The sequence below is a fragment of the Bolinopsis microptera genome, chromosome 7 (assembly GCF_026151205.1).
Source record: "Bolinopsis microptera isolate Bmic1 chromosome 7, MBARI_Bmic_1.0, whole genome shotgun sequence".
In the NCBI taxonomy this organism is placed as follows: domain Eukaryota; kingdom Metazoa; phylum Ctenophora; class Tentaculata; order Lobata; family Bolinopsidae; genus Bolinopsis; species Bolinopsis microptera.
This window is the reverse complement of record NC_087078.1, coordinates 5156957-5208507: the sequence shown is the minus strand read 5'-3', so window position 1 is coordinate 5208507 and position 51551 is coordinate 5156957. Positions and strand designations below refer to the sequence as shown.

Here is a 51551-nt window from a genome sequence, read left to right as displayed (position 1 = left end):
AGTAAGTTTGATAGCTTTATCAACGTTGTCCTGGCAACAAAACATGGGGTGGTAATTTGTTTAGGATTCAAGCGGTAACCAGTATTGTGAGTGGATTTAATTCCTGGACCATGATTGGTGGAGTGATTTACGATGATGAATTCGTTCCTGGCAATTTCACTGAAAAGTGTTGTAACCTAGATACGACGGTAGAATTCGTGTCACATTTCATAATGTCCGGTTAAATTTACTCTTCTCATTTCTTACTGTTGTGATAAGATGGACAGACAGGAAATACCTATATTTGAGTGGAGAAAAGACGTTATTGGTTCGTTTCTTGGTGTCATGATCATGGACTGATTAATATGTGGATAGGCCTAGTATATATAATCTAATATTTCTTTTATACTATTCATCGACTTGTATTTGAATTAAAATGTCGTTGAACTGTGATAAGTGATGTCTTGTAGCCACGTGTTAATTTACTCTATAATTAGGTGTCCACTACAGTTTTCATGAGATCAAACTTACTACTTGGGTTACTTGGGGTTGCTTCATAGATCCTCTATCGGGTCATCAGAACGGCTGACCACCCGTGCAGCGAAGTTGCTGTCTTTTCTGCGCTCCAGTTCAATAACGAATTCCCGTTCTGGCAACAATATCCAGTAACAGGAGGTTCGTCCGGAATAGATGTAACAAACTCCGTCAACAATGACTTGAAACGTAGGGGGTCCTCGATAAGGTGCAGGTTTGCGGGAATGGTGTTCCACAATCGAGGCCCCATCACTACAAATGAGCTGTCAAAGATCGATTGATTCCTTTGGCTACTGGACGTTGACAAGCTAGGGACTACTGCTTTCTGGCCATAACGGAGTGTATCTGTAAACTGAACGTTGACATCATTAGGACACTTCTTGTGTAGGATCTTCCACATATGAATGATAGTGTAACGTTCTCTCCTCCGTTGAAGTGACATCAATTTTAAGGCCTTCAGTCTCTGCCAATAGTTCAGATGTTGCACACCATGTATTTTGGACGTAAATGTACGTTGTACTCCCTCTAGCTCAGCGATATCAGCTTGCTTAGTTGAATTCCAGAGGGGACAACAGTACTCGAGATGGCTTCTGACTAATGACTTGTAGAGGGTCAGCATAGTGATCTTGTTTCTCGATCTAAAAGCGCTCAGAACCCAAGAGGCAACTTTACGGGCACGATCTGCTATCATAGTAACATGGGAGCTCCAAGACAAGTCCGCCGAGATCAAAACCCCCAGGTCTTTGACTGCATCCGTAGGGTACATTATGTTACCATGCGAAACTTGATAAGTTTGCGTCAGGATGGCAAACGGGAGGTCTTGCTAACAAGCATAACATGTTCATATCAGATGCAGCTTTTTCACCGCAGCATCTTGTCCTACTATACATGCAACAGCATTTCTGCTGAAAATAAATTTATTTCCATCTATTTCTTGAAAGACTTGTGTTGAATAATAAATTCCCAGACAATTTCCAAAAGGAATGCCTCATGTCCTTCGCCAAAAATCCTTATGAGTGCAGAGATTCAGTTACAAGTATCCATTAGCTGATTTTGAATTGTTGGACTGAGGAACTTTACGTAAGGCGCATTTCCAAACAAATGGTTTGTTTTCAAAGTGGATTGTAAGCGCTGTGTGTGTTATTAATTCCAAACACGCGCAGTACAGATACGCGCGCATCACCGAATTAACACGTTCAACGTTGATTTGTTTCCATTCTGGATTAATGAACTTACTTTCCGAGTTATTCCTAGTTTAAATAGTATCGTTATCTTTATTTCTCAATCTAAGCGCAATACTAATATTACCTTATTATAATTATGACGGTTGTGTTGAATCGCAATGACATGAATTGGGAATAAATACGACTTATACGCCGCGCAGCATTTGAAATGAGAACGAGGATTCTTTAAACACTCTGAAATTGAGCGCTGCGTTACAAAAATAATTTCAGCTGGAACTCAGAATAAAACAAATATTCAGAATAAAACAATATTATATTCAAATCTCTTTATTCAACAATATTAAATCATTATAGGGACCTAATTTGTGGCTTGATCGTTATGTTAGGGCTATTCTGTTAGCTGATGTTGACAGGCACCGCATGAGGCAGAGACTTAGGACCATTACGCTGGAGGCTTACAATGACCCTTTTTGAACCCCATGGCAGTGATAGTTTTATTATGGTACAAATCGCAAATTGAAGTTATGCAAACGATCAGGTCACGGAACTGAGTAGCGTCCGATTTTATTCTATTGAAGAAAACAACAACATTTTATTTTTATCAATTATAGCATTACAGTATTCAGATGCTGTTGGATACATAAGGAAGCGCCTACGTTTCGAAATCCTAAGAACAACAGTTATTTCTCTACGGGGGGACAGAGGTGCGAGAAAGAACTTTGTTGATATAAATAGTTTAGATTTGAATTTCGAGCCACAAGTCAAAGTTAATATTCAAATGTTTCTCCCAATATTTGAGATAGGGAATACATTGATTTTTTGATGGGTTGTTTTTATATAGGGTCATTGTGACAATTATGTGTATATTGTTTGAATAATTTTACTTGTTCCTTATTATAGCATTATAAGCAACAATTTCGTTTATTAGTATGATTGTACAAAAGGTATTATAAATTATACTTTTGGGTAGTTACTAGTTAAGTGGATTAAAAATGATGGACATGTTCTGGCATTGTATCTATAGAAATTAAAAATTAAGCTACTATGAGTAAGCATGCAAATCTTGGATAGAAGTATGCATACCGCAAGGATTGTGTACCCACCTAACCAGGGCTACCTACTTACCTCAATTTTTCTTCTAGTATAGGTTGAACAGCTTTTCACAATCCTTGTGTTGTTCTATATTTTTTACTCTGACCATATATTTTCAAATTTATGATTATTTCCTGAAGGAGCGCTCAGTTCCTAGAAGTTATTGACAAAAACGTGCTTAAACCGGCATTATTGGTGGGGGGCGCCATCTTAGGGGGGCGCCAAATTGTCGTTTGAATGTGGGATAATTTGGTAAAACTACGGTACTAGCAAAATTGCGCGTTTTGCTCTAGAAACACACTTTTTTAGACATTTTACTGGCGTATCGTCTATAATCATCTAATTTGTTCAATTTTAGTGAGGGCCGCCAAAAGGGCTTTTTCAGCGAGGGGGGCGCCAACAGGCAACGTTACGCAACTGATAACAAGTTACAAGGAATTGGTATAAATCGTTTTTTTGGGCCAAAGCATTCTCAAGAACACCTTTGAGACATATTTGGATGGTACTAACATATCCAATGTAGCCTGCCCCTCTATTCTGGCCCACTGTGTAACTGAGCCTAAAGTTGATAAAAATGACAAATTTTTGGAACTTACTCTGAAGCTTACTTTCTTGCTTTTAAATGAGTTTATGTTATGATTGCTTTGATCAGTGGGTACATTGTGCAGCTTTCCATTTCTTTATTTTTTGAGTTATGAAAAGATCTTACAATTATTCTAATCTTTACGCTCAGGGCTCAGAGGAACTTATGTCTGATGATTGTGAATACGAGCTGAATGCGCTTTGTCAGAAACTGACGAAAGTTCTTACAGATCATGAGTGTTTAACAAAGACACGGTCTGTTTACAAGGTATTTAATATATATATTTTCATTGAGTTCTGTAAAATATCCAAGATTTGTCTCCATACTGTTTCTATTTCAAGAAAACGTGGGCATATGTATGGATTGTTGTTTAAAAGTAGTCTGACATACTTTTATTCTAATCCTTCAGGCATTTGGTCACATAATAAAGAAAGTGAAGAATCTTGGATATGTTGCCTTTGACAGTTTTTTGACAGATGTTAAGATTGTATTCTCAAACCTAAAGAGGCTGGACAACAGACCTGCTGGTGTGGAAGATGTTGAACAGGTACAGAATATTATTATTAAAACACTTATTTTCCATTTGATACAGTTTAAAAGTATCCAAGTGACTTCCAGGCTTACCCAGGCTTAAGTAAAAGGGCAATGTAATGTTATATGATTAGGTTGGCATTCGTTAGTAGGTTTGCCATCTTTATATTAAGTGTTAACAATTCATTCTGATACTACATTTATTTAAAACCTCTCAGAAATTTGCTGAGGAGCTCAACTCTTTGATCAGTATGGACTACTACAACTCGGGCAATGAATCAGATACATCAGCTTCTGACTCTGCTCACTTCAAAAAGAAGAAGAAAGTCATCAAGGTTTGTGTGGTCAACATAATGATTGTTGCTAGATCAGTTTTAACAGTTCTTTAGTTTTGTAAATATGCTCCGATATTTTATTTATTAATTAATTTTCTTGACTACATTAACGGTAATTAACCACTGACTTCCCAGCAGGAGAAATCGCATCGTTCTCCCAAGAAAAAGAAATTGTCCAAAACTCCGGTAAAATCCGTTGAGAAGACACCGGCTAAAGCTGAAAAGATAAAAATAAAGTTGAAGCTAACTCCAAACAAAATGGAAGCTATGAGTATGACCAACTTTGACTTCGATGCTAATTGCAGCAGGTAATAATCTAGCTAGATTCTAGTTCCATTCTTGAAACAATTTTTAGTCTGATGCCTTTTTGCTGATGTAATGATTAGTTATAATGGCCAATTAGGGTAGCTGAATCAGGGTGGATTTGGTTTTCCCTTTCGGCTTGCTTTGCTTTTGTTTTTAGGAAATTTCTGAGTCTACTGACCAGTTGGAAAAATTTAAAAATTTAATTGCATTTAGATACAGTGAGTAGAGTGTATTTATCTACAAATCTAATGTTGGTTTTTCTAATTTCAGAGTGCAGAGCTTGTGTACAGCACTCTTAAAAGCTGCTAATGTAAGAGCCGGAGTTCAGAAGGCATTCACACATCTACCTGACAGAAACATCCTTCCTGATTACTACGATGTTAGTGAACTTATGCTAATTAGATTATCATTACTTCTCACTCGAAATATGTTATTTGTTTTAAAATGTTTATTGTGATCGGTCACCCCATATATCCACAACAATTTTACAATTTCATTAATAATAATTGTCGATTTAACGTCACCTACGCGTATAATTTGCACTCTCACCTTACATCGTTTCTTCAGATAATACAGCTCCCAATAAGTCTATCAATGATAAAGGAATCCATCACAAAAGGACTCTACACGTCCCTTTACCACTGCTACACAGACCTCCTCATTATGTGTGTAAACGCCAAAACCTACAACGAACCCCACACCGAGTTTCACGACATGAGCCTGGAGATCGTGACCTCCATCAAGAAGCACATGACGTCCACCAAGATGGCGGATAAGAGTTTGAGAACAGCCATTAACCCCCAGTATGAGTTTATTGATTACAGGCCAGATGGAAAGAAGACTAAGTTTAATAAGGATATGTTTGTGGACTTTTGGAACATGTTTTGTCAGGTGAGTAAGTGTACTTGGAGGTTATTACGTAAAAGTGTGTAACTTAATAATCTTTACCTACATAGTAACGTAGTCACGTGTCGAACACTTTTAATTTAAACCGTTATTTTTAATTGTTTTAATTTTTGATTATTTACGCTAAAATGGAAACATCTGTTCAGGCAGTGTCGAGATGTAACAAGAGTGGACGACCCATCACCTCAGCATTCCTCAGACTAATTGACGAGGATGTCCTGCCTTTGTACTACGAAGAAATCAAGAATCCAGTCTCGCTGGCTGGCATCAGAAGCAAAATAATCGCTTGTAAATACGAAAATATCATGAATCTGACAGAGGACATCACAACCATGTGTGATAACGCAATTCATTTCAACACTAAATCAAGTGTTATCAGTAAAGATGCGGTCAATCTGAAAGATTTTGTTAACTCTTTGGCACAAGCATATATCAAGGAAGAAAGCGAGACAATTCCAGAAAACAAACCAACAACTTCCACTTCGAAGGTGGGAGAAAAGAGGAAAGCGGGGGTTATATCCAGAAAGAAAGTCCCCTCCAAAGACGCTGAGACTTCTTCTCCGGCTGTCAAGAAAGAGAAATCAGATAAAGTTGTTCAGAAGTCACCGTTAAAATGGGCCTCAGTTCTAAGTTCTGTGGTCACCCATGCCGAAGAGAGTAGTAGTATCGAGTATCTCGTTTTCACGTGTTTCAATGATCTTAAAGACAAAGGCAGTGAGATTCAACACGAAATGGTCCGCATTTACTCCTCTTTCCACAACAGAATTGACAGCATCGTTGACTTCGAAGACGTCCTCGAAACCACTGAAGATTGCCGAAATGTTTTGTTAAAAGTTGTTTGTGGCATGTTGTCAAGAATTGATCAGCTGTGCCCGGAATACTCAACAATCGAGGATGTTTTGCTTAGACTAGTTAAAGCAGACGCTGATAGCAAGAAGTTATTTAAATGCATGCCGACTTATTTCTACGAAGGAAAGAAATACTTCATACAAGAAGAACTGATGACACTGTTTCGCCACACTCCCTACAGTTCTATTCTGACGCACAACACCAATGTCACGAGAATTACCAAACAGAAGAAAGAACTAAGACTAAATGTGCCTTGTCTGGACGTGTTGTCCGAGGATATCGTGCTGGTTGATTATAACGACGTCTGGAGAACCCTTCAGACCCCGCTTTTAGATCGACTTAAGAAACCGAACACCATTATCCAAGAGCCGGTGACACCGAAAGCAGGAACTGCAGCTGTCACTGCAGCAGAATTAATGATTAAGATGGAAACTGAACAAATGAAAACGCCTAAGGCAGCGTCTCAACGGACACCAAAGTCAAAGACTCCAAAAGGGACGCCTCAAATGTCCAAGACACCGAAATCAGGACACAAGAAATTAGCTGAGATCAAAGCAGAAGTCATAGAAGGGACCGTCGAGATGAAACCAACGCCTAAAAAGGTAATCGTGGGTAAAGCCAAAGCCAAAAAAATATTGAATATATTAAAAAATCACAAGGACTCGTCAGGGATTATAGCGTTTGATGATTTCTTCTCCATACCGTCGAGTAAGTCATACCACTCTGTTATCAAGTACCCAATGAGTCTGGATGTGATTGAGCAGGGTTTGGAGGCTGATTCTATCAACAGCGTGGAGTCTCTGGTCAGTTCATGTCTTCTCATCGTGCAAAATGCAAGGTAAGGTGTCATCCATTTTCTTTAATGTCAAAATATGTTGATATAAATATTCATTTTATATCTTAGTATTTTGAAACTGATAGTCTAGGGAAATTGGTGATATTTGTGTTTTTAATTTAAAGTATTACTAATTAACAAATAGTACTAATTAATAAATAGTATAATTAATAAATAGTACTAATTAATATATATAGTCTCTCTGTCACACAGATATTACAACGAAGAGAAATCGGAGCTCCACGAGCGAGCACTGAAGCTACAGAAACTGCTGCTATCCCAGCTGACCACTGAGGACACTTCCGAGACTATAGTTCTGGTTAACCGGGTCATGTTGCAGATTGTGGATAATTTGGGTAAAAACACTGACATTGAGGAGTTGACAAGGTCGGATGGAAACTCAAAGTTCGTCAATATGTCCTTTAGGTAGGTCTTATCTAAAAGTTTGTTTAAAACATGAGAAGGTTATCTTATTTGTGAAGGTCATTTATTTGAATTACACAAATAGAAATTTTAAAATAATTTGCGTTTGAATAACTTTCAGAAATCGTACACAAATTGTATCTCCACCTTCTAATTAACTGATTACATATAATCAAACAATTAACTAATTAACTCATTAACTGATTAACTATATCAGTCAGTTGCGTGAGAATGTTCTTTGTGGATACTACACGCGGTTTGACAGATTCCAGGACGAGCTGCTTCACATCATTGTGTCTCACATGAACTGTAACCAGGTAATCAATTAATTAATTAATCATCGTAACTCTATTATATACTATATCGGGATACATTTTAGTGGTATTTTAGTACTGTTCTAGTTGTGTGCCTGAGCTGTGCTGACCCAAAAGAAACAATATTCCACGGGTGCGAGTTTGTTTAAATAGCTACCTTTAATATTGGCTAACAATGTAAATATTAAGTCGTGGTGTAGTTATCTAATTCTAAGAGGGTAAAATTAAATACTAATTTCATTCTAGAAACAACGTCTATTTTCACAGAGTTCAGTTTCGTATAAAAAAAGTCGAACGCTTTTAACTTATTTAATCCTCTTTGTGATAAAACTGCAGATGTTTGATAAGTCTCTATGTAATTGTCGCTCCGATAAAGTCATCTGAAACGTAAGCTAAGTTTAAAATTTGCTTCTACGTATAGTGCACCGGCCAGGGCCAGGAATAGCATTCTGAATTGTAAAACAATGTTAAATATACTAAATTGTGGTGACCATCGCCATCTGCCACTTTTCGATTACTGCCATGGAACAATGAATAGTGAACATATCCAGGAATTGTTTGTTTGAAATTCTCGAAAATTGCTGTAATTGATTGAAGTGAATGATAAACTTACCCAAGATGCCCCATCTTCTCGAATCATCGACACATAACGTTTCTCGATCTCTTTTTACGAAGAAAGTCACTCCATTTCAGATACCTTGTTCGTATCGGCCATATTCCTATTCAACTTTGGAGCAAATTCCTCCATCGTTCATTTCCTTTATTTGCGTCAGTTCTTTACTTTAACTAGTTCACCGCCGAATGCAGTGAGATCAGCATCAGCGATGTCTCTTCCAAGAGTATCAAATTCGTTTCCAAGAACCATGGAGCCACCAATTGGTAGTATTTTATGATATTATGAAGTTTTCGTAGTGTCCATCAATTCACCCTAGAAGTAGAACATGGCTGCCCTAGAGGACAGGGACAAAAAGGCACAGAAATATTTCCATTCTCCTTTCAGAGGTACGTAATACGTTTATTGTACTCCTCGTATCAAATCTTGCGTTGAAGATATGGGTGTATCCTGTTTCATCTATCTTTATCTCATCATGAGGATATGACTGGCTGTCGGTTGAGCCATAATATGCAACCCACCATTTGCTTTCTTGTATAGGATGAAGTGGACGAAGGACGCAACTTCTTAACCCATCCACAGATGGTGAACTTGCCCTGTAGGGGCTCAGGGTTCAAAGAGCACATAATCCTTAGCTGTTTCACCGAACTTTAAACCAGTGGTAAAACTGTTGGAGCATGTTGCTAGGCTTGGTGGAATAAGTCCTACTAGGAGGAGTGGTAAGACTACTGAACAAATCATTTGAAAGCTAAGATTGTACGAGGCTAAAACCAGTTATCAGTAATTTTGATCGTTTCAATTTATATAGTTCAACTGAAAAACAAAAGAACAGATCAAATCTTGTAACATCATTCTGTGCATCTGTTTTTTTTATTGTTTGATACAGGTGTTTATCGAAAAAGTCAGCTATTTCATCCTTTTTAAAAATGAAGAAATTTTACCAAAAAGTGTCATTTTGACGACTAGCTAAAGATTTAAGCGTAGGATTCAGCCATTTTCATTCTATTTTGTGTTTTGTTAAGAAATTTGATAAAAGCAAATCATCAAATTAACATCACTTTGTGTATTTTATCTCTGTGTTTCTGTTGTTTGATACAGGCGTGACTGGTTAGCGAAGAATAGAACCATTATCATCATCTTTTTAAATTGAGAAATTTTACCGAAAGATGTTATTTTGACGACCAGCTGGAGATGTTAGCGTAGTTCTGACCATATTCACTTATATCACCTTACCTAGTACTACATATTAAAGTCAATAACTTCAGTTCAAAGAGGCAGGAACAAAACTACTGAACATCCTACACCGCTACTTGCAGATAAGGGACAAGGTCGTCTCGATCAAGTCAGCATGTTTTGATCTTACCATGGAGAAATTTCTGGAACATTTCCAAGACAGGTACGTAACTTTATGATTTAATATCTCTTCAGCTTACCAGTGACCATAGTGCCCTGAAGGGTAGTGCAGCCCATTTAATTAATTAATTAATTGCTCATAATCATTCCGTTATCTGAGTAGTCCAAAGCTTTACAATCCTCTTTTAAACTCCTTCAACTTAAACCCACCTTCCAGACACACTCCAATTTAACCTCATTCTTCCCCATCAAACTAATACTTGACCACGTGACCCAGGCTAGCCGTACAGATCCCTCATGCCCCGATCACCTGTCTTACATTCCAAAACACGAGCTACATGGTGGGGGATAAGGTCAGAGTTTCCTACTCGGACCTGGACAAAATGATCCTCCACATTAACTCTGTTAACAGTCCTTGCTGGCTCGCTGGTACTGTTTACTTTGAAGAAGGTAAGTTGAAGTTGCTCACTTTTTAAGAGGGTCAGGGGTTTTGTTCGCATATCGACGAACCTCATACCTATTACCAGTTTATAAACCCATTACAGAGATCAGCTATATATCCACTTATTGTTGTTTTTTTCTGCGTTCAGGAGACACACTCTTTAAGACAGACCTGAAGGACATTGTACACGTGAAGTACGTGACTAACAAAGTTTCCAAACGGTTCCGGTACCTCAGCTACAACTACAGGTTCATAGACCAGGACATTCTACTTACATTTTGATATTTGTTAACATGATTTCTTTTCAAAACTTCGAACTAAAAAAGTTAGAGTTCGAAAAACCACATTGTTATTTTTATCGTGTATTCAAGATGTTTTATCAACTTCATCTCGAAAATGTAACTACAAACTTCAAATATCAGCATTATGGGTTTTCCCCTGGTTAATGTTAACATTTGGTCATTTTTACAGGACAAAAATGACCTCTGACATCAGTACAAACAAGTCAACCTATTGCAAACATTCCTTCACCTCCATATTTGCTCATCTTGCTTCATCGAGGTAAATATTACTTACTTACTTTGTTACTTTGTAGGGTTTCATAGAATCCTCTATCGGGCCATCGAAAATGTCGACCCCCCGGACAGTGTAGAAACTGTTTTATCACCACTCCAATCAAGCAAGGAGTTTCCATTCCGACGGCTGTATCCTGGAGCTGGAGGCTCGTCTGGAAATGACTTCACAAAGTTCGTTAAAGCCGCTTTGAATTGCATAGGATCCTCGATGGTGTGCATATGTGTTGGGATTACATTCCATAATCGAGGTCCAGTGACTGCAAATGAGTTGTCATGTAGTGCTTGATTACGTTGACTGCTGGACTTAGCTATACTGGGCACAACTGCTTTATGACCATGTCTGAGAGTCACCGAGAACTGGATACCAATATCATTAGGGCACTTGCAATGCAGAACTTTCCACATGTTGATGATTAAATACCGTTCTCTTCTTCTTTGCAATGACATCAGATCTAGGGCCTTTAATCTCTGCCAGTAGTTGAGGTGCTGGGTGCCATCTATTTTCAATGTAAACGTACGCTGAATCCCTTCCAGCTGTTGGATGTCCTTGTTCTTAGAGCAATTCCACAGAGGACAGCAATACTCCAGATGGCTTCTAACGAGAGACTTGTACAGAGTCATCATGGTGGCTTTGTCTCTCGTTTTGAACGCACTTAGCACCCAAGAAGCAACTTTTCCTGCGCGTTCAGCTATTCTGTTGACGTGTGGGGTCCAGGACAAATCAGCGGAAACTGTCACTCCTAGATCTTTCACCGTTTGAGTGGGGTACAGCATGTTTCCGTTAGACACTTCATATGTTTGAGCTTGGATGGCGAATGGATGATCAAACAAGGAATTCTTTGGACAATGCTTGTGAACAAGAAGCTCGAACTTATCCTCATGAAGGGCCATGTTGTTGCACTTAGCCCAATTAACAACAGAGTTGAGATCATCCTGCAGGACATCTTTGTCGGCCAAACTGTAGATATGCTTAAGAATCCTAGTGTCATCAGCAAAGAATCTGATGACAGACCCTTTAACACATAGCTTCATATCATTTATGAACAGAATGAATAACAGTGGCCCAAGAACGGTGCCTTGTGGAACTCCACTGAGGATTGCGGCAGCAAACGATGATACACCATTTAACACAACACATTGCTTCCTTTCAGTCAGGAAGGATCGGATCCAGTTTACCACCTTCTCATGAAACCCCAATCTCTTCATTTTCAGAAGCAGTAACCGATGATCGACCTTATCAAAGGCTTTGGCAAAATCCAGATATATAGCGTCAGTGTCTGCATTTCTAGTAAGACCTTGAACTATATCGTCTACGTGACTTAACAGCTGGGTAAGGCAGCTTCTTCCTGAGCGGAACCCGTGCTGGTTGTTACAGAGAAGCTGATTTTTCTCAATAAAGTCAACCATAACACCACGGAGGATACGTTCATACACTTTGATGATGTGCGAAGTGAGAGCAACTGGTCTGTAGTTGACTGCCCTGGCCCTGTCACCCTTTTTAAATAGTGGTGTAATGTAGGTGTCTTTGTAGAACGATGGCACTGTACCGTTTTCAAATGATTCCTCCCAAATAATACGTATAGGAGAACACAACTCCTTAGCACAGTTTTTCAAGAGAGTTGTAGGTATTCCGTCCGGTCCACAAGCAGAATCTGTAGAGATACTTTTTATAGCTGAAATGATATCTTCGTCACTAATTCTAAAGTCCTCTAGTTCTTGTGGGTGCTGGATAGAGGGAGGGGAGAAAACCGGATCCTTAACATCAGGAGAGGTCGGATCGCTAAACACAGAGCTGAACTGTTCCTGCAGCAGATCGGCCATTTTCTTGGGGTCTGTGGTTATCTCCTGGTTGCTATCAAAGAGCATGTTAATACTGGATTTGATCTTCGACAGAGACTTAGCATAACTGAAAAAGAACTTGGGATTTGTTTTGATCTTTTCTACTGCCCTGGATTCCTTTTCATCAAGTCTCTTGGTATGGGCACATCGAATATCATACTGTAGGAGTGCAACCTTGTTCCTAACATTTCTGATGTGATCGTCAGGTGCACCATTGTTGACTAAGGCATTCAGCCTTGCCTGGAGTCGGTTCCTTTTACGCCGCAAAGCATTGGTATGTTTTGGGCGCCCAGAAGGTTTGGCCTTGCGGGGAACATGAGACGAGCATATCTGAAAGAGGGTCTCAGTAAACAAGGCTGGGAAGTCTTCAAAAGAGCATGAAGAACGAAGTTGAGACCAGTTAGTGTCTTCTATCTCGTCTCTGAGCGAGCTGAAGTCTGCTTGGAGAAAATCAAGGCATCTGTACGAGTTTTCATCAAACTTCGGCACTGCTGATTTCTCCTGTTCAAGTGGATTATATGCTAGCATAACATCTACCACGTGATGGTCTGACATTGTTGTGGTTTTGCATTCAACATTTGTAACAACTCGGTTGTTGTTAGTAATAAACAGGTCCAAAACATTGTTTCCTCTCGTTGGACACATTACGTACTGACTCAGCAGATGATCAGACATGAAAGTTAAGAAATGCTGTGCTGACTGCTGAATTTCTTGCGTGCCTCCAGATTGAACACAATTTGTCTGCCAGTCAATTGAGGGTAAGTTAAAGTCTCCAGTCATCATGATATCGTAGCTGTCGTCATTAATACTACTGATACATACGGAGAAAAAACTGAGGAGTGCCTTAAAGCTTGACAAGGATGCATTAGGCGGACGATAAGCCAATGCTTGATATAATATTATAAACTGCCTTACTCTCGAACTTCCTTCAGATGTTTTGTTTAATGGATTAATATTTGGTTAAAAAGTATAAAATAATTGTGTCTAATTATGGCATGTTAGCTCTGTGTTGCTCAATGCGTTGTTGTTTAGTAGTCTCTGAATTCGCGCCATATTCGCGCCATGCGCGAACTCCGAATAGCATCCTTAAGATGAAACAACATGACAGCAAATGATTTGCTCTTTCGCGCGCGAATTAAATTAATTTAATAGGTTTTATCAAATGTATTATCAATATAAATACAAGGTAAGTCGATCATCGATGTATGTATGGTATTATTATTTTGAATTTTATAACATAATTTGGCGCATTATTATTTTAGATGTATCAGGTAATATGTAAGAACTACAACAAAATTCCCTTCAATTCGAGTTCGACTCATGTGTTTAGAAAAAAAGACATTTTAATGCATGGAACATATTGCACATTAACGGGGAAGGGGACAAGATGACTACGGCCAACTTATTCACTACCTCTAGCTGATTTACAAGTTCAAACACAGACAATGAATTTATTTTTAATCGTGAACTCAAATCGTTGTATCCCCTTGGTAGCTCAGTTGGCAGAGCGGAGGACTGTAATGGTTTCAACCCTAGTAATCCTTAGGTCACCAGTTCAAATCTGGTTCGAGGGAACTTTTTTATCGGGACGGGGGACCAATGGAAAAATTATTAGGATATTTTTATGAATATTTGTGACGATCTTATGTATGATTAAGTTTTAATTTGATTTATTTGATCGGAATTTTATATGTCTGAACCCTACATCTCCGCAGGTATTCAACACAAACAGTAGTACACGGAACAAACGACCACAAGACATATTATCTCCAATTTGTTAGGGATAACGGTGACATCTTCAAAGTGGGAGACTTCGTGTACCTTAAATCAGAAAACGATCTCCCCTACATTGCTAGAATCGATAAGATTCACAAGGTATTGACTCAACTTTCATTAAACTTTAACCCTGCAGAAAAGTTTATTTCACAATAACCCAACATTCCCACATTAATCAATTAGGTTCAAATTGTTAACTTGTTCAGGATAAGAGTAATCATGTGTGGGTTTACGGTCCTTGGTTCATCAGACCTTCTGACACAAAGTTCTACGACACGAAGGCCTTTTATCCTAACGAGTGTCTGATGAGTAGCATAGCGGACATGAACCATATCAACAGGTATGTTCCTTCCATCTTCCAGTTATTTCTGGCTTTTTTCTGCCATTAAGTGTAAGTTTTCGAGAAAGTGGGATCAGGTGGTCAAATCGTGCACACGGCCAAAAGAACAATGCCATAATCATGATAATAGAAGGGTTTGCTTTATGTGCATGAATTTTACGTCTTTGAATTTAAACTTAAAATTTGGTAGAATTTTGTTAAAGGATACGCGTTATTTACAATTTAATTGTGAGTTTTAAAAATGTTTACAATACAAAACAAAAATACAAAAAATTAAATCTTAAAATTTATCTCAAACTAATAATTGGCAAAATCCTCCCTTAAAACAGTTTTTAAACTTTCGGAGTGTTCATTGATTTACAATCTAAACCATGGGGAAAGATGCAGAGCTTGCAATACCGCACTGGTTCTTCTTGTTCCTGGTCATCATGATGTACCCATCCAAACCCCAGCTGGTTCCCCAGGAGTTCTTGACGATGTAGAAGTCTTGTCCGGTACTATCAGTACCGTACCCAACAGCCAGTACTCCGTGATCCAGCTCGGTACTACTGCAGTTAGGCTCATCGTACACTCCCTTGTTGTAGAACTGGAATGAGCTGTGGCTGGCGTCGATGGCAACAGAGATGGGACCGTTGGCGGCGATAGCCATGGTGAGCATATCTTCACTTCCTTCAGGAATGTCGATGAAACCGGTGGCGCCACCAATTGCATTAGCGGCGTTGTACTGGCATTCTCCATCCTCAGCAGTGTAGGCATAAGATTTCTCTGCTTCCAGACCCTTTACACTCATGATGTAGGTGAAGGCCCAGTCCATAAGTCCTCCATCACAGCCGTCATTTCCGAACTTTCCAGAGCAGTCTACAAGCTGTTGTTCGCTGAGAGACACAAGTTTTCCGTTCTTCCTGAAAAGTTGCCCCTCAAGAGAGCCAGTGGTGGAGAAAGCCCAGCAACTGCCACATTGTCCCTGATCCTTGATGGCATTGACATATCCCAGCTTCCTGAAGTCCACAGCAGCAGGGGCGGTGAAGTTAAGGGGAGCCATGAAGGTTGAACCACCGTAGTGGATCTTGGGGGTTTTTCCGAGGTTACCTCCGTAACAGGTCTTGTGAGAGCGGAACTCTTCGAAGGTCATATCACCGAATGCGTTCATGGCCATGTTGTATGTGGTCTCTCCCTTGACATGTCGTACGTTGTGTGACAGGATGGTGATCATGTTGGATTCCCAGATCTCTTGACGGTACATTCTCTCCCTGTACGAGGAGTACACCTTACTGTGCTCTTTGGCCCATTCTTCAAACGCAAGGTTTCCCAGCACAGCCCCAACTAGACACAGGAATACTAAGAGTTTCATCTTTCTGGAATGTGGTTTTATTAGCTGGTTTTGGAAACCTACAGAATAGAATAGATTGTTGTTCCTATTCTATTGATAAACTGTACATTGCACGGTTGAAATAGTTCATAAATGTTAGATTATATAATAATATAAAGATTAACATGATTTAAAAAACGATTGACCTATAAACGAGGAAAATAAAATGTAATGCTTGGTTTCCGAAGGCAAATCTCAACCTAATGGAAAAACTCCCAAGTATCAAAACTTTCGTAGAAAACGTAGGAAAATTGAGTAACCGTGACTTTTAACGGCAAGCAGAATATCACATGAGTACTCTTTTTTGTCCTTATCTGGATGGCTTTTAATTCGATACGTGAGAAAGTTGACATTTGAAACTAAGATACGTCAACGTTATCGTTCAAAAACTGCAAAGTATCAAGAAAACTACTGATAAGTGCAACTGTGACCATTATGAACTCATACTCACAATAATCTTTAGGCATTTTTCATGTTTCAGGTCATGCAGTTAAGTAAGTCTGGTGACCATTTTTTTTAAAATCATAACGTAGAAATTAAAAAAATGGATTAGATAATAGATAACCTTGTAGTCCAGTCATGGAATCAATATAATATGCACCGCATAAAGTATGTGAACTAAAAGTGACGGATATATATGTCCACCTACTATGATAATACCATCTACTATACTACCTATACTACTACTATACTATAATACCATCCTTAAGGTTTAAAGGATACTTTTTCGCTCTCAGACACGTACAGACACGTAACGACTGTATCTCTGGCCCAAAAAATCAGTTTACAATTTTCAACCACAAACATTTGATCACTCCAGGGGTGTAGGAATGATTTTCTTCATGAGGGGGCCAAAATCTTAGAGTTTTTCAGATTTAGCACGCGCTTTGGCCACAGCCTGAATTTCAAAAACAGCAAAACGTGTAAAAGGCCTAGCTGAACAATTTGGCAGTAGAGATCATTTTCAAACACAGTTTCAAGAACGATTAAAATAATACGATCTTAAATGCATATTAGGGCCTGCAAGCAGCTCTTGCGAAATAAGTGTAGTTCGAAAAGGGGATGCATATTGCATTCTCTCGAAACAAATTACAGGAAATTTACCTTCAGAATTGAAATCTAGCAATGTGAAATGATAAATCCAGAAAGATTTTGTTGTGTCAATTTAATTAAGGGTCAAAGAAAAGTCATGCAAATTTTGAAAAATATGCTTTCAGTAATAGGTCTCTCAGTAATAGAATTCTTGGAAAATTTGTTTTAAGGAATGAATTCTAGCTATAATGGGGTAATGTAAATTTGGACTACAAGGGGCAAACTGTGTCCTGCTAATTTACTCCCACGGCATAAAAGAGTAATCAGTAATGTTATCTGAATTTTATAATCGCTAGGCTTCTGAACTTCTGATGAATCCTGACATGTAATATGTTTTGTTTTGAAGACCTTTAATTCACACACCAAAAAAATTTTAAATATATATACCTCTCTTAGGTTAAGTTAAAAAGTCAGGGGTGCAGCCGTTGTACTTAATTAAAATAATTGATCACGCCGGATCACGATGTTATTTTATCAAAATCAGCTACCCGTTTAATATCAGAATATGCAATATAAATTAACAAATTTCTGGTTCATTGAAAAATGCTGGTATTGAAAATACTGAACACGGCATAGAAGAGTAACCAACAATGTTACAAGATAGGCCAAAATGTTGGCCACTTTTCCAGATTTTATGGGGGGTGGTCGCCGCCCCCCCCCCCCCCCCTGCCCCCCCCTCTTCCTACACTCCTGGATCACTCAGTTTCTACTGATGAGCACACCTCCAGATAACTGGTACAAGTAAACAATCTCCCTCCATCTCGAGAATAAACTAACAATATACTATCCTTGTTTAGTGTGGAAGGGAGATGTGACATCTTGTCCATCAAGGACTTTACAACAAGACATCCACTCTGCTTCCTGGAGAAGGATGTGTATATCTGCGATAATAAGTATGACGAGTCTACCCACAAGTTCAGTAAACTCAGCGAATCTAAACTCTATCTCACAGTGAGTTTCGGCAATTCTTTTTATCAGTCAAACATTGAATTTTTCTTTTCGGTCAAATAATACAGTTCTCACATGTTAACTCAGTTATTGTATCACCCAAACACACCATAAAACCTTTTGAATACTGAAAACATTATCTTTCAGGAATCAGTGGCCAACTTCGAGAAGAACGAGTGGTACATCTACCAAACACCAAGGAGAATATTTAAAACCACTAAACCTTCCTTCTTAAAACCTGTTCAAGTTGAAATGTTCAGCAGCTCTGATGGTAAGTTTGGGGAATTGTTATTTATTGTTTTTTAATTGGATGTTTACTTTGTGTAGTTGAATTTATGTTAGGAATTGGGGTTGACTGTTTTTCTAGTTTTTAAGTGAATGACAGTTTCACTGGGATTGTAAATTTGTTTGGCACTGTAAAACAAATTAATTTAGACTCTATTTCATCAATTAATAAAATAAAATTAATAGCATCAAATATGGAAATTCTAAAAATACACTGCAATAATAATTTACTCAAATCTGCAACCAAGGATGAGCTGAGATATCTGACAAATCAATCCTCTTATCAGCGCTCGGGTTCAGGCACTGTTCTATAAAGTTCACTCTCTTCGTCTGTCTCAGAAACTTTGGGTCTTTGAAGTCTGACATACTTGTAAAAGTCTTAACTGCTTCTCGGTTATCAAAAGGACATTCTCCCTCAAGTAGAATGAAGCTGATGCACCCTATAGCCCACACAGTTGCAGGAAGGGCTGAATACTTTCGGTTTAGGTAGTACTCTGGTGGAATGTAGACGTCTGTACCCCTAAACGATGTATAGGGTTCTGAGGAAAGCTTTGCTGCAGAGCCGAAGTCGATCAGTTTTATCTGCTTGGTTTTAGGGTTATACAGGATGTTCTCATCCTTTATATCACGATGGTCGATCATCCGGTCGTGGAGAAGATACATAACCACTCGGATCAGCTGATTGACAATGCTAGAGCTATCACGTGTTGTCATAGGGCCGTTGTTGTTGACGTACGAGAACAGTTCTTCAAATCCAGGATGATACTCCTGAACAAGGAACCAAGTGTTGGTATCTTCATCAAAATACACGTCCAGCAGCTTAACGATGCTAGGATGAGAGATGGACTCTAGGAACAGGATTTCGTTAGGAACTTGTCTCTGTCTCCGGGGGCACAGCGAGGTGTAGGTGTCCTTCACGTTTGGTAACCTCTTAACTGCTCGGAGGACCCTGGTAGAGATTTCAACACAAAGGTAGACTGTGCCATACCCTCCTTCTCCCAGGAGTTTCGTTACTTTAAACTTGTTGCGGAACTGTTTCAGGGTCTTTATGGCTGTCATGATGTAAAGAGAAGTAGATTAGAGATGTGGAGCTGGGCTGGAGATGATTAATGATAACTGATGGTAGTTTCCCTATTTAAACAATTCCGCTGATTCCTACATTCTTCATGCATGTGACGCCCATGTCTCGTATCACTGGCTCAAATTTCCAGGAGTGTCATTTGATCCCTTATGAAGTTATGAAGTTATGATTACTACGCTGCATGTCACGTGATCTCATTATAACCTGCTAATTAGATCCGATGACATGTAGTCTGGTGTCAATGCTTCAGTAGGGACTCAGACAATTAGCCCAGATACCACACAAAATACCAAATGAATTGCTTGCTGATATTCAGCACTATCCAGGACTATGGGTATAAGCTATTCAAATGAGATTATTCCAATACCTCTCAAGTGTTACATGAACAAACAGAGACTCTATCACTTCACTGATGCGTTCCTCTTAATAACCTGATCTTGAGCTAGAGTATTGCTACACAGGTATATAATAGGATTACAGACCGGGTTAATATAATACATAGTAACCAGCAGAACATGAAACACCTCATAGGAGACTTTACCAGTCCAATTCTTATCGAAATGAATGATTAGTTCGGGTAGAGTAGTGACGAGCGAGGTGGCGATTATAGCAGTGCTGGTGATGAACACTTTGCTTGCTGGGATATTGTTTCGTATGATCTTGTACAGCATGAGCAAGTAGAGGATCCCGATGAAGGCTGTTGGGGCTGCTAGGAATATTTTGGGTGTGTTGATTGATGATTCGTCTGTTGAGGCTGAAGGTACAGCGCAGTTCCGTTGGCATGTAGTATAGCTGAGGATAAATATGCCTTTTAATACCATGAACAGAAGCGCATATTGATTAACAGTTTAGAGTTTGATGGTTGCATTCCACGCGGCTGATAATTACACTACTCAAATATAAACAAAATAGTGTTAAGTATGAAAAAACCTCTAAATTTCCTGTAAAGAAGTTGCCAAGGTCGAGGAAACAGATAATTACGCCCGGACACCAGGATAGGAGCACCATAGTCCAGGTGACGGTAGAAGTTACCCATTTCGAGTATCGGGTTGGAAAGAAGATCGCGATAAACCGGTCAATTGTTAAGGGAATTAGGACCAGTGATAGACTCGATCTGAGGGTTTATATTTAGCTAATTGTCAGAACTTGTACAAATTTTAGGACAGATTCCTGACAAATTTCAAACTGTATTAAACGTTACTGTTCTATTTTCTCGTTTGAACCATAAGCTTACACTCAGGCCTCAGTGATATCTCACAAAATTATATAAGTTACTTGAAAGGTTCACTTACTTGAAAGGTTCAGAAAGTATGGCGTAGACGTGGCAGAACATATTGCTCTCTCCGTTTTGATCGATCAGGTAGTTCTTTAAGTAAACACTGCCTCGGATACAACCAATAATCGCCATCATGACATCATTCATCGCCACGTTCAGTATATATACTCCCTGTACAATGTACATTTGAAATTTCGCCATTGCGCTTACAAAAAAGGTTTGATTTTTTTTGAGATTTTATTCCTGAGTAAATAATCTATTTGTAATCGTATTATATTTAAGCAAGACTGGAATATCTGAGAAATTTTCTATCAACGATCCATAATATAGCCCTCCACGATTTAAATTATTGCGCTCAAACAACTATCCTGTCAAGAGTGACGGTCGTACAAACCAGGCATCCTAGGTGTAATTTACCTTATTTCCTGGAAGCTTGATGTGCTGGAACAAAAGCATGAAGATCACTGTTCCAGTGAGAAAGAACCCTGTTGCACTGATTCCTAAAAGGAACGCTCCCTGAAGAGATTAGGATTTTGTTCGCTGGGACTTCCATTTATAATGGAAACCGCTAGTTTATTCATAGCCAAAATACTCATAATAGGTCTGTTTACTGAAAAGGGCTCCGACATTCGCATACGTTTATCACGCTCAACTTATCCTTGATTAGATTCTAAAATCTCCTAATTAATTTTCATTAAGATTAAAATCCACTTGAAACTCACGTTGATAACTCTAAAATGACACAGATTAACCTCGTTCAAGCAGCTGTTATTCACTGTACTGGCCACTGGCGAGGTCAGCGCGAAGTCGCCCTCCATTCTATATACCCTCTACGTGGTGGGGATTGTGATTTTAAAACAGCGAAACTTTTTAAAATTCCTCGTAATTATTATCGTACCACCACTTTAAGATAAAATATTACCTTCGTAAAAGAAAACTGTAAGGCAGCTCAATTATAAAGATTTATAGAACAACATCTACAAACAAATCCAGAATCATCTCGACAAAGCAATCCTTCAGTAAGGACCAATTATTGGCCTACCATCTATTAGAATTGGCCTAACGCCAATGAATAATAACAAGTCTACAATAAATATAAAATAATACAATCTTTACTATATTATATTAATTGGTTTAGATAGCAGATGTCTATCATAAAAAGCTGTACTATAATACGGTCCCTGTCTATATTTCCAATAAAATATACTTGTGAAAGTTCCACTGCAAAAAGAGCCTAATGATGCAGCAATAACAGCTGTACTATAATAAGGTCCCTGTCTATATTTCCAATAAAATATACTCGTGAAAGTTCCACTGCAAAAAGAGCCTAATGATGCAGCAATAACAGCTGTACTATAATACGGTCCCTGTCTATATTTCCAATAAAATATACTTGTGAAAGTTCCACTGCAAAAAGAGCCTAATGATGCAGCAATAACAGCTGTACTATAATACGGTCCCTGTCTATATTTCCAATAAAATATACTTGTGAAAGTTCCACTGCAAAAAGAGCCTAATGATGCAGCAATAACAGCTGTACTATAATAAGGTCCCTGTCTATATTTCCAATAAAATATACTTGTGAAAGTTCCACTGCAAAAAGAGCCTAATGATGCAGCAATAACAGCTGTACTATAATACGGTCCCTGTCTATATTTCCAATAAAATATACTTGTGAAAGTTCCACTGCAAAAAGAGCCTAATGATGCAGCAATAACAGCTGTACTATAATAAGGTCCCTGTCTATATTTCCAATAAAATATACTTGTGAAAGTTCCACTGCAAAAAGAGCCTAATGATGCAGCAATAACAGCTGTACTATAATACGGTCCCTGTCTATATTTCCAATAAAATATACTTGTGAAAGTTCCACTGCAAAAAGAGCCTAATGATGCAGCAATAACAGCTGTACTATAATACGGTCCCTGTCTATATTTCCAATAAAATATACTTGTGAAAGTTCCACTGCAAAAAGAGCCTAATGATGCAGCAATAACAGCTGTACTATAATACGGTCCCTGTCTATATTTCCAATAAAATATACTTGTGAAAGTTCCACTGCAAAAAGAGCCGAATGATGCAGCAATAACAGCTGTACTATAATACGGTTCCTGTCTACATTTCCAATAAAATATACTTGTGAAAGTTCCACTGCAAAAAGAGCCGAATGATGCAGCAATAACAGCTGTACTATAATAAGGTCCCTGTCTATATTTCCAATAAAATATACTTGTGAAAGTTCCACTGCAAAAAGAGCCTTATGATGCAGCAATAACAGCTGTACTATAATACGGTCCCTGTCTATATTTCCAATAAAATATACTTGTGAAAGTTCCACTGCAAAAAGAGCCTTATGATGCAGCAATAACAGCTGTACTATAATACGGTCCCTGTCTATATTTCCAATAAAATATACTTGTGAAAGTTCTACTGCAAAAAGAGCCTAATGATGCAGCAATAACAGCTGTACTATAATACGGTCCCTGTCTATATTTCCAGTAAAATATACTTGTGAAAGTTCTACTGCAAAAAGAGCCTTATGATGGAACAAGTACAGCACCTGTTCAGGAGGCCAGACGAACAGCTATAGTTTATAACGATCTGGGATGACAAAGATGATTTCAAAATAGAGCAAGATGTCTATAGTGTATCTCTCACGCCGCCTTTGAAGGGAGTACATAGACAGGCGACGGAGGCGTTCCCAGTAGTTGAGATTTCCAAGACCCTGGATTTTAGCAGTGAAGGATCGTTGAACTGCTTCGAGTTTAATAATTTCGCACTGCATGTGAGGAGACCACAGAGGACAGCAGTATTCAAGATGAGATCGTACGTAGGACTTGTACAGGAGCATCATGGTCGCTACATCCCTGGAGATGAAGGTGCGTAGCACCCAACTAGCCATGTTTCTGGCTTTGGCAGACTTCATCGCTATGTGAGTGCGCCAGTTGAGGTCTGGGTCGATATAGACACCCAGGTCCTTCACGTGGTCAGAGCCCTTAAGAGTCTCTCCAGATGGTAAGATGTAGGGCTGCTTCAAGTCCGGTAGTTTGCCGTGTTGTAGAAGCTGGAACTTTTCCTCGTTAAGCTCCATGTTGTTAGCATCAGCCCAATTCACAACCGAGAGAAGATCTTCTTGGAGAAGGATGCGATCGATATGGGAAGATATGTCTTTGTGGAGCTTCGAGTCATCTGCAAACACTTTGATCTTGCTGTGCTTGACTACGGAGAAGATGTCGTCAATGTAGATGAGGAAGAGAAGGGGACCTAGGACAGTACCCTGAGGAACCCCACTGATGACGTCGATGATCGTGGACATGACCCCATCCACGATAACATGCTGCTTTCTGCCAGTAAGAAAGCTGGCTATCCAGTCGTAGAGCTTACCACGGATACCAAAGGCCTGAATCTTCTTGAGGAGTATCTTGTGGTCAACCTTATCAAAGGCTTTGCTGAAGTCGAGGTAGAGCACGTCAGCATTTTTGTCGAGGTTGAGATCGCAGATTATATCCTCGATGTGATGGAGAAGCTGGGTGAGGCAGTTCTTGCCTTTTTGGAAACCGTGCTGATCAGGGTTGAACATGTTGTTGCGTTCAAGGAAGCTGACCATCTGGTTGCGCATGATGCGTTCACAGAGTTTGATGAGGTGAGAAGTCAGTGAAACCGGCCTGTAGTTAGCGGCTACAGCCTTGCTCCCCTTCTTGAAGATAGGGATGATACTCTGGGAGCGGAACATCTCAGCGATGTCCGAAGTATCAAAAGATAGCTGCCAGAGCTTGGCTATAGTGGGAGCTAGAGCGTCCTTGCATTCCCGCAAGATGAGAGCAGGGAACTTGTCTGGTCCTGGAGCGGAGAACCTCCCTGTTTCCTTGATAGCACTAAGGACGTCGTCAACCGAGAAGGTGATGTCGGAGAGTTCTTCTGTATGCCCTTTTTCGTCAGGGGTGTTATCGGGGTTGACGTTTTCAGGGTTACTGAAGGCTTTCTGGTACTGCTTCTGGAGGATGTTCCCCATAACAGTGGGATCGCACTGCAGGTTGTTAGCATCATCGGCGAGAGGTCCAACAGGCGCCTTGAACTTAGCCGATTTCTTAGCGTAAGAATAAAACGCCTTGGGGTTGATCTTCATCTTAGCTAGCGCAGCAATTTCCTGTCGGAGCCGTTCTTGTTTGATGTCTTCCTTCATAAGAATTTCGATGTTAGCACGTTCGTTGTTGAGGTTATCGAGTTTAGTGCTGTTCCGTGGAGTTCTAACACCATGCTTTATAGCATTGATCCTGGCATTAAGGCGGCGCTTCTTACGAATAAGTTCCCTTCTGGGCTTGGGAATGGAGGATTGTGAGGACAATTGGATGTTAGTGCTGTGCGAGGGAGCGTGCTTAGAGCATATGAACGCTACCTTGTCTTCAAACAATGTCCAAGCTGTATCCTGATCGTTGCTTGGGTCAGTGATAGAAGCCCAGTCTACTTCTAGCAGTTCTGCATTAATAGCATCCCAGTCTGCAGAGTTTAAGTTAATGTCATCAAGGAGGCAGGAGGGGGTGAAGACTGGCCGTTCCTGAGTCTGCGAGGGGAGGAGGAGTTCAGGATTGAGGAGAGTGCAGCTCACAATGTCATGATCTGATAACTCTGTCTTGGTAACAGAGATACTATGGATCGAGTCAGAGTCGTTTGAGAAAACGAGATCTAAGATGTTGTTCTTGCGAGTTGGCTCGAAGACCTCTTGTTGGAGCAGGCATTCTTCATTGAAGTTCAGAAGTGCTAGGGCTGATTGACGGTCTGAAAGGGAGATACTGCATCCTGTGTCGATAGAAGAATTCGTCCAGTTGATGAAGGGTAGGTTGAAATCTCCTGTAATGTGTAGTACAGGGGTGCGTTGAATTCCGTTGATGAACTGTTGGAGGGTAGAGAGGCATTCATCAAACTTGTCAAAAGGAGCTGAAGGGGGCCGGTAAATGCCCGCTATCACGATGTTAGCTTCTTTACTGTAGATGGCGACGAGTTCACAGTAGGAGTTTGAGAAGGACTTTGTTTCTTCTGCTGTGATGGAGTTATGGAGATAGGTAGCGGCTCCACCACAAGCTCGACTGGTACGATCCGCTCGGTAGCAGGTATAACCTGGGATGTGAACCTCCGCATCTAAGTGATAGGACTTGAGGTGGGTTTCCGTCAAGGTGAAGAAAGGAGTGTGGATCGGGTTGGAGCTGATAGACTCTTGGAGGGCTTTCACTTTCCATCGCTGGTTGGTGATGCCAGGATTCATTCCTTGAATGTTAAGGAGGAATGCGTTGGAGATCGGAAGATTACTCTTCACAGGCGTGAGTGGCGACCTGATCGAAGGTAGTCTGGGACAGGAGGTGTTGGGTGATACTGGCGCTGCTGGGAGGAGAGGTGATGGTTTAGGGAAGCTGAAGGTTGTGGGGGATACAGCAGGTCCTGGTGCTGAAGGTTCTGGAGTACCTGTGGAGATCGTAGGAGATCGCGGAGAGAAGACTGGATCATTGCAGCAATGTCTTTGGTCAAGTCCGCTTTCATCGAGGAGTAGTGATTCCGAAAATCCTGGCTGGGTTCAGAAACGTGGGCTTCATTGAAGCTAACTGTCCGATTACGGTTCGCCCCGGTAGTGTTGGATGAAGTTGAGGAGTTACTCTCCGTCCTTTTCCTACCTGAACTGTATCCACTGTTGTCCCTAGTCTGGGATCTTTCTCTATTCTCGTTAGATTTGGGAGGGTGGCGGTTTTGCTTGGAAGAGGATGAGGATGATGTCTGGCGTCCTCTCTTGGCGTACTTGAGGTTTTTCTCGTTGGTGATGGTACCCCTGATATGTACCCTCTTGCACGGTTTGTTAAGACAGATACCCTGTTTCACAGCGTTCTGGCACAGCTGTGGGTGGAAATATGTGCATCTGTCATCGGCAATGTGGCAACCCCGTTCGCCACCTCTGCCGTTGTTCTGGAACTTGAAGCACCATGGGGGATGGTAGTTGGCGCAGCCTTTCCCAGATATACCGTGGGGGCAGTTCCCTTCGAGGAGTAAGGGACACACGGCCTTGGAGCGATCATATAGAAGTGTTTTATTACTTTTGTGGCGTTCGACCACTGGTTCACGGACCGCCTCCGTGTTAGACTGAGAGGAAAGTTGGTCAGCTGCGGGAGAATTAGGGGCAGCTGTCTGTTCTGGTTCTGGAGGAGGAGCAACATGTATTGGAGGGATTTGAGATCCTAAGCAGGGGGGACAGACAAAGACTACCCCGGCTTCGGGATCTAATTCCGAGTCTGTGTAGCACCCAAGATGACTGGGTGTATGGCAAAAGTGGCACGTGACTACACTCCCGGTGTTGGTAGAGGAAAATGGGACATAATCAGTGCTACACTTCAGACAGGTCATCTCCCGGCATCTATGGATGAATCGGACGATATCTCTAGCGATAGCCTCTTTAGTTGTAGCCTTAGACGCGGATATCTCCTTTGCAGGTTGGGGGAAGTCAGCATTCATACTGGAGAGAAGTTCAGAAGCTAACTTGAGAGTATCAGCTTTGATTTTTGCCGATTTCAGGAGTGCAACATTTTTCTCAAAGCTTTCTTCAGGGATGTATGTGTCAAAGAATTCCTTGACTTCCGTAACAGGTGTAAGGGCCTTCACTTTGCCAATGAATAATTTTTCTTTTTCCATTTGTAATGTATATTATACACGTCTATATTTCCAATAAAATATACTTGTGAAAGTTCCACTGCAAAAAGAGCCTAATGATGCAGCAATAACAGCTGTACTATAATAAGGTCCCTGTCTATATTTCCAATAAAATATACTTGTGAAAGTTCCACTGCAAAAAGAGCCTAATGATGCAGCAATAACAGCTGTACTATAATACGGTCCCTGTCTATATTTCCAATAAAATATACTTGTGAAAGTTCCACTGCAAAAAGAGCCTAATGATGCAGCAATAAAAGCTGTACTATAATACGGTCCCTGTCTATATTTCCAATAAAATATACTTGTGAAAGTTCCACTGCAAAAAGAGCCTAATGATGCAGCAATAACAGCTGTACTATAATACGGTCCCTGTCTATATTTCCAATAAAATATACTTGTGAAAGTTCCACTGCAAAAAGAGCCGAATGATGCAGCAATAACAGCTGTACTATAATACGGTCCTGTCTATATTTCCAATAAAATATACTTGTGAAAGTTCCACTGCAAAAAGAGCCTAATGATGCAGCAATAACAGCTGTACTATAATACGGTCCCTGTCTATATTTCCAATAAAATATACTTGTGAAAGTTCCACTGCAAAAAGAGCCGAATGATGCAGCAATAACAGCTGTACTATAATACGGTCCTGTCTATATTTCCAATAAAATATACTTGTGAAAGTTCCACTGCAAAAAGAGCCTAATGATGCAGCAATAACAGCTGTACTATAATACGGTCCTGTCTATATTTCCAATAAAATATACTTGTGAAAGTTCCACTGCAAAAAGAGCCTAATGATGCAGCAATAACAGCTGTACTATAATACGGTCCCTGTCTATATTTCCAATAAAATATACTTGTGAAAGTTCCACTGCAAAAAGAGCCGAATGATGCAGCAATAACAGCTGTACTATAATACGGTCCTGTCTATATTTCCAGTAAAATATACTTGTGAAAGTTCCACTGCAAAAAGAGCCTAATGATGCAGCAATAACAGCTGTACTATAATACGGTCCTGTCTATATTTCCAATAAAATATACTTGTGAAAGTTCCACTGCAAAAAGAGCCTAATGATGCAGCAATAACAGCTGTACTATAATACGGTCCCTGTCTATATTTCCAATAAAATATACTTGTGAAAGTTCCACTGCAAAAAGAGCCGAATGATGCAGCAATAACAGCTGTACTATAATACGGTCCTGTCTATATTTCCAGTAAAATATACGTGTGAAAGTTCTACTGCAAAAAGAGCCTTATGATGCAGCAATAACAGCTGTACTATAATACGGTCCTGTCTATATTTCCAGTAAAATATACGTGTGAAAGTTCTACTGCAAAAAGAGCCTAATGATGCAGCAATAACAGCTGTACTATAATACGGTCCTGTCTATATTTCCAATAAAATATACTTGTGAAAGTTCCACTGCAAAAAGAGCCTAATGATGCAGCAATAACAGCTGTACTATAATACGGTCCCTGTCTATATTTCCAATAAAATATACTTGTGAAAGTTCCACTGCAAAAAGAGCCTAATGATGCAGCAATAACAGCTGTACTATAATACGGTCCCTGTCTATATTTCCAATAAAATATACTTGTGAAAGTTCCACTGCAAAAAGAGCCGAATGATGCAGCAATAACAGCTGTACTATAATACGGTTCCTGTCTACATTTCCAATAAAATATACTTGTGAAAGTTCCACTGCAAAAAGAGCCGAATGATGCAGCAATAACAGCTGTACTATAATAAGGTCCCTGTCTATATTTCCAATAAAATATACTTGTGAAAGTTCCACTGCAAAAAGAGCCTTATGATGCAGCAATAACAGCTGTACTATAATACGGTCCCTGTCTATATTTCCAGTAAAATATACTTGTGAAAGTTCTACTGCAAAAAGAGCCTAATGATGCAGCAATTACAACATCTGTTCAGGAGGCCAGACGAACAGCTATAGTTTATAACGATCTGGGATGACAAAGATGATTTCAAAAATAGAGCCCTGGCGTTAGTTTCATCATGTTTTAGTCAGTGGGACAGTGCTAAATGCTTTCAGCGAATAGAATTAATTATACGGCGGTGCAGCTGCGAGGGGACGATTTTAGGAGGTCAAATGTTTTTTAATTTGTTGAATTTTCTTTATTTAGGCGGGGGGAGATCATACACTTAGTACCGTACGTGATGTTGGGTGGTGGGTCATATTTTCTTCCAAAACACAGTTAGTATTTTTGTACTAAGTGGTGGGTCTGCTGCTCATTTCCCAAAAAAACGGTTAGTACATGGTACTAAGGGGGTGTCCAACCCCAAAAAAACCCATTTTACCTCTAATTTCAATTTAGGGAATGGGTTTTGAGGTTTTGTTGAGTTTTTTTTTGGGTTTTTTTTTTAATTTTTCCTTTTTTTTTGTAACTTTTAACTAATTCGATTACATTGGAAAAAAACCCCTACTAAATAGAGGGGATAATTTTCCCATTTCCCAATGTTTAATGAGCTGTTTAAAGCAATTTATGGGTGGGTATCTTATTTTATATACCAAGACACAGTTAGTACCGTGATTTCTCAACAGTTAGTACCGCAAAAGCCGGCAAAAAGGGAGTGGGTGTCTAAATTATTATCCAAAAAAGCAGTTAGTACCGCGAAGGGGGTGGGTGGGTCCCCCCCCCCCCCCTCCCCCCCCCTTCCCCCCGAGTAGTTTGAGTTTATCTAATCAATTTCTCTGATAAAACCGATATCCGCTACGAACCGTCGAACCATTCAATCCTGATGAATACAATATACGTCTGCAAATACAATATTATGAAAATAAAAAAGGTAAAATCGGAAAGGAGTAGTGATCATGGTGGTGGTCATGGTGCATGTACAATGTACATTCAACTTTTTATACAATTACACAATATTCACCGCAATATTGTGATGCATTGTAGTACATGTGACAATGTACTGATCAGTGTGTTTTTTTTTAAACTGCTGTTCTTAATCAACTCCGGAGCAAATCACTGAAGGAAGACAACGGATCTAGTTTCAATGTTGAAAAATGATAATGATTTATCTGAATCACCACCGCACCTGGGCCATGCTATGTTAATATAAATTGAAACAAAGAAGTGGTACGATAGTTGTTGGTATTTGATAACAGTAAATAGAAACGTTTAAAAAAAAACACGTATTGACCGTATTTACTAAAATTTTAATCAGAGCCGAACTTATTTCAGAAGATAACTCCGATTCGGAAGTTGAACTACCAGAACGCGGGAACGTGGCTCCGAAACCATCCTCAGGAGGAGGAGGAACACCCACAGTACCCCGACACACTGCCCAGTACCAGCAGGGTTCAGCCCCTAGACTCATTAGAGCTCCTGGAACTCAGATAGCAAGGAACAGTCCGGATGCTCGGATTGTGGTGAACAATGCTGTTGTTATCAACAATAATGCTGCAATCGGTTGGTGGAAGTTAACCTCTTTATCGTGTTTCTTGTTGTTACTTGTTTACCATTTATTATTTTACTCTGGTATTTTGTCACCATTTTAATTCATTTACTATCAGTATCATATCAAATATAACAAATGTTTCCGTTACCAGCTCACTGCTCATTTTATTATTTTTTAAAGTTTTGAACATGTTATCGAAACCTTCACGAAAACATTCTATAATAAATACTATTTATGATAAAATTTAACTTAAAATTAACCTTTAATTTTAAATAACTTGGATCTCTTCCTTCAGCCGGCACCTCGAACCCACGCCACGGTAGTAACATCCGTCCGAAAACTTCCAACACTCCCTCAAACGTCTACCATTTCTCTCCGCTCGCATCCTCTAATAGTACTCTTCACTCTCGAAATACGACAGGTTAACTATTATAATATACGATATTAATAAGAGGTCTAGACTGCCAAGGCATCAAACCTTGGCAGTCGGTAATTATCCTCTGGCCCGGATTCAGCTGTCCCTAGGGAACAGAAGGAACAAGAAGTAGAAACGAAACGCATCTGCAAGAGTAGAAGCAAGAGTAGAAGCAAATACTACAAGAGTAGAAGCAAATACTACAAGAGTAGAAGCAAATACTACAAGAGTAGAAGCAAATACTACAAGAGTAGAAGCAAATACTACAAGAATAAAAGCTTGTTGTTTGTTTGTTTGTTTATAGAACCCGTCCCTAATCTCGTATTGGAAAATGACTAAACTCAATTCTGAGTGTGAATACGGGTGGTAACTGCAAGTGTATTCATTAAGCATTTAGAGTTCTGTAAAACTGCAGTTACAGTTGTGCTAGCGATGTATTTTTTAGTATTTACGATCGATATCAGATCTCGATCCCTACGTACTTCCAAAATTTATAACTCCAACTTTCTGCACCATGTACTGGATCGATCGATTATTGAGCGATTATAGCTAAGCAGTTGATTCCTGGGTTTCAGAGTCCTCCTGATTCCTTAGTCTTTGAATGTGGTTTTGTTCTTGTTCAGTTCTGTCCATATTTCCTCGTGTTATGTTCCAGAGGCGGCTCGTGGGAGCTGGCTGGCGGTTGTGTCGGGTATAGAAAACCAAGTTCCTAGGGTATAGTGTATGCTAATCTAGCTCTAGTAAGTACCATATTACAACACGGGCGTCCGATCGACGGACTCATGATGCTTCTATAATCAAACCAACGAGTTGAACTTAAATAGTATAAGTAGGGTGCTACTTCTTTGCGACTTCTGAAAACGAAATTTGGTTTTACCTTCTAGTCAGCTCGCAATGAGGCCACTTTCATTGAGGCAGGATGGATTTTATGCTATCTCTAACTTAAATTAATAACACTTATAGTACCACGTATAGCGGTGAAATTCAGATGCAAACCAATTACAGTCGTCGATAAAAAACCTGATCCGATTATGTAAAAACCTCCTTCTCATAATAACTGCTGATGTTAGGTCATTCGAAAGTTCCAGCTTTTGGGAACGTGTGAAATTGTAATCTTCGTCCCTTTCAATTTAATTACACTTTTAAACTTATCATCGATAAAAAATTCTTATAAGTTCTTAACCGTAATCAGTATTATCATTTTCTCTTTTTAATTGATGTTTGCGGCGACTGATTTTCCATCTGTACGATGAATTTTATATTTGCCACGCTAACACTGATATCAGTAGCACATTCCTCGCCGATCGCAGGAAATTTGGATATTGTAGGGGATCGAAGTAGTTTGGCAGATGATGCTCAATCCAGAGCAGTTTGTCCGACAGGTTATGTGGTTTCTCTCTGTGAAGTTCAATCAGGACTAGTCCATACCAGAAGTGACGGAGCATACGTTGATCCGAGTAACGGTCGTGTTTGTGTCGCAGTAAATGGAGTAGGAGGTCCCGGTGCTATTGCAAGAGCTGTTTGCTCGAGAAGTGAGCAAGTTACCGACCCTTGTAACAGTGATGGTCCTGACCTACCTAAGTTTATTAACCTGCACTCCCGCGGCTCAGCTCCGGGAGTTTCTTGCCCGCCCGGTTACCGGCAGGTTCTTTGTAACGCCAGGAGTCCTTGGTTGGGTCTTCTCACAAACAAGGGAGTTAACACAATAGGTATCATTTCCAATAAAAAGGTCTGTGCTGTATCTAGATGCTCAACTAGTAATTGGTGTGAAGTAACTGCTGTTTGCCGAATAAATGAGGATCTAGAAGGGTACAAGGTTGCTGTCTGTCCTAAGAGTGACGTTGTGGAATCTGTGGGGTTAATTAGTGGTTCATGGGATGATGCTCAATCCAGAGCAGTTTGTCCAGCAGGCTATGTAGTTTCTCACTGTGAAGTTCAATCAGGACTAGTCCATACCAGAAGTGACGGAGCATACGTTGATCCGAGTAACGGTCGTGTTTGTGTCGCAGTAAATGGAGCAGGAGGTCCCGGTGCTATTGCAAGAGCTGTTTGCTCGAGAAGTGAGCAAATTACCGACCCTTGTAACAGTGATGGCCCTGACCTACCTAAGTTTATTAACCTGCACTCCCGCGGCTCAGCTCCGGGTGTTTCTTGCCCGCCCGGTTACCAGCAGGTTCTTTGTAATGCCAGGAGTCCTTGGTTGGGTCTTCTCACAAACAAGGGAGTGGACACAAAAGGTATCATCTCCAATGAAAAGGTCTGTGCTGTATCTGGATGCTCAACTAGTAATTGGTGTGAAGTAACTGCTGTTTGCCGAATAAATGAGGATCTAGAAGGGTACAAGGTTGCTGTCTGTCCTAAGAGTGACGTTGTGGAATCTGTGGGGTTAATTAGTGGTTCATGGGATGATGCTCAATCCAGAGCAGTTTGTCCGACAGGCTATGTAGTTTCTCACTGTGAAGTTCAATCAGGACTAGTCCATACCAGAAGTGACGGAGCATACGTTGATCCGAGTAACGGTCGTGTTTGTGTCGCAGTAAATGGAGCAGGAGGTCCCGGTGCTATCGCAAGAGCTGTTTGCTCGAGAAGTGAGCAAGTTACCGACCCTTGTAACAGTGATGGCCCTGACCTACCCAATTTTATTAACCTGCACTCCCGCGGCTCAGCTCCGGGAGTTTCTTGCCTGCCCGGTTACCAGCAGGTTCTTTGTAACGCCATGAGTCCTTGGTTGGGTCTTCTCACAAATAAGGGAGTAAACACACATGGTATCATTCCAAATGACCGAAGATGTGCTTTATCTGGATGCTCCACCAGATATTGGTGCGAAGTAACCGCAGTTTGTGCTGCCATAAACGATTTTAAGGTTTACAAGATGGCAAAGTGTCCACGTTATTTCGTCGAAGGGGGCTGGAGTGAGTTTGGTGATTGGTCCAGTTGTTCAGCGAAGTGTGGAACTGGAACAATGACTCGGAAAAGGTATTGCAACAATCCGGCCCCTTCTGTAGGCGGAAAGTCTTGTGAGGGAAATGAAGAAGAAACTAAAGAATGCCAAGCGGATCGAGCATGCTCTGTTCAGGATTCAAAACATAGGTAAGTGCTATCAACCTTCCTTTTGCTTTCTCTATTTAAACATTAAGTACAAGGAAACATCATAAAAAGAATATGTTGTTTTCTCGAATGTTTCCTCTTGGTTGCTCTGTTTCCCTTGATTTGATTTGAATCGTTCTCACAATTTACAACTTTTTATTCAGCGATGGGGATCACACTCAGACAAAAGCTTGAAACCATCTTCACGAACTTGATGTTGCGAAGAAAACTTACACATATCTGATGATTAAATTTAAAGGGGACTAAAAAACAACACTTAAACTGAAGAGTTCTGATGCAAGGCAAATAATTCAAATGTAATATCATTATAACGTGATTAAATGGGATTAAATCTTGATAATATTTATAATTTTAACGTTTTGATTGGTATGATTCCACAATAATTGGTCATCTTTCCTTTTATAACAAGTTTGTGTTCTTTTGATTAGAAAGTTTAAAAGTGTGAATAGTAAAAGTAGTTAAACTGGCATGTTCTCAAAATTTATCATCGTCTCTGCTGCTTCTTCTCGAAAACTCCCTGTCGATTCAACGCGATTCTCAGGTTACTATATGTAGGATTGCTATATGTAAGCAACAGGTGTTTGTGAATAGTTGATTGGTTACCAGATTATATGAATGGTATGTATGGTATCTTGGATGCAATTAGTTACGACTTAGTATAATTAATTGTAGCGTAGTAAATTACTGGATCAAACTATTGATTAGGAGTTAGCAAGACCTCCGGCATCAGAAGATGCTACAGGGTCATGAGCAGCGCATGATATACCAGCATGCCTCTTGTTGCAGAAAACGCAGAAGCTTGGGTTGGCTCTGGTGACGATGAGGGTTTTACCAGCTTGAGTCCACTTGTCGAGAGGTGAGATAGGTTTGCAGATAGGGTCGCAGGGTAGGGCTGAGTTCATCCGTTTCGTTTTCTCTGAGACCATAGTTGTAGTTGTTCAAGAAGGAGTTGATGATAGAAATGATTGATGCAGTCTGATAATAGTTATTCTTTATATATTGCATGATGTGAACTGATCTCGTAAGGTTGCTTAATCGTTTAATAAGCCTTGACACCACCGCTGATTGGAATTCGCGTGCGATGATGTGAACCCTGCTTGATTCAGGGGATGATGTGAACCCTGCTTGATTCAGGGGATACTGTTATTATACAGTAATATGATCTGGTAGACAGTGGTCCGCGGACAGTGGTCCGCAGACAGTGGTCCGCAGACAGTGGTCCGCGGACCAGTGGTCGGGCTATCTCGATACTGCCAGCTATTTAACTGAATGATGGTTGAATCAATTACAAATCCAAAGAGTAATGATATCAGGCATGACAGCTTGATTAATTGCTTTTCTCTTGCTATTGTACCATTCTTAGAATTTACACCAAATATTTTGGCCTGACGTAAACAGACGTTTATCAATATGAAGGCACACGGGTGTGACAGAAACTTCTTTAGAACATCGATTAACTGAATCGCCAACCAGAACTATCGACGGTAAATGATGAAATAGCACAACAAAATATGGTGACCATAGCAAGCTAGTGGACGAGGTGTCGATCTCCTTGTCCTGTGGCGGTACGGCCACGATCCTTTTGGTACATACTCCCCGGCAGCATAATGACAACCGCAGGCATATGCAAATTATGCATGTATGTGCACTCGTATCATTTTCGCAGCTCTAATGAAATACACTGCCATTCACACCATGGTTTGCACAGGACGTTAACAAAATCGATTAAAAGTCAAAGACTTGCCAGATTTTACCATTTTAAGAGCAGCATCATTTTGGTAAACATTGAGGACAGTCGTTTCATTAATAATGTGCTTATCTGAGGTATCAGTTTCGTAAGGCTCTATAATATATACGAAATAGTACATATTATGTACTATTTCTTTGCACTAATCTTGAAAGAGTATTTGCGAAGCGAGTCTATTATAATAATTGTAGACATCTGTGCCGTAACATGAGGGATTTATTTTTGAAAATTCTATATTAATAACTTGAGAAGTTTTGGCATCTTTTTTGTTGTTGCTAAATTTTAAATTTCCCAGATTTCCCAGGAGCTCCGAAGAGAATGTGTTGTCGCTGGGGCACGTGTACGGAATCCTTCGCAAATCACAATGTGAGTATAAAATTAATATTCTTCAGTTCACTCTCTATAATATTAAATTCGGAAGATTATTTTTGTACGTATAACCGCCATGTGCAAATTGGATGAGGAATAGAAAGTTGCACAGTAATGAATATGATAACGGAATTATGACCGGTTTTGTTGTCACTTTACGTTGTGTGGAATGTTTTACATTTAAATCTGCTGTTTCTTCGGTTGGGGTGGATATTTTTTCCATTTCACAATTTTGAAAAAATGTTAAGTGAAAGGTTACGAATGGTCTTTTTTGCAGAAAAACGTGGATTTTGGAGATCGCCATAGGTAGGTCTAAATATGTCGTGTTCCTTACGTCCGTTACCATGTCAACTAGCAGCGCGAGGGTTGCTTGCGGAGATGTGATGTATATAGCTAGCCTGTGGTCAATGAATGCGCGGCGCGAGTGTATTTTAATGTATAGTATTAGGTAATTCGTACGTGGCACGCGTAGTGTACTGATGTGTATAAAACATGAGTATAGTTTACTTTTAGTTTTGCTTACAATTTCTTGAATTACAGATACAAGTTAAGTTCTACGGTAATTGAATTGAATTTCAAGTGTCCCGTATTTAAAGCATAATTTATCAATATTATTATTATGAAGTGAGCTGATTAGAGCTAATACTTATTTTTATAGTGAATGGAAATGTAGCGTCCGCCAAAACGAAACAACGGGCGCAATTCTTGTTTGATGCGGTAAAAACTGACCATCAAAAAGTACAGGGTGGCCCAAAAGTAACTGCCCACACGCAACCCTTTAATAACTCACGTAATTATTCTTAGAATTGCACAGAAATTTCAGAGATAATAGATATGGGTCAAACTTAGATTTCCTGAAAGTTTCGTCAAATTTAATTAATTACAGTGGGTGTGGCACGCCACTCCCTCTTTTTTCACTATTGTCACCATAAAGTGAGAACGCTTCCAGCTAGGAACTTCAAAGTTTCTAGACACATTTGGCTTGATAATTGAAGTGCTTTCCCAAAATTTCAAGTTGGTTGTTCACAATTTAACCGAGTTATGACCCTTTTAAGATCTTACAGATACGTGATCCAGCACCTAATCAACGCAAATGTCTTCGGTTTTAAGGAAGTATTCACTCAAAGTGATCAGATCGTCATCCACCAACATGCTCGTTACCGCCTAATGAGTCTCATTGTTGCTCGCTAGCGACTAGCTCCCGATGAGATTACTGATTGGGTGACGAAATCACTGATTAAGTGCCAAGATCCCGTATCTGCAATATCTTAAAAGGGTCATAACTCGGTTAAATTTTAGGAAAGCACTTCAATTATCAAACCAAATGTGTCTAGAAACTTTGAAGTTACTAGCTGGAAGCGTTCTCACTTTATGGTGACAATAGTGAAAAAGAGGGGGTGGCGTGCCACACCCACTGTAGTTAATTAAATTTGACGAAACTTTCAGGAAATCTAAGTTTGACCCATATCTATAATCTCCGAAATTTCTGTGCAATTCTAAGAAGAATTATGTGAGTTATTAAAGGGTGGTGTGTGGGCAGTTACTTTTGGGCCACCCTGTACTATTATCTTCCTCCCTGTCACCACTATTAGTAATTGTATAATATAAAATAATTGGGAATAATTTTATGACAGCTGAAACCGTCTTAAATGGGTGCTGGAAATGGTATTTGGATTCCTCTCTGATAAACTTTAAGCAAACAAACTAGTAAATTAAGTAAGACAGTGAAAATAGTCTGAGTATGGGGTGGGAGAGTCTTGCTCATGAGATTTACCGAATAGCTGTTCTATTTTTATTCCATTTCCTTGTTTATTGTTAAAACATTGTTTTATGAAGGATTATGTGATTAAAAGGGGGAAGTCGATAATCTTTACTTGTGCAAACACGAACTTATCAAGGTGTATGGCATTGGAACTAGGTAATTTGCTACTATAGGTGAGGTGGCCATTTTGTAACTTAATTTTGGACTCAAAGGTTACGAATATTATATTATGTGCTGCAGGGTGTTAGGATAACCGTGTTTGTGCACACTTAATAACCCACAGATAATAATTGGTCACGGTCCAGGAAATAAAAGGTTATATTTTGAAATGTCACATTTTGTTGATTTTGTTTACCAAAGATTGATTGAGGACCAGCTTTGCTTACTGGCCAATGTTTACTTCAAATATATATTATTATAGATACAAAATTAATGTAAAAAGTAGCACAAAAAAACCAATTTGTTAAATAAATATTGATCATTAATTGCACCCTGCAGGAATTTTACAGTCACGTGATTAACACGCAGACACACTTGAGTGAGAGAAATAATCCAGCTTGGAAATGTTTCTGGGTGGGATGTACTGATAGAAAAGGTTTGTAAAAACGTTTTAGAAGGTTCACGTCGGTTGTGGAAAAGCCTTATAATAGCTTACACTTGATAGTCTGCCAATCCAGGCAGCGAATTTTTCAATTTCCCTTTAACATGATTAGAAAATATAATTTTCAAGAATATCTAAAACATGAATTAATGAAATATGCATTAATGTTAATGAAATATTTCTCAAACTTACCGTCATATTTGTACTATTTTCAGCCAAAGTAGAGGGCTGTAATACACAGATTCTATTGAGGCGGCACCTCATGTCTCACATGTCTGATTCCGGATTCACTCTTCGTAAGTATATTTAACTTTATTTGAGTCACTTACAATTTTATTTCAAGCTGATGGTCTATTTTTGAGTCGACGCAACACGATTTAGTAAGATCCACGCGTTGTGAGCGAAAACAGTCGTGCGCGCAAAAATAGCTGTACTTTTCATTTGAAATAAATGGTATATTTGCTAGTTTTAGTGGCTCACGAGCGGATTGTTCATTGCATCTCATTAATTTTATCTGAATTTGTTGATCTATCTGTCATTCTAAGAGGTCACAAATCAATCTTTTCAAGAATTTGGTATCACACAAATGTATGCATCTGCACTGTCAACCATATCCTAATATGATCACAAATATACACAGACAGTACAATCAGCCACGCATCAACTTACTCTTGATTCATCCGGATTTACCGCTGATGACTTCAATAAGTAGCACCTTAAAATGGAAATGACGCCATGATTCTTAAAATTCTAGGTCAATCTGAGTAGAGGTGTTGAAGAAATTGATACCTTTCTATATACTGCTTCATAATCGCAATTATAGTGCTCATCTTTTTATGTTCAGATGCTTAATCTCATCTGTGTAGAGACAATAAAGCGGAAAATGAAACACTGATCCAAAATTGTGAGCCCAGTAAGGCCTACAAGTAAAACTGTCCTCGGACTCTGAATAGTTCCATAACCATCAACCAATTCCTAAGTTTAGATGCTGACAGTTTGACCATAACCGACATGCGCGAATAATTTGGACAATGAAATTCATGGACTCCCGAACGTTCATTAGCCCCATGGAACGATGTCGATTTGCCTAACAAATAACAAATATTACTTTTGACACAAACATAATATTATGTATGTTTGGTCGCATTGGTGCGTGAGACTTGGTACTGCTCAGTACAAAGAGCTGCTCTGATAGATATGTCATATAATGGTGTACTGCAATATATTGTTGACTTTTAAATACCGTACAATTTAGGCTGCTATCTTTGAACAAGACAGTCGTTTGTATATAAAGTCCATGACAATGTAATTTTTAGAAGCACTCACAATGGTGACACAGCTGGTTCTCAATCGGGCATAATCTCTGAGTTACACAATGTTACTGTCTTCCTTTGTAACTATACACGAATCCACCTTTGAAGCAGAAGGAACTATGAAAGACACCGCGCCCCGCTCTATCTTGTATAATTCATGTGGTAAGTTAGCCGGTACTTACACCTGATGTTCCGGTCATTGTTCAGATCTCTGTGGTGCTTGAACCAACAATACCGACTGTTACTATAGCAACCAAGTTACTAGTTCCTTGACAGTCAACTCGGAGCCTCGTAACAAGGTATTTCTTCCTCTGTTTAATACATGAAGATCTATATTTACACTGCAAATTTGCGAGATCTGTGGCAGTGGAGGTTACTTTCTGTGAATGTATAGTCGTTATTATGTCTCGTGTGGTGATAATTAGAGGAAAATTAGGACATAATTTTAGATTCCGTGAAGAAATCTGTCCGTGTGCTTTGTATAATTTTAGGAGAATTGTTTTACCGGCACATTTTCATCATGATTAATAATTCTTCTATTAATAGCGAATGCCGAAAAGCAATCAATAGGTCATCTTATACGATACGGGCAAACATTGAGGAATTTTGTGTACCAATCAATTGAATATTTCTAATTCCTGCATCGCAGCCAACATTGTCTTCACGCCCCAAAATAAACAAATGTTTCTGGAGGATCTACTCACTGGAATGTCCCTATAACGCTCCCCCAATTACTGGCATAACATTCCTGTCCACGACATTGTGTTTCTTCTCTGGAAATATGACATTTGGCCATTACTTGATTACCCTGTATCATAAACAGTGACTTAACTGTGGAATGTATCTACATTATTCCCTTCTAGAGCTCATCTGGTTATTTAACATGTTATTTTCCAAAAGAAAATGTAACAATCTCACATTTTAGTCACGCCCAATATTTGGAATAAGTAGGCTCGAAATTTTAGTTCCTTCTCCTGTTTAATCAATTCTGAAACTACATTAGTACATTGTACATTGCTGTTATTTTCACAGGTCTATGGGATTGTATAATGGGATTGTACAATTTTTGTATATTTTAAATGTATCATTTTAATGTCAAAAGAGAATAAGTAATACAAATAATGATCCGGTCCTTATCAGAACCTCAATTCTAAGAATTGCCCAAATTATCGAATATTTTTCGGGAATATTCTATTGATAAGAAATCCCACGTATATGTATGTGTTTTCATACGGTTTTGTTTAAAAACGGTAATCACAAATCAGGTTTAACCTGTTCTCCCTTGTTTAACAGTTGCTACAATTCACAAGTACCGCAGTAAAGTACTGATAAAAATGCTCATTTTAAAATTGATTAGGGTGAGAAGTGACTTTATCTGAGAATGTAATTGGAAATTATCTGTTGGACCACCAAATTGTGATAAGAGTTTCGATTTCCTGTCTGACTTAACACCCTTGCTAGTCGAGTAGAACAAGAATCAGGAACTAGCTGTACAAATCCAGAATTAAGATTCAAATTCGTTTGGATAGGCAGTAAAATGCCACAAATAGGATGAATTTCTCGTAATCTTCAGCTCCAAGAAATCCTGAATTTGCCAGTAACCCTCAATTTCCTGTTCCAGCTGTAAACCTGGCACTAGACCCACATATCTGTTACTTCCTGTTCCATTTACAACCCTCCCTTTCCGAATATTAGAACATGCTCTATGTTCAAGGTCACTTGTAGCTCTTCTCATCACATCATGTAACTGCAGTGAATCACTAGCGATGACACGTACGGTTGACAGAGGCAACCTTGCCAATTGTGAACTAAAGTAAAGATAACTTGACCGTTATACTCTATATATGTCTGTATATGTCTGAGCTCATTGGATAGATCTGACGATGAACGAATGACATTATCAGAGTTACAATTTGCTAGTTATTATTCAGTAGTTTTTAAAATGATATGGACCTAACCTGTCATTTTTATAACTTGCTAACATTACAAATGTTATCACTGATACCTCACTATTACACTTCAGCTATATTAAAGATTCTGGATTTTATGTTCACCATATTGTGTGGTTTTCTATGGTTTCTACTTCAGCATAAAGGTGTTGTCTTATTCCTTCAGACTTCAAGAAGAGAAAAACAATTATCTTCTCTTATGACCTTTAAAAAATTGACCGATTCGTTATTTTCGTACTTCTACTCCTAATATAATAAATGTCGTAGTTCTTAATAATAAGGCTGCCGAATCACCCAATACCCTAAAAAAGTACCATATTTCTGGCTTCCTAATTCCTACAAGACAGGTACACTACTTTTTAAAACAATTTAAATCATAACAAGGATACGAGATACGGATCTCCTACAAGTGTGATATCGTAGGGGGAGGCGCCCACTGTTGTCCCCAAACATTTTACCCAGATAATAATAAATTAACAGCACCATGTGTAAGGAATCTAAGATTGATGTGTAGTGTAACCCTGATAAGATCGCTGTCAACATTGTACGGCTTTTACCCCGAACTTCGGACCCCGTGTCCCTTGGTATCTCCGGAATGTAACGAATGTGAGTGTTCGACCATAACAGTAATTATTACATCACCTTTTTTTAATTCTCTAATTTTCCGGGTATATGTTATGTAATGGATTTTAACACTTAAGAAGGTAACGTGTTGGCGGCCGTAAGCACGTCATCTTACTCAGCCTGGAAGTTAAAGTGAGATCAGAGTGGATACATGTAGCTGCAAAGATCAACATGTTGACCTGGCCGACTGAGGACATGAGGCAGCCAATCACTAAACCACTCTCACTTCCACGTGACTGAAATCCGACCAATCATAAGCCTAGGATCCGCAATCCGTATAATCTGTTGATTACAGAGAAATGTGACATTATCTGTCCGGCTAGTCAGAGTTCATGTATATTATGTATGCGAATATTTGTATTGTGTTACGAATATTCTTACGGATAATTATTTGGGATATTTCCCATCATTTCTGGTCGGTGGTCACGCACTGTATCAAACCTCCTGGAAATCAAGCGAATAACTTCGTGATTTAAAAGGTGTTAGTTCATATCACATGTTCAAAGGGTATTTTCCTGGCAAACACCGCAATCCCGAGGTCCATTATAGATGTATAACAATTCTCGAATCTCGAATTTTTCTTATCTCAAACAATATTCGATAGGTAAATTTCGACCGGCTGATTCCACTGGGGAACAAATTTCCCAGACGTATGACGTTTCAGTCGATTAGTGAATATTCTAACTGACCAATCCGGCAAAGCTTAATTATCCACCGTAGATAATGCTGGTTATAGCATGGAGGAAATTGTGTTTCCGTGAGGGCGAAGGAGAAGAACATACACTCAACCTCCACTATGAACGAACATGAAATCTCTCTTTGAATATTCTTAACATTGTTAACGGAAATATTATGTTTGGATGGTATAAAATAGCATATATTTAAATAGCATACGGAATTAAAATTAGTATTATTATAAACGGAGTGGTAATACTACTTAAAGATGCGTTTTCTGCAAAATGTTCAACCGCAAAAGGTTAAAGCAAAAATAGCTGTGTGTTAATTTGCTTTCGATATTTCCATAGAAAGCAACAACAAAAATTTCCCGACCAATAATGAAATTTGCAATGCGATTACTTGTTTATGAACGAATAAATTTCTTTTCATAGCTTTCTAGTTGGCTAAATGTCTTTTAATAAGCTTCCTGGTTGACAGTCAGATCAAACCCTGATAAACTGCAAGAACAGACCATTCGAAATCGCACCATCTGGGAAAGTTTTGGCATCTGAATTCAACACCAACATTCAATTACGACCAAGTTTCATAAACTTGGTCATCGCGTACACAAATTACAGTTTTCCTTCACAAAATTTGCTGTTCCATATTTCTAGAACATTTAGACTCATTCTGTGAATTGCAGTGGTTGCTAGTAAAACCACACATAAAGCACAACACAGTGGTCGGTACCCTAGTCAATACCCCATTCAATGAGTTATAACCTGCAGGCTGCTGACATCTCCCTCCCTTTCTTCTATCACATGCTCATATTCTTCTCGCAAATTCCCTCCCTCACCACAATGGCAAAAATAAAGCTGCATTAGAGCGTACTCAAGCCGTTCCTACTTCTCCACTGGTACCTTTTGTTCATAAAACTTTTGTTCGAATCAGGGACCGTAACGTTCTGAACTAACCCCTCCGACCAATCGGAGAGCTTCTGAAGCTGGTCACGTTACCTGTACCCACCAATAATTCAGCTCCCTTAGCTTCTCACGTGACTTTTACCACCAATCAGTTGTGCCGAATGAACCCACCATTGTCTTGCCTACTTCCCCCAAACAAAAGGCCGAGCAGGGGTCTCATTCAATCCTCAATTAGTGTCTCCTGACTGGACGAATGGTCTGACTGTTTATCCCTAATTGAATGAGCCGATATAATGGCCGTACAATGGGTAGGAAGATGGAATGATGCTGACACAAAACAGGAATGTTGCCGATTGTGTTGTCACACAAGATGGCAGATTAGGGCTAAGCCGATCGGTATTACATTTAAATGACTTCCCGTATCAGATATTTGAAACAGTAAACACCGACCATTCTCAAATGATGTCGATTTCTAATAATAATTGCGTGTATAGGTACTGATGGTAACTTGTACGTGCGTGCGTTTCATGCGTTTTATGCGTGTAGAATGTACAAAATGGAAAGTTCAAAAGTATTTTGGCGTGTTATAAAGTGCAGCCACGGTTTAGACTTTAAAAATGGTACAAAGAGGTGCACATTTCCAAAGTGTTCCTACTCAAGAGAGTGTTTAGTGTACTCATGCCTACTTTTCTTGAATTTACTATTGGTCACTGGTCAAGTGATACTATACAGAGCTCTGATTGGTTTGTTTCTTCGTGAGGTCATTTCTTCTTCCCACCAACAGTTGTGGTACTTTATATTTTCAGGGTACGCTCTTTCTAAGAATTTTTAGAAATACACTGTAGGTAAAAGTAAGAGTACAGTTTACACACAAAATACTAAATATCTGTATCCTAAGAGAGCATTACTTATTGAATGTGATATGGTTAGAAAGCAAACGGTACGTGAGCTTATGATTTGGCCCCCCATAACTTGAATTTGACTAAAGAATAAAGATGACTTGTATTTGACTAAACATAAGTTATGTATTTGACTAAACATTAAACATGACTTGCATTTGACTAAACACATTTACACAGCTCTTTTAAAGGTTTCAGAGTTTGCTATTCTGTGTAAGACAAAGAAGTCAGTCGAAAAATTGGTCATTAAACTGGAGGAAACACAATTCATCTATTAGGTAGATATTTGGTATTTCTATCTCAGTTTGCAGATTCACCTGGATCTTCTGCAACAATTTTAGTTTTACATTCGCTTTTTTCTTTTGTGCAATTTTTCACAACTCACCGCTCGAACCATTCTACACGGTGGTGTGTTAATTCAAGACGTGATGAACATTTGTTGTTGCTCGACATAACAGCACATAAATTATGCAGGAAAATCAACATAAACCCCACACTTCCGTCCAGCCATGATGAAGCGTGTGTGGTAGGTGAGCTCTCCTCGTACACTAGAATACATACTCAGCTACTTTCTAACTCTCCAGTAGTAGTACTCAGTATGTGTACATGAGTTATGAAGTACCAGACTTACAGTGTGCATCAATAGTATGATCGGCCGATTAACTAGCTGTAAATTAGCGACACTTCCCCGGTTTCCCCTCCCTCTTCCACACTCCCTCCTTCCTACACACCCACCTCACGCCCGACACCCACTGATCTGTGTGTTAAACTGTGTGTCGGGTATTTTAAAACCGTCCACAGGACTGTCGGGTGAGCGGTTAGATGTATGCTGTTTGGTGTGTTCCTGTGGTGCAGGAAGATTAGGTGTGGTTCGGGTAGTTGAGGCTTTGGAGTGTGATGTATCACGTGTGGCGTGTAGTGTGTAGTGTGAAGTGTTAAGTGGTGTAACAATGATCAACGGATTGATGCATTTATCAAAATGAGGCGTTTTCCTTATTTCTAGTATTAATCTCTGACAATCCGACCTCTTGAAGCACAATCTGGCTTCAACAATCAACATGAGTCAAATTCAAACCTAGCATATGCAGTTATTGTCGGACATTGAACATTTAACGAACATAATTCAGTCTCCTCCTCCCACTATGAAACTAAATACACCAGTCATGATCCCTCTCATTTGGCGTTAATTAAATCACACCCAACCAAATGCAACTCCCAAACATTTAAATGAATTAGTTTCCATAAATTGCAGCTCAGTCGGAAGGTCGTGACTATCTGGCAATATGTGCGTGATCCCCTGGTTACTACAATAGCTCATTCCCCGTGTTCATTCGGTGTGAACATTTTGTTAAGGGTTATTGTGTTAGAGATTAACGTGAGAACTTTAAATTTGATTACGCAGACAACGCACAATTTTCTGGAATTATCCAGTTTCGTCTTACCTTAAGGAATGCAGAAAGGGCCCAGAAAGGGCCCAGGTTTTTACCTCATTTGGCAGTAAAAGCCTGTGATACCCGTGAATTTGTGATCTAGACTTATACTATCTTTTAGAAGCTAATTCTATCTTCTATCGGTAATTCTATCTATTCAATTCGTAAAAATTGTAGTAATTCATTCACATGGATGCCTCTACATTTGTTAAGATAAGGTGGTCTATAAATAGCATCGAGTGAAGGTTAAGTAACTTGAAGCGGGGAATGACCTATGTGAAAATTAGTCACTCGGAAAATGACAACGTTTAACCTCATAATTTCCTAGGTAGGTATTTTTCAATGCCTACTCAAATTATTTATTCGCTGTCATTTTTACACATTTCAATTTCAGCGGCTCCAGCAAAACGGCCGAAGATACTGCGACACAGCGAGGCGTACAAAACGTTCTTAAACAAACTCATCATTAAAAAACAGGTTATTTATTTACATTTTGTGGAAATTTATGTAACGAACGTTTATTGTTTATCTCCTCTGAACATGAAAGGTCTTTTAAAAAAACAGGACAGAAATTTGAATCCAAGTCTCCCTGAGAGGTCTCTCGTCCTAACAACAAGAGTGGTGTGACCCACCTTCTTGTCTAGCACTTGTTGATTATACCGCAGTTAAGCGATATTAACATGAAGTTAACCATGCATACAACTATAATAACTCTGAACCGGTAAATAAAATCCTAATATTGTTGGAATAATCTCTGTTCAATAAGTGTAACCGTCGTTGCTTACTCACTTAGTCTAAATTTATAAAATAAACTAATCACTCTAATGTGCATTTGTGCATTTTGTTCTATCTCTACTCGTATTAGCAGCGGATCCTTGACCACAGACACACAAAAAAGACCTGCGTTAACACAGCATGAACCATGATCTTTAGCGTGTACATTTGTCTTGGCTGAGCTAGTAGTCTACCTCCGTTCTACTGCTAGGCGTTCATATAAACCGCAGTTATGTGAATAACAGAGTCTAGATTTACTATAAGGTTACTAAAAATAAACTAAAAGATAACATCGCACATTAGTGGTAGCAGTAGTGGTAACTGTCATAGTGGATTGTTTTTGTAGTGCAAAAGCAGAGTGACTGACCAGTTGTAACACCTCTCAGCAACACACCTGGATTCATTACATAAACACGTGCGGAATGTTTCTAATGAGGACAAATATTTACTTTTCCTTATGGTAGGAAATGCGTGTAACAGGATTATGATCAGACGGCGACCACTCCGTCGTGTGCATTCACTATTAATCTGTACCATACTAAACTAAATATTAGCACATGACTTGGGCTGATGACTTTATCATAGGGACCCAGTGATTCCTTTTACAAGTCCCATTCTGCTTTTAAGTGCTCCTTACCTGGGTATGTGTTACAACAATGAGAGAAGAAATTTGGGTGGTAACTGGTAAGGGGTAAAGATCAGAGAGAAACATTACAATGAGTAGCTTTATAACGGGTAACATAATACCGTTATTTGTGAGGCTATTTGTAGGGCACCAGTGTGTGTAAGCCCTTACAAATATATATATACATCTGCAAGATTTATCTATTTGTACACTTCTATAGTTCATTTATATCGGGTATATCGTACTTTGTGCACTAATATGATATACAATATAATAGAGATAGGCCTGCAATTATTCCTGCAATTAATCCACGGTTATTCTTATCAGTCACAATTTGAGTGTAATATTAGTATATAGTTGCACAATGCACTTATTTCAGCTGTATAGCACCCCTTACTTTTAACACTCAACGCAATGATTTACCCTCTAACTCACTGAAAATAACCCCTACATTAATTCTGGGTGAGTTTAAGAACGAAGCAAGTTGAGAAAGAGAGAGAGAGATCGGGTGTATTATCAGTGACAAGTACACGTCTGTCATCAGGCTGTCATTTGCTATGTCATCCACCTGTCATCACGTGATTACACCCACTAGCCTTGATAAGCTCGCCCGTGTAACTTGCTACTCTCCAAAACAGCACAAAATAACCCTACTTGAGAGCAAGGCTCGCCTAGTTTGTGGGTAATGTGCTACTCGGGTAGTCAGGTAAAAGACATCAGCTGAAATGTAGGGTGGAATGTTTTGTTTGGTCAAAGATTCTGGTAGTTTGAGTGGCTTGATTTATTTGTCACTACTATGAGTATGAAATAATATGATGTCAAGGGCCCCCAGACAGAGTGTGTATTAATAGAACATGACCAGAAATAGGTTTTTTTGTTGTGTAATAATCTGTTAGTAGAAAGAGACCAAAACGAGTGGTAATTATACCAAGAAATAAATTGTCCAGATCATGTAATGAAACATGGTTTCATCATAATTATGTAATATGGGATGTGTAACACGGAATATGCCACTCTAAACTACCCGGCCGGAAAACCAGAACACGTAATGGCTGAAGTGTGTCTACACCATCACGAAATTAGGGCCCTTGATCAAATTTCCATGATAAAGGTAATTACAGACGGTAAGTAATTCGTTTAGACCGCGCCACCGTTCTGCCCACTTTTGGGTTGAGTATGAGAGAGCCGGAGAGAGACCGTCATTATTTAACCCTCTTTAATGGACATGGTAATTGGTGTGTCTTAAAACCGGTTTCTCCGGACGCAGTGATTTACGTCATTCAAAACAAAATACCCAACTTTAACTGAAGTCTTCTTATTTCAGGTTGTGGACCAAGGAAACATGGAGATGCATGTGTTGGAAGATTAGTGTTCTCCGAATCAGCGCCAAGCATGATGTAAACTATCCTCTAAAGTTGCATTTTAATTGGAGAACATTTGAATATTTATAACCTACTCTCGCATATTTTACATACTGTGGATGTCAGGACTCTCTAGTCCAAATGTATGCTTATGACTCACTGCTATCAACTTGATGATTTTGAGGAAATGTACATGTACTTACAGCTTGTATGACATTTATGTTTTCTTAATTCAGGTAACCTGTATTACTTTCCTTGATAATGATAATAACTGTTACATTCTATGATATTTCAGACTTAAAATATTTTAATAACTCCAGTTATAGAGTTAATTAATTGAAATGAATTGAATTCTTTTGTATTGGTTCGTCAACAAAGATAAACACAGACTTTATACAAATTTTAAACTCCAAGTATCATTAAAAAATATACAAGCATATGTAAAATATTCAAAACAAATAAAAATTGAGCAACGTCGTCTGTAGCTAACGTTTAAAAGTCCATTAACTCCACAAAATGATTCCCATATTATGAGGCTTCGGCTTTCTCGGCTTCGATATCTTCCTTCGTTGGCAGGGCGGTTTTCTCGACGGTTTCGACCTGAATTTGATAAGAATGTTAATTTGCTAAGCAAATTGGGTTCTAATCCGTGTCATCGAATCATAATTGGGTCACAAAATTGAAAATTTTATTGATGCATTAAATTAAGACTCACCTTCTTGAGAGCAGCCTTGTCGAACTCGGTCACAGCGGAAAGATCAGTCTTATCTCCGTCAGTCATTTTGTTTAAAAGATAGAAGCCTTGGCTAAAATATAATTATGTTAGATGCAGTTGGTTCAGAGAATCATGTAAGAAATTTCAAGTTGTAAAGAAATCATACACTAAAATGTGGAGAAAGCAGTAAGGTTGTGTGGACTGAAGGTTCTGCAAAATAAAATCGACAGCTGAATGAATGATGTTGACTACGATGGTCTGTCAGGTCATATAGGAAAATTGCGTGAGCTTGGGAAGCCCATCATGAGCGGGTCATGTGCCCTTTGCCCAACGCGTTATTTCATCCAACGCGAAAATTTGAGCCGCGCCTGAGTAATGATAACTTATGTTATAGCCAATTTGACAGACGATATATAGTGTATAGATTATTATCTTTATAAATGCTTAAAGTGTTGATGTATGTGCAGAAAAAGAAACTCCATTTGATGATGGATCATTTTATGGGGGGGGGGGGGACTTACTAATTAGCGATTATTAATTACCTTTAAATCAACATGAAATACATAATACTACTGACTGGGCCGCGCCGCGCATCTAATAATGCTTCTCGCACCACAGTAGATCAGCGAGATGCAGTATCAAGTATAACGTATGAACCACCGGGCCTCGCCGAGCTGCGAAGGATTGACATAGTGAATCATAATATAAACATAACGAATAGAAATTCGACGGAATGACAATGTCATACGTTGTACATTGTATTGATTGACGATGTCAATCCGTCGAGATCGTTGCTCTGCGAAGCAGAGCAACGATCGTCGACGAAGAAGAATGCTAGCGAAGCAAGAATGCTAGTTTGCGCGGCGCGTCGAAGCGGCGAAGTCCTCCAATACATTGTATAACCCGCCGCGCACGAGTGCGCGGCTCCCCCTGTATCGTCAGGACGATAAAGGGGGACTAGGACCACCTAGTATACCTGGGGCTATTATGTTCATAAACATAATAGAATAGAGATTCGGCGGAATGACAGGCTGAGCGCGGCCCAGTAACACCTAGTAAAACCTAGTGAAACGACCGTAGGGGTCACGACGTGTTACCAGTTACAAGAATGACAGGCTGAGCGCCGCCTAATAAGAATCAAACGTATTGGTGATCGGTAAGAATCAGACGTATCGGTATACCTTATTATATGTTACATCCTCAATAAATTAAATCGAAACGATCGCGATTTTAGATTTGTAGTATAGTAGTTAGTAGTAATAGTAGTAGTTTAGTTAGTTGGAGGACTTCGCCGCTTCGAC

At 39.3% G+C, this 51551-nt stretch overlaps 3 protein-coding genes, 1 long non-coding RNA gene and 1 other non-coding gene across 10 annotated transcripts; 2 read left to right on the top strand and 3 right to left on the bottom strand.

Annotated features, from left to right (window-relative positions):
* Positions 1–3526: 3526 nt before the first annotated feature.
* LOC134818940 (uncharacterized) lies at positions 3527–50000 on the top strand. Of its 6 annotated transcripts, none has more exons than XM_063828670.1 (24): positions 3527–3639; positions 3782–3919; positions 4122–4238; positions 4377–4546; positions 4815–4923; positions 5112–5435; positions 5597–7137; positions 7348–7560; positions 7775–7874; positions 9750–9880; positions 10115–10287; positions 10428–10527; positions 10751–10840; positions 14409–14568; positions 14676–14809; positions 18068–18221; positions 18366–18489; positions 30762–30989; positions 31274–31399; positions 36544–36614; positions 38878–38974; positions 39196–39276; positions 47170–47252; positions 49499–50000. In XM_063828670.1, exons 1-24 carry the CDS (start codon positions 3538–3540, stop codon positions 49541–49543), a joined length of 4611 nt encoding a protein of 1536 aa, XP_063684740.1. In that variant the 5' UTR covers positions 3527–3537; the 3' UTR covers positions 49544–50000. The 6 variants fall into 6 exon arrangements, with proteins under 6 accessions (XP_063684740.1, XP_063684739.1, XP_063684743.1 ...); XM_063828669.1 differs by having other exon boundaries at positions 4374–4546; XM_063828673.1 differs by having other exon boundaries at positions 36553–36614; positions 49499–49886.
* On the top strand, positions 14178–14267 carry Trnay-gua (transfer RNA tyrosine (anticodon GUA)). Its single transcript is given in 2 exon segments — positions 14178–14214; positions 14232–14267. It is a non-coding gene; the product is annotated as a tRNA-Tyr (tRNA).
* Positions 15021–16175, bottom strand: LOC134818944 (procathepsin L-like). The gene has a single exon (XM_063828679.1). The coding sequence runs from the start codon at positions 16158–16160 to the stop codon at positions 15174–15176; it is 987 nt and encodes a 328-aa protein (XP_063684749.1). The 5' UTR covers positions 16161–16175; the 3' UTR covers positions 15021–15173.
* LOC134817992 (serine/threonine-protein kinase pim-2-like) lies at positions 18735–19731 on the bottom strand. The gene has a single exon (XM_063827395.1). It carries the CDS (start codon positions 19560–19562, stop codon positions 18735–18737), a length of 828 nt encoding a protein of 275 aa, XP_063683465.1. The 5' UTR covers positions 19563–19731.
* Positions 50001–50038: 38 nt separating the features above from the next.
* On the bottom strand, positions 50039–50341 carry LOC134818950 (uncharacterized). The gene is made up of 2 exons (XR_010160708.1): positions 50251–50341; positions 50039–50135 (listed from the first exon to the last, which is right to left on the bottom strand). It is a non-coding gene; the product is annotated as an uncharacterized LOC134818950 (long non-coding RNA).
* Between the last annotated feature and the right edge of the window lie 1210 nt (positions 50342–51551).

Bases quoted from the DNA above. Each gene is read 5' to 3' on its own strand.
- LOC134818940 (XM_063828669.1), top strand. From the start codon at position 3,538: ATGTCTGATGATTGTGAATACGAGCTGAATGCGCTTTGTCAGAAACTG. The intron at 10,841-14,408 runs GTAAATATTACT...ACATCTCCGCAG, and splicing joins GCTCATCTTGCTTCATCGAG to GTATTCAACACAAACAGTAG. The intron at 18,490-30,761 runs GTAAGTTTGGGG...AACTTATTTCAG, and splicing joins AATGTTCAGCAGCTCTGATG to AAGATAACTCCGATTCGGAA.
- LOC134818944 (XM_063828679.1), bottom strand. From the start codon at position 16,160: ATGAAACTCTTAGTATTCCTGTGTCTAGTTGGGGCTGTGCTGGGAAAC.
- LOC134817992 (XM_063827395.1), bottom strand. From the start codon at position 19,562: ATGACAGCCATAAAGACCCTGAAACAGTTCCGCAACAAGTTTAAAGTA.